Source organism: Suillus fuscotomentosus (genome assembly GCF_016647785.1).
Source record: "Suillus fuscotomentosus strain FC203 chromosome Unknown F5891scaffold_108, whole genome shotgun sequence".
In the NCBI taxonomy this organism is placed as follows: domain Eukaryota; kingdom Fungi; phylum Basidiomycota; class Agaricomycetes; order Boletales; family Suillaceae; genus Suillus; species Suillus fuscotomentosus.
In genome coordinates this window covers 1-66397 of record NW_024539620.1, presented here as the reverse complement: position 1 = coordinate 66397, position 66397 = coordinate 1, and the positions used below count along the sequence as shown (strand labels likewise).

Here is a 66397-nt window from a genome sequence, read left to right as displayed (position 1 = left end):
GAAGAAATCCCCCGTTCAAGTGGGCATTGAGGACGATATCACAAATAAAATAGGCGCCGCTGTCATATAAAATGGGCAGAGTTGGTGAGTCTTCATCCGCGTCGTCTGGATCTTCGAGCACCTGTTGGCAGGCAGTCTCAATCAAGCTCTCCCATCCAAAGCCCTCAGCGGGACGGGTGAAGCAGGCGTTGAGCATATAAATGCAGACAGCACCGAGTGCCAACGTAGAGTCCAGAGCACGTGCCCTGGCATCCGCTTTGGACACATCCAGGAGGACCAAACGAATGGCAGCGAGACGATAATATACGAAGTACCTGGGACGTATTGGCTCAGGGATAGAACAAAATGTCATGAGAATGCGTACTTACCACCACTGTCTTCTGTCGATGGCAATGACGCAGCGCTGGACGAAGTCCTCTGGGAGAGTAGGCAGCCAGTTCAAGGCCTTGTCCAGCGGAACCCGAACCTCAAGGCGGGCGCAACCATCACGACCGACGACCACTCCATCACCAGTGCATTCGAAAAATACGTCGCTCATGATATCCAAGTCCGATAGAATCTTCTCCAGCGTCTTCTTCTCCAAAAGCTCTTTGGCTCGACGCCGCCGAAAGACTCCAGGGCTCAGTGAATACGTCACATTTTTTTCGGTACAATACGCCTGGATATATGATATACCATCTGCGCGGGCGACAGTGGTCGTATTTGCACGAAAGCCGGCGAATTCTTTGATTTGTAAATGGCGATCAACGTGAAACGCTGACTTTTTCTTCATCAAGCGATCAATGCGGTCAGGGCCTGCGTGAGGCATAAGAAAGTTGAGGATCTCTCGGTGAGAAGACTCGCGCCAGGTGACAACATGCCCTGGCAAGCCAATCGTTAGTGCAACATCCACATGCCACTGTCGAGGATCCAGGTGTCGACCATTGACATGCTCAAATACTTCATCGAGAGCCGTACGTCTTTCAGCCGCGACCTCTCCATCGTGCATAGCAGCGTTCTTCTTTCCTCTTAACTCGTGCACAAAATATGCATCCCTGAACTCGTCCTTTTCCTCCCCAAGTTTTGTGAGAAATGGGATTGCAAGGTCCTCCAAAACACGCCAAGCGACGTCGACGGTGTTAAATGCGAGGGAGCCGGTGGATGTTCTAGCGTGGGTCAAGGCGATATTATAAGAGGTCGGCCATCTGTCTCTTGTTTCGGGCAAATATTGTATCATCGTAGGACGAAGGCAGCGGTCGTATATAAGCGCCAAGTCCTCTTGAGACAATCCGACCCGAGACGGGTCTTCGGACGCTGCGGTGTATAATCTGGGGAAAAAAATCCTGACGACGTGCCGCTGTTCCACTTTCCCTAAAGGGACATTGGGAATTTTGTGCATGGGGACCTGGATCTCGTCACCCTGGTTCAATATGGTCAGGATCCATAACTACCAGTCACTTAATCGAACGTGTCTTACCTCAGGGTCGTATGCGAGACTCTTGAGATGGTTGTCCTTGATCAACGTCTCCTTGAAAGGAGGGACGGGCCAGACCGACAATGCCGTTGTGTAAGGCAACGAACGTGATACCCCGATCACAGAGTCAATGTCGCGAGTGATGGTGGTTTCAGGTCGAGGAGGAACATGGGGAATGCCTTGCTGGGCATTCAGGGTGATGCGGCACTGGTCGACTTCCTCGTCTGCCTCTGGCCCGATCCTACCTGCCAATACGAAACGGATGAAATCGATCTCTGACCGACGATCGTCTCGCACGCGCGTGAACATGTCTTGAGATTGGCCGAGGAATTGGTCCAGTCTGAATTGGACAAGGTCATCGACCTCGTCTGGGTACTCCATTCTGGGAGTTGTAAGGACGGTGGGCGTCCGGTGAACGGGCTAAAGAACGTGCAGCAGCTGCAGCTGCAGCTGGAGAAATTAAGAGAGAAGGAGTGGAAGGGGGGGGGGAGCGGTGGAGACGACTTCCATTCCGCCTCTGCACTTTAGATTTTAAGTCAGTCGCTGCACATCCGATGGTCCGATTCTGACGTACTTACTAGTAGTTTATCGCCTATGATGGCGTCCCGTCGTGTGCACGGATCTTAAACGCAAGATTTGGATAGGTTAATTGAGGGTTGTAAAAGGCCTGGTACATCGCCGTAGTGTTCTGAATGAATAGCTACTACTAGGTCCGGCGCCTAAGAGGCACTAAAACTAAGTCACAAGGCCGTTCGTCGCTCGGTTTAGTAAGCGAGCCGAACTTTACTGATTAGGCTAGTCTACATTGTCTTGTCGCAACTATGATACTCGCGTAGCACTTTAGCAGTTTACTCAGCTTAGCTTGAACTTAACGCTACGCGCTCGGCTGTCCGTATGTATACAAAACAAAGCTCCAGCCCGATCTGAGAGTTTCAACTGACTCCAATGAGCCAGCAATTTGAACAGTCATAAGTTGAGTTCAACGTGCAACCATTGTCTATCGATGTCCATCATTCAACTGGTTTATGGATCAGCTATTTACACATAGTATCGCAGGCGGGCTGCCGGTACGGCCACCGCGATCGATGTCGTGTACAGATATTTTTGAAGTCAGACGCGTACGGCTCCATAGGTGTGGACTTCTCAGACGGCTGGCGGCTGCGAGGTTAGTTGTATTACATAAATTATGTAAGTTTCTTGCTTCGTCGAGAATGCCAAAGCGGCAAAAATCGGTTCGTCAAACCCTCTGCACGTGCTGTCATTCACGTCAACATTAATGCGACCCTTGAAACATTCAACTCGCTTCTCAGCCGCTGAATATTGTCCTGCTTTTTTTTTCGTTTCCCGGTCCGGGCACGTAACTCTAGCACTATGTGCCATCCGCAATCGCATCAAGAACAACACCGAACACCGATGTTAATATAGATAAACGAACATGTAAACATGATTTACATAATATAACCTCCACGCAATGCAGGTTAGTTGTAAACGACATCGAGAGGAAGGCGCTTGAAAGGATGCGCCCAATGCTGTGCTTTCTAGAAGGTGACCTGAAAGTGTGACAGGGACTGAACAGATTTGTCCAATAAACCTTGGACGGGAGGCTCATGCCACCAAAGGTCAGAACATCGGCCCAAAAAAGGTCGGATCCATTGTATGGAAAGAGGCTCTTTCCTATCTGAGAGGTCCACGTCATGCACCACACGAATGGACAGCGGAACACTGCTGGCTTTTTTTTAACCAGTGCTTGTACTCGTCACCACCAGTTGTGTCTACCCTAAGCAAGGATATCCTTAAGGACGCCCATAATCGAGGAGTGCACAGGGCAACTACTCGCCAGTGACGGCAGACCCCCTTGTCAAGACCGTTGGGCATTCATCCGATGAAGGTGCAACGTAATTTGTCTGGGGAAGACATCGAAGAACTCTCTATCCAAGTGGCTCTGATGTTAGCGAACAGCATGCTGGAGATGCCAGGGCTTCGTGGAATTCCAGCGACTCTTGCACGATGGCCCGTTTCTCCTTCAATCTAGCTTGGATACCTTGTAATTTTTCCAATGCACGGTTAAGAAGGTCGATGTGGTCATCGAGAGCTGCAGGTTGTAACTTTCGCTGCGTTACAACAGCGTGAATAGTTGGGACCTTGTCGGACGGAACATAACTGGTAGGACGATAAGAGAACGATGTCGGCATCAACTCAGATAACTGAACCAAAATATCAGCTTTGAGTCTTAAAGGAGTGTGGCCCATCACGATGCGCAATGATCGCGCCATTGCAACTGAAAAGCATCAAACTCACATCTAACAAATCATTCAATAAATCAGGACTGATCATTTAAAGATGTGAACGTTCCACGGCGGTATACAAGGGTACTGATCGCTCACCTCAAGCTGAAAAAAATGTGCGCACCACCGTCATATAGAGCGGGTATAGTGGGGCGTTTTCATCCGTGTCGTCGGGATGTTCGACTCGGAGCAGGTGAAGTAAGGCCTTCACAGTCGTCAGGACCTCACGCACAAGGAGGTACACCCATAATATAACCTTCCACGAAATGCAGGTTAGTTGTGAACGACATCGAGAAGAAGGCGCTTGACAGGATGCGCCCGATGCTGCGAAAAGGGTGACCAACGTGTCTGCTATGAAATCGGCGGATTTTCCGAGTCGTTGCGAGCTCGCTCCAACCCGGAACGAACGACTGATTGTAAGCGTCAAACTCGCGATGTCGATGACGTAGTAAGAGACGCTTCCTGCAGCCTGCAGGGAGAAAAGGAGGCCCAGCGATCGTAATGAATCTACTGTTGCGGAAGAAACTAGTCACCCTGCGCGCATTTCCTCATCCTGACGAGAGCGATGAGGACGAAGCAGGTCAGCAGCTTCATTGTAATGTGCACCGTTGAAGGCTTTGACCCCAGGCTGAACGTGCAGATATCTAATGTGCGAGTTGCAAAGATGAGCATCAAAGACCAAGCGTAGCCACATGATACTTACTTCCATGACAGGATGCACGAGAGAATCAACATTTGGACAAGCGGTAACCAGAACTTTGATAAGCGGTACCGCTTCCTCATGTTGGTCTGCGTTGAAGAGTGCAACGACCTGAAATACGCAATGAGGCAGAGAGCATGTGAGATGAATTTGACCTACCTTGATGAAGAGAAGAAATTGGTCAATGGCTGAATCTTGGTTTGTGAATGTGGATGCGACATTCATTGAATGCTATCCTTAGTTCCTGAACTTGAAGGCCTGATCCCGCACACATTCGTCAGCGTGTAAGAGCTATTTATATCTCGGTCACGGTAGATTCCAACAAGGGAATTATATTACCACGCTCATACAAGGAACCCTTCAAGCTGATGACGATACACCGGAAGGAGTCAGACGTTGCCTGACTCTAGATATAGTTAGCGATCTTAGCAACGTTGGTATTGTCCAGAGCAGCGTCTACTTCATCAAGGACAAAGAACGGTGCAGGCTAACAACCTGAGACATCGTGAGAACAAAGGTTTTTGGGGTGAAGACGAAAAGACCAAAGCAGCCACAGTCTTCTCCCCGCCCGAGAGTTGTTCCATGTCACGGAATCGCTTCATCAGTGGCATGGCATGATATTTGATTCCGGCATTATAAGGTTCCTGTGATCAATAAGTGTAAAATTGCCTGGACTTGACAGACTGAAAGACTCACCTCACTGTCCTGTAAACTAAGATATGCAATGCCTCCCATCGGCGAAGCCTTCCCTTTAGTGAGGTCTTTATAGACCTGGTCGATACAATCTGAAATGTGGTTGTATGCCTTGTTGAATAACTCGCATCGGGTGACTGGGATGAGGATGGCGCTCAAAGTAAACTATTCGCATACCTTTTTCGCTTGACATCGTTGAACTGAGACAATGAGATTATGGTAATGCCACCGACTACTGTCACAAGGACGTACCAGATCGTCTCTTATAACAGCTATAGCACTCTCTAGTCGTGTAACTTCAGCAATGACGTTTTTGTCTGTCTTGCCCCTCGGTATCGAGTGATCCAATTCCTGAAGCTGTGCCACAAGATTGTCACGAAGACAGGAAAAGCCTAAATATAAATGAGTGTGAGGCGCCACGGTCAGTGAGCTGCCTACCTTGCACGTCCTTCTCCCACTTCTTTCCTCCACCATGCGTACTGCGCCCACCGGTGATGAGCCCACTCTTATAGATGACAGTGCCCGCCAATGTAACGGCTGCCCAAATGTTAGCATGGCGTCCAACTTCCCGCAAATGAATGCCAACCTACCTCTCACCTCCTGCCCCCGCTCCCAGCACACGTACCTCACCACATCCATCGTGTCACACACGAGTGCATTCCCACACGCATGGAGCATCGCGCGCTCTATGGCAGGCTCATACTGGATCACGTCCACAGCGAGACGGTGCACCTCTAGTAAATGAGCGGAACTTGTCGTTGATTGGCTTGGTGCTGGTCGTGTTGAGGGGGAGGAAAGTTGCTTGACCTGCGCGCTGGGTGCGCATATACTATAATGTTTCAAAATTAGTTTAGATAGACAATAACAGAAGGCAGAGAAACGCACGTCGATGCATTCGATGGCAGTTTTCTCTTCATCCGCGACGATAGCGTCGATATTGCGCCCAAGGATGACAGATACAGCTGTCTCGTACTTGTCCTGTGTGGGTTTACAGAGGTCGACCACGCGCCCGCGAACGCCTATGGAATGTGAGCGGTGACTTTCTCTGACCAGGCAGGCAGCGCTGCAGACTGGCGAGCGTCTTCTTCAGCTTTGCCTCGCGCTCGGATTCATTCCTGTTGACGCCTGCTTGGAGCAAATGCTGATAGACATCCGCGAACTTTTCCTTTGCCTCGGTCTCAATAAGCGGGTCATAAGTCATTAAAACGAGCTTTATGTTTTTGTACCTGAGCCCGCGAGGTTACCAAACAGAGATGTGGATCTCGAAGTCGAATGAAAGCAACAGCATAATTTGCAAAAAGTGGTGCTCTGTGGAAAACGGGAGTACTTTGTATCACGAGAATCTTCCAGTCTTAAAGACCTCGCATGACGCATATGGTAATGGTGGTCGTGTGGGTGCAGGCGGTCGCGAGAATTACCACAGGAGGGGTCACGAAGGGCACCACGAGAGTTGGGCCGGACAGCATCACAAGGGTTGTGTACTGATGGGAGATGCGGTCAGTCAGCACGACTTGAGCTCGACGGGTGGATCAAATCATTCAGTCTATCAATGGATCAGCGATGATTTTGGTAAGGGATGAGGTTGTCCCAGCCGCACCGTATCCTTCGCCGCTTCCTCGGCTGCTGCTTTCACTTCCTGAAAAGATAGGATACATCAGCATTGGCGTAGGAAGAGCAACACACATTCATCCCTCATAAGCCTTTTCGCGCCCCTTGCAATGCTTCTCGAGCAATTCTAGATGTGGGATGTCGCCCTTGTTCCATTCCCTCTCATCTTCGAGCTCCTTCTCCAAATGTTCCTACTCCACATATCAACAGCGCAAATAAAAGGGAGAAAGATCAAGCGTTCACAATTTGCGAGGCGAATTGTTCATCACCACGACCATCTAATCATCCACCATCTCTCCTGGCTGCACGAGCAGGACTAGCAGTAATAGCTTGAAGAACTTGGGCAAAGTTGAGGGAGGGGTTGGAGGTAAGAGTAGCGGGACAGTAGAATGCGACCGACTGCAAGGGGAGATCAACGTGAGAACGTGCACTTCGGATGATAAAATGAATGAACGACAAAGCAGGAATAGAGCGCCGAAACGCCGCCAAGCTTTCCGCTGCAACCCACAACCCACAAACTACTCAATCCATCACCCGCCTGCGCCAAAGGAATCTCGAACCCTGGGCTAAGAGTGAGATAACACACGTTGTAGAGAAGAACCACAAGGCCAGTCGTGAATAATTGGTTTTGGCCATATGTTGGTGCGCTTCTGAACCAGCTAGTGAGGCGGGTGGTGTATGGGATGGCGAGGAGGGAGAAGGAGTAGAGGAAGGATTTGAGGTGAGGTGCAGAGGGTGTTTGGCTGTCCATTTATCTGTGAGAGGAGATAATGATGGGTGTATGAGCTCAAGGATAAGGTTCATTATCCTGCTAATAAATGGCATCCGCTCGCATAGCAATGGTATCACGACCCTGTGGATCGACTTCAGCGAAACACCGAGGCTTGTCGAATCCAAGAGCATGGACTGTCAATATGAAGTCTTTGTCGAGGACCGTCCTGGACGACCAAGTTACGAACATTCGTCGTTCAGACTTTTTCCCAATGCGTGACTTGTAGTGTTTGCGAGCAATCGTCGGGTGAGTAGGACTGCATATCTCCTGTATCTTTTCACTGGTTATGACGTCCGCAGCAATTTTGATGAACGTATCTTCATTAGTTGTAGAGGCATCGAGCATAGCTGCTGGAATCTCGCCGTATCGTTCGGCAATAGCCATCGGAAGCTGTAGACGGACCTAGTCCCGTCTGCCTTCATCCAAAAGATCCATTACAAACTGTTTGCTCTTCAGAAAAAGTATTCAATAACGAGAGTGCACTTACTGTCAATCTTGCTGTGACCTTCTGTCGAGCGGAAATCGAGCCAATTGAGATCGTGAATACTGCAGTAAAGTCAAAGTCAGTGCTCATCCAGTATCATCGAAATGTGCCAGTCATACTGTCGTGTGTCACCCATTCTACAAGTCCGGCAGTCCTTCCAGCATCTATTGCACTCAGGGAAGCTTGTGCGGCTTCTGACTTTTCCTTAGCGACACTGACAATAACGCGGCCATCGGCATGCTCGAGCTCAAAGGCACAAGCAGCAGCGCTCGCTGGAAGAGGGAATACATATTTGGCCCGGCTGGTAGGGCTATCTGATACGTTCTCAAACACTTGCGAGAGCACAACCCTCGCAGAGACTAGTATGAGGAAAGTGACGTGCTGATCAGTGGTTTTCGCCTGCACAGCGATCGAAATACGCACTATCGACCATCCATACTCTCACATCGACCTCTTGAAGCGGCAAATGCAGAATGCCTTGGTCCGGAGAGTGATGAATAATTCCTGCGTGTTTGCTCATACTGAAGTGTCGATATAAGGTGGAGATAAGGCCCATAGTAGATCCTTGGTCGTTTTATAATTGGAGTTTGACGCCCGGGCTTCCTGTGTTGCAACCCATCATCCTTTGGAAGCGTAAACAGGAATATCTCAGGCTGTGATATGCTGCAGTTTTGATTCCTGTGCACGAGGCGGACGAACTGCTAGCTCCAAAAACTTCTTCCAGGGAAAGTCGAGGACTGAATGAAGTATTGAATCCGATTTGATACTGCCGAATTAGATATTTCAGCGTAGCATCAATCTCAAATAGATCCGTCAGCAGGAGGACATCTCTATCCCAGAATATCCGGCCCATCCGACCCATCTCTTCATGGTCAAGTGATAGTTCATCATTCTCGTACATGCGAAGAGCCAGTCACTCTAATGTGAGACAACGACAACATATACGCAATCAGTTAAGCCACCTTTTGGTGTCACAAGTCTACAACATTTCATTAGAATCCTTGGCACTGTCGAACAAGCTCGAATTCCGAAACGCACTTCAAGAGAAACACTGCAGCTTTGTGCGATGAGCTACCCCATCAAATATTAGTTACAACGTCGGAGTTACCAATTCGGCGAGTTTGAAAGCTGCAATAGATGCTTTAGATCCGTCAAAGTGCATACTTAGACGCTCACAACATTCTCCCGCTATTGTTCGTCCCGTGGCTGACTATTTTGGCACGCCGCAGCCTAGTCGTCTGGACGATCGATACGTCGCACCCGTTGTGGTGCAACGAGACCATCCAATTCAGTCCTTAAAGTTGATGTCTTCATCATACCGTTAACGTCTAAAAGTGTGATTTAGCGTGGCTAGTCATGGGACTGGACGACACGTACAGCTCGGTGACTCTTCAAAGACATAGGGTTGGTCGTCTCCATCCGCAGCGAATCCCCCATCATTCAACAATTCATCATCATCTTCCTTCTCAGACTTGCGATGACCTGCATTCTCGTCGCTTCTCAAAGAATTAGTCGGTAGTTATACAGAAAAAAAATACGAATGACGCACGCTCCCTTCTTTCAACCTCTACCCTTCAATGGCTTCGGCTGCGAGTCCAATATTGCGGATCACGAGTTTTCTACAAGACGGTGAGCAGAATATGATGGGACTGACGTGATATAACGCGCCTTGATATCTATAAAGTGCGTGAAAAGATCCGTCTGACCGAGAAGGTACGAGTATCGTTTAATAGCATCGGTAATCTAAAGCGAGATAAGTGCCGATTTTGATGGAGATGAAATACCAGCGACAGGTCCCTAATCGAACACATGATAGGTTAGAACCGAGGCTGAACATGAGGAGGCAATGTCATGAACGCGCCTCCTGCTCATCATCGCTGACGAGCTCATCTTCTTGAGCACTCATGCCCTCGTCGATGTACTCGCTCTCGCCGTCATCCGCTCCCTAGCTTTGCTAAGAATGAAACACGGTACTTCAATTTCAGTATGGTGTTACATGTACCACACGGACAAGGATGGCCCAGGCCGGTTTAACTTTCCGTCAATTGGTCTTGCTCATAGTATCGATCACTAAGCAAAGTTTCCTGCTAGTCGTCAGGTCAACCCGAGTTCGGCATCAGAATAATTGGCGCAGACCGAATCATGCATGATAATTCAAGGACAAGAATTCAAGATCCAAGTTCAACTTGACGTTTTGAAGACGGTGTTACATAATTACATGACGTCCATTCTGGGAGTAGGCGTACCAGTCAGCCAATTATGTAAAATCGTTTCGGATCGATCCCCTTTGATCAAGTCTAATGTTCAACGTTGCAACGTTCAACTGCCGAACTATTATGTAGTAAGTAGTGATGAACAGCGGCTGGCTCCTACCACAGTGCATCGACAAAACTTATTTTCTCAGGTGTGCCGCAGTTCACATCAAGTTCACACGATCCATAGGTAAGTCCGTCGTACGTTTTGTGACATTTAACTGAAGTGAGGCCGCGTCGATTATCTAGCGTACAGTTGAAAAATCCTCGCGATCTTTCAACAGATGCTTATAAAGACCACCTCAAGGATTGGTCTTTATTCAAATACTAGCCTTCGAGGCTAACGATAGATGAAGGATTCAAGTTGCGCAGTGCATTATTACATCTTCATGCGGCCTCCCGATATCAATCTTCAACAACAACAGTTATTCGTTTCGACAGCCTCCTAAACTCGAGCTTTAGTGGACCACAAGTAAGACTAGGCACGATTGATCATTTCAGATAACTTCAAACATCTATATTGCTCGAGTAGTACGGAAATTTGTCCAAAAACAACTGTGCTGATTGGCTCCGAGCTAGGCATTGCACCATCAACCATAACACCAAAGTGAAAGGAGAAATACGACTCGCGGTATCATCATCACAAACCAAGACATTGCAGCAATTTTCATCTGTTTGGCAATCTTGTGTCTGGTTGAAACATGCACTGACGAACATGGCTGCTGTCAACGCAACAACAATGGTGAGGTAGGAGAAACGCATTGTTTGTGGGAAGTGGAATGCAACTCGAACGATATCTCCGAGGATGGAGAAGTACTGTAGGACGATTGCCAGCTTTTACATCCTGCATATACTCATGGGCGCGATTCTGATCGATTTAGCAGAATTATTATTGCTGTCAGATAGCAGAAGTTTCGGCAGAACCGGCCGGAGCGTATCCAATTGATCATGGTCATTGTATCATGACCTGCCGGCAGGCATCGACAATTCTCTTCGTAACCATGGTATACTCGCTCAAATTCCCACTCTCTCACTCATCGCTTTATCATTTGAACCTGCAATGACGAGCAGCGACTTTTTTCTCACTCGCTCGTTGCTCCATTGTACGCGATATTGGCACTGTCTTTTTCTTTGTTCGTTGACACGAATAAACAGTGTGTATCTCGTCGATTTTTCACGCGTGACAACGCAGTATACGGTTGAACGTGCGTAAAAAGATCAGCTCTGAGATCCAGAACTGTTTTTAACAGATCTAGTCAGTCCTTAGCATTCATTGAACGTACTTGCGTAAGCGAATCTCAAGGGGAATTGCCTGTGATTCACTGTCCAGGTCGAGCGATAAGGATTGATTGAATGTAAAGTAATCCGTGGAATGCGGTGGCTTATTAAGTAACCGCACCTCGACCTCGACGAAACGAAACGTCTATGTCTTGTTTCGCAAACAAAGGAAGGATTTGATTAATAATCAAACTTTGGTAAGGACAGTGCATAGGTAGCGACACAGTAGCTAGGGCTCAGGCTAAAAGGCAAGCAAAAGGTATAATGATTGGGCAAAGTCTTAGGAAGACTTTCGACCGAAACATACTCGAAAAAACTCCTAAGGTAGGGGGCAAGCAAGCCGATTCCCCTGTGACTAGGAGCGAAACGGCGCAACAGGCATTAGCTTGGCCCCAGAAATTAGGAGTATCGCGAATACGAACCTTTAGGTTGGCAATGCGTAACACATGAAAGGTTCTAAGACTGGCTGATCTTGCAGATATGGCGCGAGTACTATAGTGTGTTTCTGGAGGTAAAGTACAAATGCGTCAGAGTTCCACCTCCCCATTGTCTTCATAGTCTCAAATGGGACGCCGCGAAGTAGATACTCGAGAGTCCCTCCAATACGGATACCATGACCCTTCAGGTCTCCATGTCCTGAATGGGCACTCGCATCTTTGAGACACTTCAGAAAGGCAGTGCGAGTGAGAGCATGCAAACCTGTGCCATGTTGCCAACTGAAAAGAGCATCGGAAGGAGACAGATGATTGATGTGAAGGTGATTATTTAGAGCAGCAAGAGGGTCGGCAAGACCTGACTGTGCTGCCCAGTAGACATCTTCACCTGAGGAAGATGTGTTGGTGCGCGGCAAGCGGAAGACTGTAACATGGAAACCATGACGGTCGACCTTGTGACGGATATCGCTGACAGATACATGGAGATGTCGATCAAAGCTTTTCAATGAAGGTACTGTAAATTCTCCGGTGCGCGCGATGGTGAAAAATGATGTAGTTAAACACGCATACACAGCAGCATGTAAGGGTGTCGAGAGATCCAAACTGGAGTGAATCATCAGCAACAGCGCAACAGTGAAGGGAGCACGTTTCGCGCGAGACGAGGACGAGGGAGCGAGGGACTTGGCACCCTCCAATGTTAAGGACGCTTGCGCTTGATCAACTGACCAAGGTAAGTCATGTAGTAGGTGCCATGCGTGTATGCCGTAGAAATAGTTTTCCAAGGTCTTTCCGGAATAGAGACCCGCGCAGCCGGCCAGAAATGCTAACACCAGTACAGAAGACGCTGGGCAACGTTGATGCTCAGGAATTCCTCGAGAGTCACAGAAAACATGAAAGACAAGCAAACTGGAGCCATAACACTCCCGGGTGCTCGGAGCATGACAGTGGGCAATGACAAGCAATATGCGATCTATGTTGCTGTCCGTCAAGGAGACAAGCGAACCCGTATGGTCAAGGCGTGACCGAGAAGTGGCAGGGACCCAAAGCCTAAGTCGATCACGAGCTAGGCAATGAGGGCGAAGGGGTGAAAGGAGGGGAGTAAGAGAGTTATGGTAGGGTCGAGGTTGCATGGCAGGAGGTGCTGATGGCAGGGGATGCGACACGTTGAAGCGATTGGATGAGGTGTTCTCGTGCAACTGCGGGGTGGTGGAGGTCGCCTCTTCAAGGCTGGGTAGGTGCTTTTCTAACCAGCCCATCATCAGAAGGTGGCTGGCGGCAGGTGTGGTGACGAGGGATGTTATTGTCGACGTCGACGTCAATGAGGAATTTTGACAGCTCGACGGGGAGCGTGATTGGTGGTAAAAGGAAACGTCACGGTGGGTAGATTCCCTGTGATGGCCCATCTGCGGGATTGTCGCAACTGGGAACATACTGCGGGTAGAAGGAGTAAGCGTTGTCATGGCAGTCGAGCTGGGCAAGTATCCTTCGGAAGATTGAGTTGGTTTCGCGGTTGCGACTTCTGCCATTCCTCCAACCTTCAATGACACCCTGGTTGTCACAGTAGATGCGGAAATGATGATAGGAGGAATATAGGGGGTGGTGGAGAATGGCTGTGATGAGGAGTTCAAGACCGGCACATTCCGCCCATCCAATGTCCCGTTGTCCGTCAAGTGTTTGCCATCCAGGCTGAAGAGTCCAGGCCCTCCAATACCCATCGATAATAATTGCAACCCTGACGCTTGAACTTGCGTCGGAGAACGCACAAATGTCGACGAGAGACTTGGGCAATGCGATTGACCTGCCGACAAAGGAGTGTGAGAGAGTGGTGGACCACCAGTCAAGATCATCTTTGAGGTGCTTGACGGAGTGATATGACATGAACGGACGATGACTGCAGATGCCAAGCATGGTCTCCAGGCATGTGAGGTAAGCTCTGCCCGCTGGGACCACGAGGCAAGCGTGCACCAGCTTACCATGAAGTTTCTGCACGTCGAGGAGCGAGTGTGTTTTCTGTTGGCGCCAGGTTTGAATGGCAGCCTGATACTTCTCCCGCTTCTGATCCGAGAGTTGGACTGTGAGTTTGGGGATATCCCACAGTAGCCCGATGAAAAGGGCGAAGAACGCAAAAGCTTTGTCCTTGAGGGGTTCCCAAGGAGTGCCCAATGGTTTGGACGTATAATCAATGTCGGCGAATGCGTAGGAGAACATGGAATCAAAGGAGGAACGAGGAGAAGATGAGGAGAGGTCGCATAGGAGAAATTGGTGATCTTCTGCATGCACTTCGAAAGAGTCATCAATAAGTAAACTACCTTTAAACCAAACACGCCCGCCAGAGTGAACGCGCCCTCCCTGAGCAACAAATGAATGGATGGTTTGGCGATAGGCATTATAACTATCCAAATACTCCCGCCGAATCTGAAAGAATAGATGATCATCCACCCACTTTGTGATGGGTCCGAGTCCTTCTGCACGCAAAAGATCAATCCCCACATCAGCGACATGTCCATAGACGCCAGCAGAGGGTCCCATACCGAAGGAGACACATGTATCCACACAAAAGGAGTCATCAGGAAGACGCACCACAGCTCCCGGCCACTGGGAGAAGTGTAGAGGAACAGTGCAATACGCTTCGGCGACATCTCGCGTCGCGGCTTGGGAGCCTGGGGGTAAGGACCGAATAATGCTGCACACTGTGTCGAAAGTGCCCCATGTGCATGGGAAGTCGTCGGGCTTGAGCAAGGAATTAATGCACGGGTTGGGATAGGCCAGCGAAGGCAGTAGAGGAAAAGAAAAATTCTGAATGACTCTAAATTTTCCAGGCTTGCCTGGTTTTGGTATGATGGATATGGGGGACGACTGGAATGGACCAAGCAGAGCAAACAAATGATCATAGGAGAACGGTCCAAGGTAATGGCCAGTATGTAGTTCACAAGTAAGAATGGAATGAAAAGCATCAGCGAAGGTGACGAGGGAAGCATTATTCGAGGGACATTGAACACTGTTAATTTTTGGGATACCAAGGTTAAAACCGAAACGAAGATTATGTGACAAAGTGGGGTATATACGAAGCAGATCGTGTCTGCGCAAAGCAGCTTCCCAAAAATCAGGATTGTACGGCGTGAGTGAGTTTTGACGTCTGTGCGCGAGGGCACTGCTGAGCTCCATGGGAGTTGGCAAGACACCCTGAGCAAATATGTCTCTCGTTGTGAGAGCGACTGGAGCAGCTTTTGGAATGCTGCCAGTCGACGCACAAAGGCTTGTCTGAGCTGCGTAACAGGAGCTGTCTGTTGACGCGTGTGGTGAGAGCAGAGTGGGAGTTGTCCCAAAGGCGCTCCGCTGTGCACTCGATGAAGGCATGAGATTTGCTCCCCAAGCAAACGGCACACACGGCTGGGGGGCGAGAGCCGTGTGCGCTGTCTTGAAAAACTGAGTGCGAATGTGCAGGCCGGGAAGAGCGAGGAGCGTGTGTCTTTTTTGAGGCTTTGGGAGATGGTGAACGATCACGGTTGTGCGGAGATAAGGAGCGCTTCGGGCGATGGGAGTGATGGTGACTAAGTGATTTTGAGTCCTAAGATCGGCAGATTTGTGACCATAGGAGCAATTGTGAGTGCAGGAGAACATCCGCAAAGTGTGGTTCAACAGAACAAACACAAAAAGGCGAAGGGAAGGCAGTCCACGCAAACGCGGGGGAGATAAGGCAAGCACAGGGGAGATAAGGCAAACACAGGGGAAGGTAACGCAAACACGAGGATACAACACAGGAAAAAAAACAACGCAGATGACACGTAAGATCATGGGGCAAACGAGGGAAGAAAACAAAGTTAGAATAACGTCAACCGAAGGGTGACAAAGTGCGTACCGTGTGCTCAGTTGCGAGATCAAGAGAACGCATGGTACGAAACACTCTATCATATGTGCGGAGAAGGGCAGCATCATCTATGATAGAGATGTCCCAGGCGCCCTTAGCCAGAGGGATGGCGTTGTGCCAAGCACGACACTGTTCCTCCTGGTAGATTAGAATCGCACGTTGGGCGATAGAATCAATTGAGTTCCAGTATCGATGAAGCATGAGTGCGGCCCAGAAGCGAGCAAGCATAGTGACCCGTTGAACCGGCCAATCATATTCCTCTAAAGCGGAGATCATCCGTGGTACTGCTTGAGCAAATTCAACCGGAGAGAGATTACGATCAGCAACAACAGCCGACGATGGTTTAGCTCCAGCTGCAGTGATCCATGTGGTGGAGCCATCTGCGCTAGTAGTTGGAAGCATACCTTCATCATCTCGAGTGCGATACGTGGAGTGGGCTTCTTGGATTCCAGTGTTCGTCCAGTAATAAAGTTCGACGTAGTGTCCTTTGTCGATCTTCCGGAGGGCAAAGTCTGAGACCAACACTTCATTGTCAGTTGCATCAGGACGAGGGCGCATGGGAATGGGTAAGTGTTTGGAACGGTTCTTCTTTCGTTCGTCGGCTTTGTTTGTTTCTTCAACTAGATGGAGAGTCTGTTGATGGCACTCGGCTTCTTCTTCGGCTAAGCGTTGATGTTCGTTTTGGAGACACTCATCTTCTGCGAGCTGCTGTTGCCATTGTGAACGCAAGGCATTGTTGGTGGTGAGCCAGATCGCGTGGAGGAGTTCCACAGCTTGCGCTTCGGTGGTAGTAGGGGTGACGAGGCTGGTGCGACTAGCGAGGTATGGATCACTAAGGAAATCAGGACAGACTAAAAGGCTGGGGTCGGAGTGTAGACGGTCCATCACAGTGGAAAACGTAGGCAGACGTAGACAAAGGAAGTAAAATGATTTCCAATGGTTTAGGAGTTTAGAAAGAGTAATTGAAATGACAAGTCTTGTCGAAAGGCTGATAGCGAGGACGAAAAGGGAGAAGCGACAACATTTGATTTGCTGACAACATAGACTCTATTCATGTCATGTGATCGTACCTCACACTCAGTCAGAATTCAAATGATGGAGGGCTATTATGCACCTCTAATCATTTACTTTCTGATTGAGAGATTACATTGTATTGCGCACATGCAAAATGACCTTCAGATGCAGTAGAAATGTTCATACTGTGGTAGCATGGCACAATGAAATCTGAAATATGTCCGCTGCAGGACACGTAACCGGTCAGTGTCAAAGTAGTTGCCTGTAAACATGCGGGTTTTGCATCAAAGGACTTCATGGCACACTCGCCCTTGGTCACAACATGTAACGTGCAAGAATCCCCAAGGATTGGATATCGCTATCTATAGACCAGGTGCCACAGGGACTTGGTATACATCGGTTGCAATACAACCCTTAAACAAACAGCCAATTCGAGGAGAAGTTTGTTATCATATCAATGCACTCTATTTGGTTAGTTGACTTGCTTTATGTAAAGGGGGTGGGTATGATATGGCTGTGACCTCTCGCAAATTGAGTGTTTGAATAATTGAAAGCAGAAGTGTCACATGAATATCATGGACTTCAATGATAAGACCTTGCACAATACAGGTGAGAAACATATATGCAGATGGCAAGGAAAATCGTACTAGGACGTAAAGCAGGACAATAAACGGCAAGATACATGCTCCTTCCGATATCTGCCTGACTGCACGCCTGTTCACTCAAGCTGTGGCGCACAAGCTAGAATTGACAACAAGACAATTCAACATGCCAAAGTGCGATCCCAACAATGCTCCGATGATAAGCAACGGCCCGATCATTAACCACAGTGCCGGGAGCCCAAAGATGATCACCTTGGCGGAGATGAATGAAACCTCCATCTTCATTGCGATAAGGCCTGTAGGAAATACGTGTGAATGCAGAACTGACAAACGAGAAGCTCAATAAACATACCAAATATTAGTGTCAGCGCCTCTGCGCTAGGAAGCAACCACGAAAAGACAACAAAGAAACGGAGGATACCAGGAAGCACGCTCATATGCCAACCAATGAGGAATCCCCTGACAGCGAAGAGGAATTCCAGTGCAACAGTGATAGCCGTCGTAACATAAAGAGCGTGAAGAGGTGCCCACGGGAACTTGGAAGAATGCTCCAAGAGCTGCAATGGACCACATCCCGCGGTTGATAGTGAGTGCGGCAAGTTGTTGCTGCAAGTTGAACGCCATAAGCTTCCTCTCTGAGACGTGCATCATCTGCCCAAATGATCAAGACTGTCACGATACCGTAGAGAGAGCCAGTAATTTGAATGAGGAATGACAGGTATGCAAGGTATCCTGCATTGCAGACGGAGTGATAGAGGTCAAAAAGTTGCGTGCTGAGTCCAGGGTCCATTGACATCACACCGACAGCCTTTTTGGGAGTAGCGGTGGAACGATCTGCAAGCCTGGGCCATGCAGCAAGTACTGTACGCTTTGCTAGACCTCAGTCCAATAGGGCACTATCAGCTTGAACGCCTCGAACCGGAACTCCATAGATGCAACCACTTACTACCCGTATACCTTTGCTCTGCAACATAATTACAAGTGGACGTTTCCGAGTGACCTGGGTCTTCTCTGGCTTCGTTATAGTATCTCACGAAGGAACTCTGCAGTCGTGGCTCTTCAATGGCCTCAACAACCTCATTGGATTTTCCCATGGAGAGAAAAATTGAAGCGATAACCCAGGTCTGGCACCATCCAATTGCCGCAATGATAGGTGTTGATAGCTGGCAGGAATAATTGAGGATGAAGTCTCAAACACTGTTCAACCACATGCTGCGAGTCGTGAAGCTGAAAGCTGAAAATCATGCACTGAAGAACTCAGGCCCTAAGGCCTGAGGCTTGAGTGTTGTTTAGTGCTCGAGAATTGATCGTGCCATCATTCGGGTCAAAGGAAGCTCCGCGAGTGGCAAAAATAAACCTTACTATTGCTAACCGTTCTGTGTTAATGAAGCTTTCGCAAGCGCATGACTTGCAATGCAGAGTTATGGGACTCGTATTCATGAAATATACATATGTATATGTTTTGATGAACCCGTGCCAGTGGGGAGCCAGGCACAGGACTGTCCGAGTCGCTCGAATCCCGGGGATATCGATATTGCAGCTAGAATTATCATATATCATGATCAATATCGATAATCACTAGCACCAACAGGACTCTCAGATCCACTATGGCGTGCTGTGACGAGCTGCGATGGAGGAGGTCATGCATGCAGGCAGCCACATGAGCATCTCACTTCCTGCTTTGCCCATATGTATCACCTTACCGTTGCTCTTGTAGTGGTGAGAGTTCCAATGAAACAAGGCGGAGGAAATCAACATACAATATCGCTCTTGGCTCTCCTGTACTCCAACTAGCATCAGGTCCGTCATCGCATGAGTACACTGGAACAACATTATATTTCAACATTGGGAGGCGATAACGGTAGCTTCTGCAAACAGTGAATGTCGCAAAATCCTACATCCTAACAATATATGCGCAGTGTTCTGGCGATGTCTGCAGTATATCACATGCCGCTCAGTCATCTTTGTCACTGTCCAATGCCTTGCGATCGACTTTGGGAACGATCAATCGAAAACTGGTGCTGCTCAATGACTGTTTTCTTGTTAGGTTTCCCTGCTAGATTGTGAGCAGTCACCTTTATTAGGAGATGTTGTGCAAACTCACATTGTCAGGGTGGGATTGCTAGAATTCATGAATTCTAGCCGAGGGACTATGTACCACGAGCGAGAAGTTTGTATTCGCTTTGGATCGGGCGAACACCGGTAATTTGGACGCGATACTGTAGATTTGGAGGTCGGGTGTTGACCGGGACCAGCCAAGTACTCTGTTCCAATCTCAATGCTCTTCTGGGTAACGTCGCAGAAAGCACTTCTCTTCACACGAGCGAGGACATGTGTCAAAAAGTGACCCATAACCGGTTTGCCTCCCTGCAATCCACTTATTGTCTCAGAAGTTGTTGAGCAGGAGTGTCGCGCCCCAGCACAACGAGTAATCTTCGTCCTGTTTGCTATCTGTAGATCCCCACAAGCATATGGAGAAATACTGTGGGAGAAATCCAACAGACTCCTTCATCAGAGAATCGATGAGTCCTTGATATGGTAGTCGCGGGAACTATAGAAGGACATAATTCTGCTCCCGCTAAAGATGGCTATGTATACTGGGAGAAATTTGAGTTGTCAATACATAGCCATGAATGTCTGAAAGTCTAGTTTACCATGAGGAGTTTTCAACCTTGTTGCGATATTGCACCATCACAGCAGGCAAGTTATAATAGTGTGGTTAGGTCGTACATCTTGACCAATACAATATTCCCTTTGTTACGTTTTGAACTACAAGATCATTTAAGACTTTATCCCGCAAATAGCCATTAGCGCTTGTCATCTAACCTAGATTCGTATGAGAGCTCCCGGCATGGTCACGACTTTTCTCCATCCTGGCTGGCAAGGTATGACAGTTTAATTAGGACCCACTTGTTAGGAAATGTAATATTCCCTCTTTTATGTTGTATTTTACAAGGCTTTCTCGTGAGATTTAAATATTGCTTCAATTGCAATGATGTCCGAGATATTATTTGGCTTCTATTTACACCGGATTTCTTCAGGTGCGTGCATATACCGCAAGTCGCAGCACCGTTTGCTACTGAGCTATAGTCTCTCCTAGTCAGACCAAAAGAGAAGAAAGACAGTTGCTTACAATGATATCCGAGATCATTCACTCATTATTTGGCTTCGACTTACATCATATTTCTTCAGGTGCACGCATATACCGCGAGTTGCAGTACTGTTTGCTACTGAAGCATAATCTCCCCTAGTCAGACCAAAAGAAAAGGAAGGCAGTTGTTCCCACCAACTCGGGTGAATGAAATTTGCAGTGGCCCGTGCATATGATTATATGTTAAGCTGAGTCACGGTATCGTATACTCAGGATGTCACTTATATACATAACGTACATATGGAACATGTGTAGGTCGAGAAAATGCTGGGGCGGTAACCCGAAGTTCAAAAAACAGGTGGTAGGATAATCGAACTGTGCGACGAATGCGAAATGCAAGCTATGAGTCAATGCAGAGGCAAGAACTCAAAGGTACCTAGGACAACAAGTGGTAAATAAACCAAGGATGTGCCGGTACCAGTTCACTGATGACCAAGCCACATTTGAAACTCAAAGTAATAACATAGGTCAACGACTGAACGCTGAGCAACAGCAGATTCTCGACTGCATCTTAGAAAGTGTTGTACAGCGCAGAAGCAACTTCTTTCTCGTCGAGGGAAAACAATTTTAGTCAAGGCATATAGAACGTGAAGAGACACAAACAGAGGACTGTCCAAGACTACATAAATATTGTATTTTGTGACTTGCCACTGTAAACACAATTGATTAGAAAAAAGACGACTGAAGGTGTGTCCTTGTGAATACTCAATGCAAAGTGGAGATTGAATGTGAGCACATGGCACAATATAGTCCAATCACAGCGATTCTGCGTCTAACTTGCACACTCAGTTAATTTGGACTTCTCTCATGCACCACAGGTGACCTCACCAGTACCCTGGATAGAGGAAAACTTCCCTGGATAGTGGAAAACTTCACCCGCACTGTTTCGTAGATGCGGAGACAGTTAGGGTATGGTGTAAGGAACTAAGCCGCGCCATGGTGGCAATTACTTTACTTGCATAAATGGTCAGATTCCCTCCAGTAAATACATCAAAGACTCACAGTAACGTCCCGATCGTAATGATCGCAATAGATAACCTCTTCGTCACTGTGAGGATGGCCATATCATCATGGCGGACACAAACCACATGGCCTTATCGATGAACAGCACTAGAATAAACATGAACAAACAATATGTATCTGGCGAATGGGTTCGAAGCCTTCTCGGCTTATAATTATGGTTTTACGTGGATTTATCTGATGGATCATTCTGGCAGTCTGTAGTACAGGTAGAGACGGTCCAGTTGGAAGGGTCGGGCAGGGCAGAAGCCAAGTACTAGTAGTAGTTTATGGTTGTAGTCAGAATCAGATTCAATAGTAGTAATACTAGCCTGAGGATCGTATCTGTAGTAGATAGTTGCCGTTACTCTGAGCCCAGTGCGGAAGCGAAAAAAAAATAAAAGACTCAAACCAAAAGCAGAGTGGTGCCATGCGAAGGTGAAACCAAGATCAAGATACGTAAGAATCTGGCCTTGCGGACACAGCGTCTTGAGAGTCGAGACTTTTGCCGCATACTACTAAGGTTTATACCTAGATCATACTGGTTCTCAGACGAAAATGCGTGATCGTGATGAGGTCGGAGTTCGAATCACAGAGGCGGGATCAGATATTTAGAATTTTGATTTTGTGTTGATAACGATGAATGATTTCCATTGGTTGAATACAAAAGTGGCTGTGACCAAAGCGAAGTACGTAGTACTACTATAACATGTGTCACTTCTTCTACTACAGAGAGTCACAGGAACGCACTATCAAAACTGGCTGCTCTCCCAGAACCCCATCAAGCTACATGTCTAAATAACCTTGAGAAAACGCTAAGAAGTCATCACCAAAATCTTCCCGCACTGCGGGTGCGTGCAGTGAGATCAATCTGGGATCTATAGTAGTAGTGGGTGAGGAAAAAGCTGTAGTTGACTGTGCAGTTGCTGCCAATGACTGACTCATTGGAGAGTGCATGGTCGAAGGCTGGGCAGCATCAGCTAGTGGTAGGATTAGCTCCTCTAGAGTCTCAGGGACATGAATGGGTGTGGTGTAGTAGTGTCATGCTCGTAAGTAATCCACGGCGGAGGCCTGGCTATGTTGCAGGTGCAAACCTGCAAGCTGTAATGCCTGCTGCACTATTTCTAGGTCCTCTGATGTAACGGGATTGTGTACTGGTTTCACAGAAACATCCAGACCAATTGCGCCATGAAGAGCCTTCCTGAAAAAGTATGAACATGACCCTGCATTCAACTAGTGACTCGGTAACTTACATGCCTCTTCCATGGAGAGCTATCAAATGTGCTGCCAATGCTGGCCCATGGATAGGAGACACCAGTGCCAGCAATATCGCTTGATGGACAGCGTCCTGGTAGTCGGCATGCAGCTCCATGCCAAAGCGGGCCGGTTTACCCGACACTGTGGTTTTCCCGCTCAGAGTACGCCGGATTGCTAAAATCATCTGAAAATTATGTAGAAGTTGACGAACGTACGTTAGAATAAAGATCTGACACTTACTGCAGCCGCCGAGTGTGCTAACATCTGAGTAGGGGTGGTCATCATCTGGTTTCGCATGTCCTCATCTCGGAGGGGTGTGTTTGGGGAACGATACCAATGATGTATATGCGCTTCTTCCATCCCAGGGTTCGCGAACAGAAGGACAAAGACCGACATGTTCGTGATCTCATGGCCATGTAGGTAATAGCTAAAGGGCGCCTCAGGATCGAGCACCTCACGCCGGCGGTTTTCCATATAAGTTTGACAGTCCTCAGGGGACGCTGCGGGATCTGACATGTGAAGGTATTGACAACCCACGAAGTTCTCAGAAGTTTGAGCAAGTTGTTTACGGTCATCCGAAAGAGCCTTGATGACCCACTTCACTACCTTGGAAGTCGTCTCTATATCTGAAGTTTGCAAATCAGTTCTGCGAGGTGTAGGCAGAGTGTAGTCAGTAGTACTACGTACCACATGCAAACTTGAGATTGGCTTGGCTGACAATCTCTGAAATATAGCCTATCACAGCCTTCTTTTGCACCTGCGTGGTGTTGCGAAGCCAGCCATTGGTGGTGACGGAGTTCAAAATGGCCTGCCTCTTCACCCATGTGAGGGCAAGCTGCTCGGTTGGACTGAAGTCCTTCAGCGGCTGTTTCTCGACCTTGGTGCTGCTAATCTCAGCTATACTATCCACCTGGGACGTCATACTAGCTGATGGCACTGAGGCAGACTTGGAGCATTTTGAACTACCACCGTGACCAACGCTGGCGATGCGCGAGTACGGATAGATACGGTGTGATTGGCCCGCAACAGCTGGCCGTGTGGTCGACCGCAGTCTAGTACAACTCGAAGGGTCGTTGGGGACATAATGTAAGGGTTCGAAGGACATGGCGAAGATAGAATGACCCGAGGAAGATGGAAAGATGGGGAGTTAAATAGTAATAATTCTATTAGCTGTGAACGGAAAGATATGAGGTTAGATCTTTAACACAAGTCCAAGATGAGATGGTAGGTGAAGTTGAGATGAGGTCTTCAGCCAATTTGGACTTCGTCCACCTCGTGCAAACTTACCAAGGTCCCAGTCATAGAGGAATAGTGCTCAAAATGTTTCAGGGATGTCATGGTAGAGTGACTTAGGGCATGGACACGTAAGCAACTAAGCACAATAGACGGTGATTACCTTGTTCGCATAGATGATGGTCAGATTTTGCCTTGACGATACTTACAGCTGCGATGGTGGGTTCATCCATCGTGAACCGATATAGGACGGCGATCTCTCGGATCTTCGAGTCATCCTCAACAGAGTTTGTCTGCAGGGGGAAATTTCTCTTGATTCTCCTGCTATTCAATAGGAAGGTTAGAATTGATTATTTAATCGACTCACCCAGTGAGGACATTCAGCGCCCAAATGTTCCCTGAAAGGTCACATTGATCAGACAGCTGGGCCGAGTCAGCTCGAAGTCGCGGCTGATGGAGACACGACCAGCACACGGGTGCGACCCCTATACATATTCCTTAGTTTGAATGAAATGCCCTTCTAAGCCGTTGCGGTGGTGACCTAAGCTTCAAGCTTCAGGTTCCACTAACTGTTCCATGATCAACACGGGTTCATAATTTGATGCTAAAAACTACATAGACGTACATGCTTAGGGAATATAGAACAAAACTATTCTTCCAAATCAGATGTACATGCTGAATCGCAAGGAGATTCAAGAGCCACCAGACCTGAATCGTCGGAAGAACTTTCAACCCAAGGGCCAATATCGCTAGGGTCAAACCTACATCCTTGACTCCCCACCGTCACACCCTGATCCTGAAGTAAGTTACGTATAGAGCCTATTTGCAAATCAATCCCCTTCAGCTGGGATTGGGACACCTCCGTCTCATCTTCAAGAATGGACTTTATCTGGTCCAGTTCGCGGGAGCGAAGACGTTGGTATCTTATTCTTGCGGCAATTGCCCGACGAGTCATGCGTGAAAGCTCGAGCATGCGCTGATTGAGATATTGTGTGGCTTCAGACGAGGGCTCAGTAGTACAATTCCACTGCGGGAGAAATATAAGAATCGGACTCAAGTTAGTGTTCAAAGGGACACACCGTTGTTTGGAGAGTCTTTAACCTCTTTGAAGGTAGATTATAATCTTGGTCGTGACTGCCACCTCGAGACAGGGAGTACTGAAAGGGATGCTTATGATGTCCTCTACCAACAATACTCTTTGTGGGAACTGCAGCGCTTGCCCCTTCGACTCGAAGGGTATGTCCGTTGACTTGAGGAGCGTAGTTTTTGACAGCAGTGTGTGAGGATAGTGGAGTAGGGGGGTTGCCCTGGGGAGGGGAGCTATCGGGTGCAACAGACGTGGGAGGCATGGACACTGACCTGCAGAAATGAGTGGATGTGCTGCGCGCATGGTTAAATGAGCAAACCTTGTGTTTCTGAACGAACTATTGGTGGAGAAAAAACTACTGCACCTTGATGCTGAGGAGTTACCACTCATGCCCGCTGGCTAACGGTGTGGTTGACTCTGAAATGTGTGAGAACTTTTACTGGTACGATTGATTCTGAATGGTCGGCAATGCCCGACCACGGAACACCTCTGTTACGTGAGAAGATGATGCCATCACACACCACTGCGGCAAAGCGTATTCACTGGTAGGCACTCACCTCGCTAAGAAATGAGACGACGGACATCGTGAATGACTTCCTTGGAGTTGAACAAGCTGGTTAAGGTAAAGGTAGAGGCCTTCGAGCTTTTAGAGTGCGTGACTCGTCCATCCCAGGAGTCCGAGTCCGAGTCTGAGATAGGCTGGTAGTACTATCACAGCTGTCATGATGACCATGCTTTGACTCACAGTTTGAAGGAACTTGGACTCGGAGCGACCAGCTTCAACTTGAACCCCTCGAAAATCGCCAGAATCCGTGACTGCAGCCGCCAGGATGAGAGAAGCGTCGTTGCAATGAACGGTCACGGTGCTGCTGTGGCAACTTGAACTTGAAGGACTCATTGGTTCTCTGACTCGGACTCGATGATATACCGCAATGATTGCGATGATTTTGGGAGTTCAATATAGGGCTGCCACAAAGTCCCTTTAGACCATGACAGCCCATACCAGTGCGTCTCAGACAATGATTCATACTGTCAGCATGCAGGGAGGAGTGCAAAGACTCTAAGTCGAGACCATCGCGATGTCTGAGTCAGTGTGTTCCAGAAAATACCAGTGTCAATTGAATTTTGGGCTTTAAGCATGCCAGTGATGCCGCCGGCAGGCGTACGGCGCCGACTCAAGTTCGCAAGAATGTGCTACCGTAAGTGCAGTACAAAACAAGTAAGTCAGTCAAACAGAACTCCGAGTTTATCCCGTAATTGACATCTATTATACTAGTAACGTGTGTCAGGGCCTTAAACCACTGGAGTGTCTGCCCCGAGTTGAGCAGACGCACCTTCACTTCCAGAGCGTGACGATGCGCCTGGGTTTTGCAGGATCATATCTTTTCAATTGGTTCATCGTCATTCTACTCAGCTCAGGCTTCCTATTGATGGCACTGTGTGGTGCTCTGGGTTGCTCTTGGGAGAGGGCAACGGACACCCGTGGACTCAGCAGGCATCGTACATCATGCCACTTCTACAAGAGGTCTAGTGTTCTTGCAACTCAGAAGAGGCAAGAGCATGCCAAAGAGGCTGTCTCCGCAAATTTGGCTGCCAATCTACCTCAGTCAATGTTTTTGCATGTGAGTGGTGGTACTAGCTGTCACCATTGTCCTTAACTTATGTGAACTGGGACGTCAGAGAATTGGCCGTCCAAAGCCAATTGCCCCCTGCGGCCCCCTGCTGGCAGAGAAAATGCCGGGGCCTGTTGCTGCCGTTTTAGACACTTCCGGCCTCACAGACTTGCAGCACTCTGTTCTCCCAGGACATGCACATGATGACACTGACTGTGCGATGGATGTTGACCGCGGGGACCTCTTGGATGCCTCTGGTTTGTGTTTCTCTGAATGCCGTACCAGTTGTAGCTTTCTGACCCCTTCAATACCTGCTTCAGACCAACCAGCGCGCCCTATAAGAAAAATTCCAAGGCCTTTTGTTGATGTTGAGCCCTCGGTGGAGGACCTCAATAGCTCTGATAATGTCAATCATCGTGTCTGTAGTGCTTCGACTCAAAACTCGGGCGCCCTGCCAGCTCCAGCAAGGATCCGACGTGTCCTTCTAATGCTCCGAGATAAACTTCAAACTACCCTCAACTCTTTCGGTCTCTACAGGCTGTACCCCCGTCGTCCCTCATTTGAGCCTGATAAGTACATTTCATCATCGTTGCTTGCTAGAACGTGCCCTACCCCTTCTAGAGGAACCGATGCTCCGCCGCAGGTCTTCCCTCCCCCTTACCCCTTCGCGAATATGACGGTCTATCGGCTCATGTCCTGGATGAACTCTGGCAGCAGCCGGGTGTCAGAAACTAAGGTTGCCACCCTTGTCAAGGACGTCATTATGGCGGAGGGTTTTGACAGCAAGCACCTTCAGGGGTTCTCTGTGAGGCAGAGCTTGCGAAAACTCGATACAGATGAGGGGGGGAAGGGAATCACTTTTCCTGATGACTGGGTGGAGACCGATGTCAGCATCAACATTCCAACTAAGGAAAAAGAGGCTAGCCCTATGTCTTATTCGATCCCTGGGTTTCATTTCCGCCCTCTCATTGAAGTTATACGTGCAGCATTTGCAGATGCTCAAGCAGGGGTGTTCCATCTTTTTCCTTTCAAGTGTCTGTGGAAGGACCCTCTGGATGGCCGTCAGGAGAGGATATACGACGAGCTCTACACCTCAGATGCTTGGTTGGAAGCTCAGGACGACCTCCACAAGTTGCAAAAGGAGCCCGGGTGCTCTTTGGAGCGGGTGATCGCAGGCCTAATGTTCTTCTCCAATGCTACTCACCTTGCAAATTTTGGAACCACAAAGGCTTGGCCGCTTTACGCCTACTTCGGAAATTTGACGAAGTACATACGCTTGTCACCAACATCAGGATCCTGTCATCTCATAGGATTCCTACCTTCGGTGAGCTCATTTGGATTGCACATTTCTTGACTATTGGTGACGTTTGCCACACTCATTAGCTTCCTGATAGCATCAAAGACCTTCTGAGCAGCTTGCCTCGCATATCAAAGACAGGCTTGGCCTCCCTTCACACTCACTGCTGCAGGGAATTGTTCCATGCCTGCTGGGAAATTTTACTGGACGACAAATTTATTTATGCATACAGACATGGTTTTGTTTTGAAATGTGCTGATGGAATGATGCGGAGGGTGTATCCTCGAATATTTACATATTCTGCGGATTATCCTGAGAAGTACACTATTCACTGTCTGTTGAAAATTCAGCTCATAAATTTCTAGGGCTCTGATCGCCGCTATCAAGGACATGGGCTCCTGTGCATGCCCTCGCTGCATGGTACCAAAAGGCTTATTCAGCTGTTTTGGTCTGGTGAAGGATATGAAAAGCCGGATAACCAACCTTCGGCTGTATGCTATGTCCAAGGTTGTTAGGGCTTGTGAGATTATCTATCGGTTAGGAAGTACCGTAGACGGTGCAAGGGTGGAGGACGCCCTTGGACAAGGTTCATGGGTGCCTATTCTGGTAAGTGTCAGTTCTGCCCCCGTTATGATTAGCTCAAACCAGTGTCGGCAGAACCAGTTTGTCAAGAAGCTTGGACCGCTTGGCCTCGATCCATTCCGTATGTTGGTCGTCGATATCATGCACGAGTGTGAGTTGGGCACGTGGAAGGCTCTACTTACCCACCTCGTGAGGCTTCTCTACGCCATTCCAGGGGGTTCTCGTTTGGTGGCAACCCTAGATGCCAGGTGCGTGGAGTCCATACGGAGTGTTGCTGCCAATTAACTCGTCCTAGATTTCGTCAAGTTCCAACATTTGGCAATGGGGTAATTCGCAAATTTTCCAACAACACCTCTGAGATGAAAAGGTTAGCGGCTCGCGACTTCGAGGACATTTTACAGGTGAGTTTATTCTACGTAGTTTTACGCACAGCTGAGGCATTCCCCAGTGCGCCATTCCAGTTTTTGAAGGGCTATTCCCCCCGAATCATGACCTGGCGGTGTGATCTCTGCTATATAGATTCGCGCAATGGCACGCACTCGCAAAGCTTAGAATCCACTCGGATTCTACCCTCGTTTTTTTTGAAGATACATTCAAGAAACTCTCCCAGAAGCTGCGGAGGTTTCATGATCACACTTGCACTGCCTTTACTACTACAGAGTTGCCGAAGGAGAAAGCAGCTCGTCAAAAAAGGTCTTCTCAGTGCCCTGAAGCTCACAATCCCCCTCCAGAATCGAGCGGGGCCAGGGTGAAGAACTTCAACTTGAATACTTACAAGTTTCACGCCATGGGGGACTATGTGAGAACCATCAGGTTTTTTGGGACCACCAACTCATTTACTACCCAAATTGTAAGTATCAGTTGAGTTTCATTCTTCCAAAGCTAAAGTCCACGTGCAGGGAGAGCTCGCACACCGAGCTCTCAAGGCATTCTATCCACTGACCAGCAAACTGGACACCCCTGCGCAGTTGGCCAAACATGAGCGCAGGCGCCGCGTGCTGCGAAGGGTGGCAGAAACACAGGGCTCATTGCCCTCTATTTGTCGATTGCTCGCTAACTCAGACACGCCTCTCTCTGATCACCACATCGCGGCTGGTCAAAACCATCCAATTACTCTATTCAAGTTCCTTCGGCTTCATGAAGGTGATCCGGCCCTCAAAGTAGGTCGCACTAGATTTATAAAATGCCTTACTTATAGTGATTGTCAGAGGTTCATACCCAAATTGAAGGACCACATTCTTTACCACCTGCGCAAGCTGAATGTCAGCTACTGTGACCACGTGTTCACAGATGAGGAGAGGCACTCAGTCATCATCCCTAATGACACCATTTACTCTGTCCAGACCATGCAGGTGCATTACACCACCTATGATATGAGGCGAGAGTATGATACCATCAATCCTAGAACGCACGCTGACCTCATGGTACTTTCCGGCGAGACGAAGCCCGACCACCCATATTGGTATGCCCATGCACTGGCTATCTACCATATGGAAACCTGGATCAACGACAGGGGCAAACCTGTGAAACATCACCTGGAAGTTCTCTGGGTTAGGTGGCTGGCGCCAGTGAGGAGTCATAAGTCTGGCATGAAGCATGCCCACCTACCAAAAGTTGCCTTTGTTGAGGAGTCTGACGCGGATGCATTTGGGTTTCTTGATCCAGCGCAGGCGATTCGAGGAGTGCATTTGATTCCAGCCTTTAATATGGGACGTGGCACTAGTTCACTTCAAGGTGGAATGTCCCTGGCACGCCCTGAAGGAGAGCTGGATGATTGGGAGGCTTACTATGTTGGGATGTGAGTAACACTGTTAGTTCTTGTAATGGTGCTCCTTAACCTCTAGACCAGCTTTGTGGACAGAGATATGTTTATGAGGTATACTCACCTTGGTGTAGGGCACCCGGCAACGCTGCGCAGGATGGCTAGGGACTCCCTTGGCACTGAGTTTCTGGGCAATGGGGCAGGCGTGGTAGGCGGTAGCGATTGTGAGGACGACGATGGTGAGGGCTATGAGGGATATAGCAATAATGACGAGACTGAAGATCAGACAGATGAGGAGCTTAGTGAAGATGGACTGGAGTGTGAAGGTGAGGGACTTGGAAGCGACGATGGCTACGAGGAGGAAGATGAGTTTGATGACCTACTCTCCTTTTAAATTCTCAAAAAACTAACGAGCACTGGACGCATAAACTTTTCTAAAGGTCTCTTTGCAAAGCTATGGCACTTCTCTACCATTTTTGTAATAGAGCACTTACATAGGAATCACTATGTGACTGATATTGGGGCAATTGGTGGTCAGTATGAAGGTATCTGTCAAATCCTTCGAAAGATTCAGCGATTTCATGATTCATTGGAGTATCGGCTGTGGCAAAGTTGCCGAGAAGAGGGCGACAGGAACATCAACCGGGAGTTGCAGCAGTACTTCAGCAAGCTTGCCATATGCTGCATAAAACTTAACATAGCAAATATTATAGAGTCTGAACGATGGTAGACGCGTTGTACTAGTACATGCAATCGAGTATGACCAGCACGACCGGCACCTGCTAAATTTCAAACTCCTCGCTCGTTGTGGCGGTTACCTTGATTGAACCGGCCACAGTCTAGAACCGGACCCTGTTGGCCGCATGTCGGGCCAAGCCTCAGAACATATTTGATTTCCTCCAGTCATTGTTTCATTATATTCTTTAATCACGGGCACTCTACTCACCAGTATATAAACCGTACTCTGACTGTAAAGTTCCCTTAGTTCTTTTCCAATCTACCCGGACTGCTTCTGGCTCCTCTCTACCTCCCAGATCTCGTCGCGCAGCCACAATGCAGACGCTTGCCAAACGAGCGCACAAAATCAAAGACACGAGACTTGTTGGACGCCGAACATGTGCTCAAACTACCTCGATGGACCAGTCGCAGCCGAGTCAACAGAACCACCACTCGGATGAATTGGACATCACAATGAGTGATGATTTTGACAATTTGGTATGTCTGTCCAGTGAACACGTTGAACTATGCACTAATAACTATCAGATAGATGATGTACCCATGCCTCCCAACAATTTCGCTGATCGGAACGAGCCTCCCGTCCCCGATAATCATCCATGCATACCTCCTGACGATTGACGGTCACTTTAATGGTGGGTTCATGATGGATACAGCTGCGTGAGCAACTTCAAGTTGGACGATTAATAAAGTCATGCCATTACTAGTACTGGTAGGCTACTTCCACGCATCCAGATGAGTTATCTACCTATTTAAACATTCCTTTTACTAGACGCATGCTATCTACCGGCGTCTGGTAGCGACCACCCCCTCCAACTTTTCAATTGCTTGTTACAGACCTTCAACTTGCGTCCACTGTGGGTGAGCTTCCCACCTTGAAAACTCCTCCTCGTTGGATGGTGGGGGTGGGAAGGGATTGTGCACTTGGTTGAACCAGTCCAGCATATTTCAGAGCGCTGGGCTTGGTTTGGCTATAGGTTGGCCGGCGCCAGTTGCAAATCCGACTCATCTTCACTCATAGAGCTGCAGGGCTTCTGAGTCTTCACAGTAGCTTATAACTCGTTACTTATAACTGTACCGCCATTGACTATGGTTTTTTTTATTTAGGTCAGATGTTGTGCTTTAATGGAGCAGTAGCATCATCATGCAAGTCTCCGCTCAGCCTGACTCACCACAGGAAAACCACGGCCAAGACTCGGAAAAATTGGATGCCAGGCGCGAGTTACGAGAGAGTCGGAGCTGAATTATGATAGGTGTGTCACGTTCTAGTCCATATTAAGCAACTCACTGACAGAAGCAAGCGCCTGAAGCCTTGGACGGGTACCGATGCATATTTCTGCTGACTTGCTTAAATGGTCATAGCAGGAATGACTACGTATAAAGCAGGCATTTGTTGAGTTTGTTTCTTTCCATCACCCTTCACTGCACCTCTGACTCACTCCTCGTCTTCTCTTGTAGCACATCCAGCAGTACCCTCCTCCCCTCCATGGCTGAAAGCAGTACCTCAGGCTTACCTGCCGACATTGGTAGCCAGCCAAACAATCATGACCACAGCGTTCACGAGGCCCTAGAAGCACAACGAGCACACGCAGAGTCAGCGTATGTGCAGGCTCGGCAGAGACAGAGAATTGCTGAGCTGGAGGGCAAGGTAGAGATTCTGGAGTCAGGGCGCGCAGTGAAAGAGAGGCATGGCTCATGACCACGCGCATTGGGACCGCTTTACTCACCGTCCAGCAGGCACAATAACTATTACTTAGCTCAAGGAAGAGCCATCAGGTGCGTTGTCACTCTGTTCGACAGTATAGAAGATTTGGTGACTGAAAACGACAGAAGATATGAGGACGATGGTGATGAGGATGCTACTCTGGAGTGAGCTCCTTCACCCCTGGCTTTTCATGGCGAGCTTACTTATCAGTTTCTTTATGCAGTCAGAACCGACTACAGGCGGGGTACAGTGCCCTAGTGGGAGCCTTGCCTTGGCTTGTGAAAAAGGCGACGGAAATGGATTATGACGACTATGCCTGTTTGATAAAAATGGTATGCCACTCTACCATCTGAGTAAACGACTGACTGAACCTTCTTTTAGCTTAGGCAGGGGGCCGACAGTGCTCGGGGAGATGATATGGCAAAGCTTAAAACACTAGTTTCAGACTGGGTCAACTCAGAGCTGAGGCCAAATCCCCCAGTTGAGTCTGACGACAAACACTATTGTGGATTTGTCAATGACACGTGTGGGAGGCTACTATGCCCTACTGAACTTGACTGGAGAAACCCTGTGTAAGTTAAGTGGCTGGCACACGACATTGCACAACTCTGACTCTTTACCAGGGTAAAGGCAGGGATTCGAGATCATTCAGAGGGTTATACTGTGACCGATCTTTCCTTTCCAGCCTTTGTGTATGAAAAGTATGTTGCCAACCCTGACAATCTGGAGGAAGGTATCTTCAAGGGTAAAATTCTGGTACAGGTTTGTCGCACCCAAGCTCCCCAGTCACCGCCTTACCATGCTAGCAGGCTTACAAGGCTGTGTTCACGTCTCCCTCCTCAGCAAAGGATGTAGAGGGCGATGGTGATGGCACGGATGTCATCGAGAACAACCGACGCGCTAAGAGAGCGTTCTCAGCAATCAAAGTCAAGAAGCACGTTGCCCAGATTATCCAGATGGACAAGGTTACTCCTCGCTCAATTGCCTACATCGCTTGCCAAGTAAGTCGTCTTGCTAAAGCTTCTCACAATTAACCAGTTAACGTCTGCACTGGCAGGTGCGATTCGCGCTTTCTTCCATCACCTCATGGAGGTCGGTGGATGGTGACTTCGACTACATCCAATTCTGGAAGACAGTGGTGGACTTCTTTGAACGCGCTCCAGGTCGAGAATCACAGCGCAGGGTCAAGCGACTCCTGGAGTGGTGGACAAGGTACAGTACCCTATGTCCTGAACGAGCCACAACTGATAGGCTGGCCCGGGCTTTTAGAAAAGTTTTTGGAAGAAATTGTCGTGAAGAACTTAGCAGCACGGCAAAGGCCAATCTGTCTGTGAACATGCTTGCTAGGCAGCGGGCGCAGCTCGATGAAGCTGCTTTCGATTCTGACTAGGAATCTACCTATCTACTTTCTTCGTATCGTCCTATTTTCAAGTAGTTATAACTCCATACCACACAATTTATTGTCAATGTTTATAAATTGAACGTGCTGAATACACCTATGGTATCACAACCTGTCATTTTGCATCGACGAGTGAAGATTCGCAGATGTGGTTGATGGCTACATAAGATATCCAGAGGTCAATGGAAGCTACAGTCGCTGGAACCGCTCGTTTGTTTGCAACAATGCAAAACAAGGAAATACAGATCAATCAAGTTAGTTTCTACCATTTCTAGTCCCTGTGCCAACTGATGTGCAAGAAGGACTGGATTTGCAGGGAAAGCAGCTGACAGTCACGCCAAATTCAAGATCCTGTGATGTCCCTTAAGGTAGTGAGTAGCACTCCCTTCTGGCCCTGGGCTGTCATTTTGTTTATTAAGTCACTGCGGAGAAATCAGCTGGTCTCAGCGCATGGTCATGACTTCTAGGAGCGCACTGGCGAGCAGCATACAGCCGCTAGCCATCACTCACACAAATCTGATCACACGAGCGCTCGAAATATGGTATAAGTTGTGTTTGTCCCACTTCCTAAGCACATGCTGACTGTTGCAAAATGATATGACATTTTCACACGCATTCCCAATCGATATATAGTATGCAATCATCACCAAAACGAAAATCAGGTTCTTAATAGCTAAAGCAGGGCAGAATTTTAGGCTTGCTCACTTGGCGAACATGCTCGTATCCTCTGGGAAATACGAGCCCTCGCTCTTAGTTTGAAATTCTTCGGCATTGGTCAGGATGCGGCAGCCTTGGTTCATCTAGGCTGACCGCCAACTTCCGCTCCACCTCCCTTGCAACTTTGAGTTTCAGTGACATCGTGATGCTTTCCACACGATGAACCTCTGCAGGAAGATTATGCATTATCCTTTCCTCTATATAGCCAAAAATGACAATCTGATCCCCCATAGCAGAATTATGACGGTTTTTCTGATTACGTACTATATATTGTGATATATACTCTTCTACAACTCTCACCGGTTCACTGATGTTAGATCACCAATACTGGGAGGAGACAAGAATCTGGTATTGACACACACCGAGATCGCACAGTACTCTCTTTTGAAAAAAAGATGCAAGTGAAATGAATTGTTATCGTTTTTGCAATGGAGGTGCTGGCCCATTAGTACACCTCTTGTGTTGATGATGTCTCTCCTGACTGCCAGTTGCAACCGCTGGTCGATCTGCCATAAAATGATCAACGAGCCAAAAATCTATGACGAGCAGAGAGTGGTTAGCGTGTTAGACATTACAGTAAAAAAGTGCTCGCCTCGTTCGAAATAATTGATGGGTCCTCATACATTTATGTAAACCAACGAAGGCTGAATCGTGTGAATTTGTTGCAGACACTTTGATTCGCACCTCATGAGCGCTACACTTGATACATCCAAAATGGTTATAGCTGGCCTAACATTAATATTTTATTATCTAGGACCTGAGGCCTCGAGGCCTGATGGGCCACCGTTACGCCAAGCTCCAAGTAGGACACTCGTGATTCGCCGTTCATTTTGCGCCTGGTAAACCTCACTGCTATTAGTAGCGCTCAATGTTTGCTCAACTCCCACCCATCCCATTCATGAGAACATGAGTGCTAACACAAACAACCTCTCTTTGACTCCACAGACCATTTATGTCAAACATGCGATTCATCCAGAGAGCGGTGATTCCTTCCGCGCTGTAGCAGCTTCCACTAAATCTCTCAAAGCAAGCCAGAAGGACTTCGGCGTACAATGTACGCAATGTCAAACGAAATTGGAGAAGCCTTTGAAATGCGCAAAGGTGGTGGTCAAATATTTGAATACTCTTTCAGCCATTAATTGAGTGTTGCAATATGCTTTTAGTGTAAGGGCGTCTGATATTGCTCAAAAGAGGTATGATTTCTGACTGAAATGACACTGAAGTCTGAAGGGTTGTGTGCCTTCTTGTGTACAGTGCCAAAAGAAAAATTGGTAAGAGTTCTACCTATGATTAAACATATTGGGCCTCACTCTACATGGGCTCGATAATAGGTCCACCCACAAACCGGCATGCCATGAGGTCGAACGCTCCTCGGGGGTATTCAAATTCATACAAATGTTCGGTGTAAACCCGGTGCTCATGGGGCTCCTCAAAGTCGCTATCATCTTTGACTGTGGCCTGTTCGAGAATCCCCGGATCGGATTCGATGTCATCAGCAAAAAACCCCTTTTAATATTGGCGAAAATTGGATCATATTTTGTAAAACATAGAAAATCATGTACCGTTTTCCAGAATGTGCGTCAATCCAATCCAATATTCAGCAAATTTGACTAATGTGTTAACAGGGCCACAGAATTCGCGCAAGTGAGGGAAAATTGTTTGGTACATTGGGAGTACTAGTACTCGTTTTCTCGAATGTGATCTTATTATACTAATTTACGTATGCCGTGAGCAGCAAGCTGGACTTCCAACAGATGAGCCTTTCTTGCCTCCTCACACCGCTTGATTTCAGCATCCCAACGATCTGCCACAAGTCTACACATGTAATTTTGAGAGACAGTTAAAGGGGCCAGAGTTTGACGGTATGGTGGAACAGGAGTTTCAGGTATTTCTGTCACAGGGGTAGCGCTAATCACAAATTCTGGCAATGGAAATCTGCAGATCAATGGTTTTTTAATCCTTGTCACTTGGTAAGAATCTGCTGACACGATGATATGATCAACGACTTACTTTTTGATGGGTGAGACTGGTGCCTTATGTTTGCCAAAGTCCAGGCCTGGGGAAGGCGAGCACGGGCTACAAGTCCACTGGCAGTGAGAATGAATGATCTTACCCTCAGAATCAACCAACCATTTCCTGGGACTTATATTCTCTTTCTCCGCAATCCAGTCCTGCAAGTTGGTCAGTTAGAGTATCTGTAGCTTAGAAGTGGAACCTGCGCACCATAAATATATCCAACAAGACACTTGATACACGTAAAACACGAGCAGATGATAGTCAAAGAGATTGAATCGACATGGAGAAAAAATTTGCACACCAAGACCGAACCGTGAGAAACCATCTGTCAATGCCTAGAGACCCAATATCAGTCATCGGCCGGGCCATTGAAGTGTGTACAACAAGCCTTTTATTTAACTAGAATACAGTTACATATGCATCTCGGTCAGTGAAGTTGTTTACAAAAAAAGTGCTACACCGGTCTAATACGTTGCTCGTAGTCCATTCACGTGGAGCTACTGTCCCGAACTTGGGTATTAAGTGAATGGACCGTCGAACATTGCGAATAGGGACAATGCTGGATTGCCTGTCACCATCATAAAGTGCGCGTGAAACCTTATACATTCCATGGTTAATGTCTGGTGCAGTGAATGGTGTGAACCATTCGACGTAAGCAAGGTGGTCAGGCACATTGACATTGCCAAACAGTGCACGTTTGACATTGGCCGACAGTGAGAAGACCACGTGAACTTGCGCAACACGATATCCTGCAAGTCATTCGTCAGCCGAAGTGTCCCTGCATACACACATCAAGACACTCATCTTCAACACCCATTTTTCCGCCATTGCCCAGATTTACAAGTGCAGTATCAAACCTCGCTGGAACTTTCCTGTTGTGGCAGTCATGTCGGGCAGGTCTCGCATGGATTGCGTCAACGGTGACATTGTTTAGCATGCCATCATCACCCACAGTACTATAGCGGACCTTGTGGAATACCGCAACTGACTGGAATGGTAGATTGACATGGCAGGCAGCCTCTTCAGACTGCCTCACAGTCAAATCAGGCTGTGTCACTTGCACGACGAAACGAGCCACAGCAGCTTGAAAATGTACAGCACCATACTGCTCAGCTAGGGACGCAAATGTCACCCGTTTAACAGATGGGTTTTTTGTTAGCTTTGATTGTCGCAGATATACAAGGTCGGAGTGGGGTAGGGGATGACGCGATTGAGGGACATGAGCTGGGGCAGCACCATTGTGTAGACGCCATTGAATAAATTTATCGTGCCACAGCATCTTCTCTCGTCGCTCGAGCCAGAGGGTCATTTGCATGTATTCGTCCTTGTGATTTGTCGCGCAGTATGCATCCTTCGCTAGATCAATGTGAAGTTGTTCTGTATATTTAGTGTTATAATTGTTAGTGGTTCCGAACATTCGAATCATCGTAACGTAGTGTCGGAAAGAATGGAGCTTTGGGAGGTTGAATGATGATCGGATACCTAGATCCACAAAGATAGACTTGTTGTCGTGAAATCGGTTCAGTGCACCACTCAGAAGCTCTAATGTCAGATCCGAATGACATGGGTACTGCGCGAGATATAAGAAGTCGAGGAGGCCTCGAACTGCGCGAATCAGTCTAACAGGGGATGCCCCATCAGGCAAACAGATGTCAATGATTAGGCCCAGAAGAAAGCGGCATATTTGCTGGTGCTCCGTACCGCTTACTCGCGACAAAACTGATATACCTTTCATAAATAGGCGGATATTGTGATTCGGAGGCAAACATTTGCACCGCGCATCAATTTTGGCCTTGCCGTAAGCTGATTTGATCCAAGAGATAAGGTGTTTGACAAGGCCTTGATATATTTGGTGGAGAACGTCGGGAGTGATTGCATTATATATATTACAGTGCGGGAGTCCCTCCCAGAAAGGATGATAAAGTGGTTTTATTCCTGAAATGAGTGCAAGAGTCAGAAACGGGTAAAACATAGTCAAAAAACCTTACCTGCATCTCGACAAGCCTTGGTGAATTGAGTCGGATCTTCATCGACGAGAGCGAGTGCATGTAAGATTTGATCCAAATCACGCATCTCAAAAGGTAGATCTTTGCTCCCAAGCTCCGTCGAAGGTATATCACATTTCGGACACTCTCCAGTCTTCATCCCAGTCACCAAGAGTTGCTCTGGGTAATCTCCAATATAACAGGCCAAAAGAGGGTGACCACGACGAAGGACTCCATCACCGCTGGCTATTGACATCCCATCCTTGCCTGGCACAATGAGTGGCTCAACAATGTGACGGACACATGCGTGAAAAAGATTCGCAAGACAACGACGCCGTGCTGCTTTGTTGGTGATGTGCTCCAGCTTTGTTGTGGGAAGATAACCAACAAGTATCTGCGCGTTACGAGAGGGTTGTCGTCGTATTTCTTTGGGGAGGTTTCCGATAGTCATGTAAATTGGGTACGCTGACTTGTTTCGAAACATCGTGACTTGGGTCTTGTCCGATGAGAGCAGGATGGGGATTATAGTTGCGCCAGGTTTTTCATTTTCGAGACGTTTCTATACATTCAACTCAATTAGTGCAAGGCCCCAAGTCATGTATTAGTTCTCTCACCTGCGTATGCCACCACCAATTGCCTGTATACATATCATGATATATCCTCTGAGTCTTGTCCTCATCGGAATAGTGTCGTTCGGGGGCAAATACCAGGTGAGGTGCAAGTTCCGGATCTCCGAACAGTGCCTTGACGCATTGTAGGATATCCCGAAAGTATACATCAAAGGCCTCGCCAGCAACCAGGATCTCCTGGCGCCTAAAACAAGGACGGTGGGCAGGGATTTTGCTGTCGATAATGTGGTTTAGCTCGCGAGAATTCCTGTAAGAGAGGCCAAGCCGTTCGCAAACCTGTTGAAGTCAGTACCATAGTATTGCCAGAGAAAACATAAATTCACACCGTCAATGTTAAGTAGATCTGAGAAGGCAGTCGAACCTTGCCCCCTCAGCTTGGCCCACTGGGCAACTTCATAGTCAATATGTGAGGTGAACGGGGCCCAGACACAGCTAATTCCATCTTCACTCATCTTTTCACCATACGACTGATATCCATTTTGCTCACTAACAATTTCATCAATTGTGGCTCCAGCAGTGCGAAGCGGAAAGGTTGCAATATGAGGGTGATGGTCCAGAGGAAGTTCGGCTTCGTGACGACGAGTGCGTTGGCCATCAATGTCGTCGTCAGCATTGCCTTGTTCATCCATGGGAATATTCTCATTCATCTCCGGTTCTTCGGCACTTTGCATACTAGGAGGTTCCCAATATGTCTCTTGTTCAGCCACTCCACCTTCGCCCTCAATTTCCTCATCTTCATCGTCATCACCCACCACCTCAACATCATCTTCATCGTCTACAGGCCATTCAAGGTCGTCCGGTGTAGTATTGAAAAAATCACCTTCAAATAGGTGCGGCCCATCATCATTGTGCAGCCCATCATCATTGGTGGGCTTGGTGCCAGTGTTTGCGTCAGCATTGTGCGACAACAATGCAATAACGATATACCTGTGGTGAGTGACCTGGACTGCTAGGCATGTAGTTGCGCATGTCCTCGTAGATGCTAACACAGGCAGAATTCCTGGTTTGTGCAAGGTGACGTGAGTACCCACTCTCACTAAATGTGCAACCACAGCCATCACAGACTGGCATGGTGCTGTGGCTGCAGCGGTTTCAGTGGCTCTGGCTGAAAGTATGTCGGGATATAGCGGAACCTCGGAACCTCGAAGTCCAAATTTGTAAGTGTCAATGTCAATTTTTTCAGTTGCACATCCGACTGACCCAATTCTCTTTTTCTCTCACTCTATCAGATCTTTTCAATGTCGACTCCGACCGAAAAGGCTGCTGCAATGGGTGCAGCCAAGCTGAAGAGACGTGTGGAGGCCACCGCTACTCCAGAAGTGTTGGCTTCCCAGTCTGCTCCAAGTCGTACGTTTTCTCAGTGTCGCTTTGTTTTTCTAATGCACCTGAACATCTGGCATAAAGGACCCTCCCGACAATCCAAGGTCACAGCACTGAAAAATCAAGGTGCACATCAACGGCTGTCTGAGTCGAGCCACATCTTCTGACTCACTTGAGCAAATTACAGTTTGGATGCCAGACAAGAAGACACGAAAGCGGGCCGCATCGAGCACGGCTGAGCCTGAACATGCCAAGCAGGCACGAACCTGTAAGTTTCATCAGAGTTTGGTCTATTGTGAACTCACACTGATTTATTATATGCCATAGCGGGCCCAAAAAATACTGACCCTGTGAACAGAAAACGGAAGAGCAGTGTTCCACAGCCAGCGGCGCAACTTTTCGAGTCTGACTCAGACGACTTCAAGGTTGATGGAAGCGATGGCGCCGAATCTGATTCTGGAGCCGAGTCAGACGACAAACTCGACGAATCAGATGATGACAGTATTCTGGGACTCATTGGTGACAAGCTAAAGGCTACCCTAGACTATGAGGTATGTGCTATTGTTATCGATGATTTTACATCTGAGTGTCTTCATTATTTGCATAGCGTCCTCAAATTACTACACATAACGACGGTATGTGACAACCTCCTCCTACCAGTACTTAAGTGACACTCTCATTTAGACAGCCGCAGTGCGGCTTCATCATTCAGCTCAATCCCCCCTAGTACATCACCGGACTCTGACAATGACGACCCCGTTCGTACCATGGACTCTGCTGTGGAGGATATAGGGCCCGGGAACAGTCAGCTTACTAACATGAAGAAATCCGGCCCTCGCTATCGCTCTTCCAAGCTGAAAGAGACCAGTAAGGCCAATCAGAAAGGGGCGCTGTCAAAAGGAAGTAAATACCTGAAGCAAAGAGAACAAGAGGTGAATGAGTCTCGTTGATTCTCTTGAACATTCACTCACTGCACTCGTTGTTTCAGAAACCAACTTGGTGCACGCCAGACAAGGTTGATGACACCACCAGTGGGCCACCTGCAGATGACGAAGCAGTGTCAGCGCGGTCTATTCGTTCACGCGAAGATGACTGGTTGCCTTGTCGCATCGTATATAGCAGTTCCGGTAAGGTCAATTTAACCGAGCAGCAACCTCACATCCAGGACTTGCTGCGGGCCTTGATTACCTGCCTTCACGAGTACATCCTCTTCGAAAATGCGTACTTGGACCTCCAGCAAAGGAGGAAAATTATGGCCGACATACTCTTGTCATGTGCGAAAGATGGAGAGGAATTCGTAGATGTGAGAAAACGGCTTACGAAGGATGCGAAGTATGTACGTGCGTTATCTTCCGTGGTATGTGTATTATGTTGCCTTGAGTTTACTACTGTCTTCTCAACTCATTTGCAGCCTGAAGGTCGTATTGGCACCATTCGCGGGAACATCAGGAAGGTTGCACAAGCACATGTGGCAAGCCACTATGGTCTCACGAAAGGTGCTGATGACAGGGTCGCGGACCTTCTCAAGAACAATGCATACATTTATCCGGTGAACGCGAAGGTTCATCAAAGATTTATCGTCTATTTTATGTTTGAGCTGATGCCAGTGGCTTCATACATTACAGGGGGACCTTATCCGAACCAAACCATTTCAAGCGCCGGCGATTTTGGACACCATCGAGGATGCATTCTTCAGCGACGAGCTCGCAGCGGGAGTAAAGTGGCATGACCATCTGACATCAACAATTGATGATCATCCTGACGAGGTTGAGCTGCCTGTCGCGATGGTGGCACTTGCTAGCGCTGCGGTATGTTTTAATTGCTGTGGGTATGTTATATGTATTAATCAATCACACAATTCAAGGTGTGCTCCGTCATTATCATCGGGAAAAAGCTCCTTCACAAAAACAAGGTAATTTCAGAATTTTTTGGAGAATTCCTCGTAATTTCAGTGAAATCCAGTGAAATCGAGTACGACCAGATTTCTCAAGCTCGGTCGTAGTTACTTCGAATTACTTCGAATTTCTTCGAATTTCTTTGAGTTTTCAGTCATTATTCCTCGAATACCATCAAATTATTTTGAATTCGGTTGAAGTCGACATACATAAACATTGATTAAAACGAGATATCACAATCAAAAGATGTGAAAAGAAAAGAAAATATCAGCAAACTGAGAAGCAACTGACTCGGTGCCATATTCATAGCTTGATTTATTCTTCGACCATTGCATCGAGATCGAGATAGTCGCAAGTGCTTGATGAGGCAGTGGATGCCGAGTTCTCGATTGCACTGGTGTTGAGTTAGTCAGAGTGCCCAACAATGAAGAATGGCACAAGCAAGACGCACCTGACTGCCTTGTAAAGCCGTGCCATCAGTGCATGGTACTTCTTTATACTACCATTGAAGATGCGGTTGAGAGTCGCTTGGTGAGCCTTGTAAACACCGACGTGGGAGGAGGCATTGAATGATTTGACTTGCGCATTTGAAGGCGGGTTGCCACTACTCCAATCCTTCAATATCGCATAAATCTGTGGAGAATGTTATGTAGTCAGTATACAGAGTTTGAAACAGTATCACAGCCGGTGCCTACCATAGTTGCAGTCAAACACACCATAGCCACCGGTAGCTCTGGCTCATTGTTTCCATCTAAGACAGAAACGAAATCATCATGGCACTGACTGCCAAATGAGTCCTCGCCGCCATCAAAGAATGACAATCGGATGATGTCAATGGTAGCCTCATCACAAAACGGTTGGTCCCCAAGGACCTTACCCTGGGTAGTAGATGAGAATCAGAGAAATGAAGAGAGAGATAACAAAATACTAAACAGACCTTGGCATCGGTTGGAAAAATATACTTGTGACTTTTAAGAAGGTCTTCTACCTTGTCAGCGCAGCCTTTCTGGAGTCCAAAATGTGATACAACAATTTGATGTGCGAGCTTCTTGAGATTGGTGCGGAAGGAGCTCATTCGTCCCTCCGGCTTGTAAGTGTATTAGTTTCATTCAAATAACCATGCAAAAAGAGTACATACGATCCCAGCCAGAGCCAGTGCGTAATCAAAGTCGTGCTTCATCCTCTTTAATATCGCATATTCCTTGCGCTTCCCGGCAGCGGTATGGACCGCTTCCAGGGCCATCTTTCACTTCTGAGTGATGTTGGGGAATGCGTTGTCGAAGAGAGAGGCTTTCTTGAGTTCGAACATGGCGGCCTTCAACACATTCTGTATCCAGGTGTTTTGAGCCTTGAGGTTGATAGAGCCGTCTGCTGAGTAGACTAGATCTGTGAATATGGGCCATGTAAAAGAATGATCAGACTCAGAAGCTGACACATGAGTGACATCTGAAGCTGGCCGCGGCGGCACCACAGTCTCCACAAATTTAGGTCTCTACACAGTGTGATGTGAGACGGAATCATGGGAGTGTGCAGTGGAACACATCACCTCAAGGTCTTGTCGTTCTTCTAGCTTGCTCTTTTTCTTCTTGTCTTTCTTCTTGTCTGGCTGGTGTTTGGTGACGGCTGTTGCTTCATGGTAATATGGCTTGGAATGACCATCAGAGGCTTTGTCAGCAACATCAACTTGAGGAACACCAGCAGTAGTGCCAGAGGCCATCCATTCAGATACATTGCTACCCGTGCGCACAAAATGGGGAATCTATGTCAAAAGGTCAATTTCAATTTTTCTGACAATGGGGTCAAGTACCTCTTTAATGAGTTCCTCCTGGGAGAGTGACTCAAAGTCATCATCCTCAGGAACTTCCATGTCGTTGTCTGATTTTTCAGATGCATCGTCACTCTCTCCGTATTCACTAACAGTGTCACTATCTTCAATTGACACCATGGCTGATTTCGAAGAGCGCGTTGATCTCTCACGACCTCGACTAAGGAGTTGGGAAGTCCGCATTTCCCGGTAAACCTGCGAGACCTCAATGCAATTCTTGCCGCATTGTCCCTCGTCGACGAGGATTATGACCTGTGGAGACCAGCGTGCCAGGAGTGTGGCATTAAGCCTGTCTTCAAACCATTCTGGCTGGATCTCCCGCACACCAACTAGTGATATGTTCAAGGCCCGGCTCGGCTCAAAAGCTGTGGCCACGGCTCGGCCTTGGAGGGCTGGGGCTTGCTTCAAACCAAGGCCAGGCCCTATGGTAGGGCTCAGGCTCGGCTGGGGCTTGGCTCGGCTTGGGCCTAGGGCCTTGTGATACAAAAAACATAGCAAGTAAATCAAATTTCATCTAACATTTGAATAGAAACATCTTCGTCATCTGATTCTAACAGCTCCTCATTCTCACATAAATCCTCAGCAACATCATCCCACCCATCATCTTCGTTGAGAGCAGCAGGAGTCTTATCTTCAGACAATGCATCATCTACGAACTCGGTTGCAACAGATGGGTCCTTGCGAAACAGGAGATCATGTTTGATCATGCATTTCAAGCACTGCAGTGCTTCGACGATGTCGTGTTTGAGACGATTTCGGCGCTTGGAGATAGTAATACCAGCAGATGAGAATGCACGTTCACTGGACACGGATGTGGCCATAATGGAAAGGAAGTCACGCGCGAGTGACGCCCAGACTGGGTATCGAGGTGCGTTGATGCCCCACCACTGCACAATAGTCATATCTCCAAGGTGGTCCTTGGAGTTGAGGTAAGCGTGAAAGTCGTGCCGCCACGGCTCATTCGCAGCTTCGGAGGGAGTGACAGAATTTGTGGAACTTGTGCGAGAGATTAGGGTGGGCTGCAGCATCGAGTCACTGTCATCCTCGCCGTCAGAGAGCTCTTGCAGCAGAGCATCGAGTTTGCGATTCCCTGTCTTCCTGACCTTGACTTCGACACCATTCCTAGAGTCGGGATCGTTGCTGTACATTTCGAGATACTGTTCTTTGTACTAGATGTACCATTAGTGAGTGTGTTGTGACGAGAGCTTTACTTACCATCTCCTCTGCATGTCTGTGTGCTTCGACAAGCAATTCCTCGCCCCAATACTTGCGAAGATGGGTCTCCTTTTGTGACGGATCGAGAACTGTCGTTGGAAAGTCAGTGGGAGTAATACTATGTACATGAAAGAACGACGCACACATCGCCATAATATGGGCGTCAGAACTACTCGACTTCTCGTAATACTTCGTAATCTTCTCAATACCAGCATCGAGGCCCTCCGCAAAATCGAGATACTTGATACGTCCAGAACGTGAAGACCATGCGCTATGCAACGACTCCAATGCAGGCAATGCTAAGTGAAGCATTGGTCCTTGTTCAGATGAGAAGGACTGCTGCGACAACTCGGCAAACTGTAGTTTCAACGTGAGCCGCGACTCGAGTTGTAAGATAAAAATACATACACCAAGGATTGAGAGCAGACGTTGAACACAGGTCCACTCTTCAGATGATAGCTCAAGGTCCATAATCTTTTTCCGTTTAGCTGAGTCCTTCTCTTGCAAACCGAGCCGGCCCACAAAATAGTCAACTTCCTAATAATATACATCAGCGGGAACAACATTGACATCCTAAATTGAACTTACATCTCGCAGCTCGAATGCACGTTGAAGCATGGTGTATGTTGAGGACCACCTTACTTTCATGTCGAGAAGCAGCTGTTGTGGATGTTTGATTGGCGTGTGGCCATCTTCGTCTCGACGCTGGACACTCTGAAAAAGTTCCTTTCGTTGAGCTGAGGAGCGCTCCTACAATGAACAATGTCAACAAAACATATGTGCATTTGACGGACGGCAAACCTTGACACAGATTGACCGGACTAATCCAACCTCGTCTCGTTCAAGTGTGGAGTGAGTCGCGGGGGCAAGCAAATCGTCGTTAGGTTGGGTGGCATCGTAGTGCCTCGACTTGCTGTGTGTGGACAACAGCGCCTGAGTTGCGAGGTTGATAATGTGGGCCAAGCACCTGAATATATGTGAGAATTGGTAGTAATAAACAAGACATAGAAACTCTTACCGAAGGTGCCGTTTTTTATGATCGAATGTCTTCTTGGTGTGTGCCTCGATGTGGACGGCGAAATGTTCCATCATGGTATCGTTGTTGGCTGCATTGTCGCACGTAATGTAGCCAATCTGAAACTTCATCAGTGCCACACTGTTATGAAGCTAGAATTTTACTTACCTTATGTTCAATCCCAACACGTTTAACTAATTTGAACAGCGCTTGACCAAGACGGACACCGTTGTGAGCGTTGTTCAGTCGAGTAAAGCCAAGAAGGGCACTTTGAACGCTCCAAACACCGACTGTTCTTTCTTCGATCCAGTGACCAGTGAGGGCAAAATAGCCATCGACATTCGATGCTTGCCAGGCGTCGCATGTCAAATTGATCCGTCCTTTGACAGTGTTGCTCTTGTTGTGGTTCGTGTTAGAAATAACGACAAAAAAATCAACAAATGACTTACAAGTAACCGTCGGCGAAGGTTGGTGAGATTACGCTTGAAGAGGTCGATAATGGCTCGGCGCGTCTTTGATCGACTAGGTAGCTTGACACCGTTGGTAGCTCGTGCTGCTACATCAATCATATATTTGAAGGACTTGTGGTTGAGTGCGTCAATAGGCTGCAGTGAACTGATAAGTGTCCAATTGCCAGAATTAAATTAAAAAAACATACCTGGTCAGTTTCAATCAGCCATTCAATGGCGGCCTCGCGGAAGATTGCATCTGAGTATGGGATGATCTGTTCCTTTGGTTGCGGCTCACGGAGGTGGGCATCGAGTCGTGCTTGAGAGTCAGCAGCAGCGTCTAGCTTGCGGCGCTTGGTGTCCTTTGGTAACATCGAGACAAATTTCTCAGCTTTGGCCCATGTAAGATATTCATTCTATAATGAACAGTTAGTGGCATGTTTTCTCGGGTTGGCAATACTTACCCTGTGCGAAGCGTCCATATGGCGTCGCATAGTCGTCACCTCATTGACAAAAGCAACGGGTTTTTTCATTTTCTTGCTATAGCGTAGTCAGTACAATGTGCATGAGACAGAAATGTAAATTTACCTGCACAGTCGACAATTCCGGTGCTTCTTGCCTTTGTCAGTGTAAGGCTCGGAAAAAAACTTGGTGATGTCGCGACTTCGCTGCTCTTGACGTGGGTTTTCAGAGGCCTTGTCAATGCTCATGACTTGAACATCCTTGAGGAAGCCGTCAGCATCAACTTCGTCAGAGTGGTTTGCTGAACTAGTTGCATGCGGTGCGTTGACTACATATGTCAAATAGATATCAGTATTATGTATCTGTTTCGTTCGGTAGGAAAACTCACCAGTTGATGGACTTGCATCGTGTTCAGTTTCATTTGCGTGTTCGGGAGGATCAGGGCTATAAGCTCGTTTTTTGCCTGTAGTGATGTAGGCATTAGTCAGTACTTATCCAACAAAATAGTATAAACACACCTTTCGTCAGTCGCTTTTTGTGTGTGCTGCCTGTCAGCTCGATATCATTGTCGTTATCGTCAACCTCAACGACGGTGACTTTGTGGCTACGAGAACTCGTAGGAGATGCGGTACTTGGGGGATTCAGAGGTATTGCCACAGAAATGACAGAGGGAGCATTGGCAGCACGACTTGCATCATTGTGAGCTCGCCTGTGTGAAGCTAATTCTTGATCAGCAGCGTTATCCGCACAAATTACCTTCGCTGATGGCACAGCAACACGTTTAGGGCGTGCCGTACTAGTAGGTGGTTCCTCGCCATCGGAATAGACGCGCAGCACCATATGCGGATGTGACCTGTTGAAAATTCAAAAACTCAAATTAGTTTATCCTAGACAGCTGAGGCTTTGAAACTATTGCAGTTTCACGGTCATAGCCGACTGAACGAAAACGTACCTGAAAGCCGTGGCCTGAAAGCCTGGCTCTGGCCTGGACACAACTTGAGCCAGGCCCTAAGCCTTCATAGGCCGTCTACAAAGCCCGGCTGGGCTTGGCCTAAGTGGGCCCGGCTAGGCCCGGCTCACGGCCTGAAGCCGGGCCTTGAACATCACTAACACCAACATATTCCAATCCATCACGCCGGATGTGTTGCATCAGCTCTACCAGGGTATCATAAAGCACCTCACTGAGTGGATCAAGGAGGCATGTAGCGAAGCTGAGATCGACGCTCGTTGTCGTAGGCTTCCCCCAAACCACAACATCCGCTTGTTTCTGAAAGGAATCAGTCACCTCTCACGTGTTAGTGGAACAGAGCATAACCAGATCTGTCGCTTCCTGCTTGGTATTGTCATTGGCATACAGTTGCCTGGAAATCTCAATAATGGTCGCCTTACTCGTGCCATTCGCGGCATCCTTGATTTCCTTTACCTTGCTCAATACCCTTCTCACACAGATCAAACTCTAGCACTGCTCGATGATGCCTTGACACGCTTTCACGATAACAAGGATATCTTCCTTGATCTTGGGATCCGATCGAATTTCAACCTCCCGAAGCTTCATTCCTTCCGTCACTATGTACATATGATCAAAATGTATGGCACGACCGACAACTACAACACCGAGTACACCGAACGCTTACATATTGACCTCACGAAGGATGCTTACAGGGCTACCAACCATAAAGACGAGTATAGTCAAATGACGCTCTGGCTCGAAAGACGTGAGAAGATGTTGTGGCATGATAACTTTGTTAAGTGGCGTCTGGTTGGTGATCTTGCCTCGCAAGAAAGGCCACCACCAGACATGGATTATCGTCGGGCAATCAAGATGACGAAACACCCGACCGTCAGACGTGTTCCATTGGATCACATTGTGCAGGACTATGGCGCCACTTTTTTCACAGCAGCATTGGCTCGTTATGTGGTTGGCAGGAATCAACCTGGTTTATCTGCAGCGCAACTGGAACGAGAGGCTGCTCATATCATTCTTCCCTTTGATGCTGTGGCTACATTCCACAGGATCAAATTTCACGCAATCGATGCTCACGGGTTCCAGGACTCGAGTGTAACAGTAGATTCTGTGCATTCTCAACCATCGCGAAAGGACAAGAGAGGGCACACGATCCCCGCACGCTTTGATACTGTTTTGGTCAACGAAGGGGATGGTGGGATAACGGGCGTGAATGGTACGTTTGCATTTGTGTGAACACGGCCGTTAATCTGACTTTATTCCAAAAAGGATACCGTGTTGCGCAAGTTCGCGTCGTCTTCACGCTGACAAGTCAAGCTACAAATTTGTTATTCCCCGCTGGACCTCTAAAACCACCCGCCCACCTTGCGTATGTGGAATGGTTCACACCCTTCCAGCAACCTGAATCACACCATGGGCTGTACAAAATTTGCCGTCTGATGCGTCATGGAGAGCGTCTTGCAAGCATTATCGATGTATCGGACATCCGCAGGAGTGTTCATCTTTTTCCAAATTTCGGCGCAGTAGTACCTCGTGAATGGACGAGCAGTACCGTTCTGGAGCTCTGTCCCAGCTTCTTTGTAAACTCGTTCAGTGACCGACACGCTTATTTAACTATTGTTTGAGGAATATAACGAGATTCGTTGAAATACTCTCGAAATACATGTAATTTAACAGATTCGTTGAAATACTCTCGAAATACATGTAGTTTAACAGATTCCCTGAAATTCCTTCTTTTTTGAGCCATTTTGTGAAGGAGGTTTTCTCTGATGATGCAGTACTCCTCCGAAAAATTCGACCGAGACTTCAACTCGGACATGTACGGCGGGATCTATCGGACATTGGTTGGCATGTTGAATGGCATCTTCAAGGCCAGCGAGCGCAAATTTCACGTACTCGTACACTCGCTGTACAAGTCTGTCTAGTGAGTTCTATCTTTTTCGACACTTGTCATTGTCTGATTCCATCGTGTTGTAGTGGGTCGAAGCGCAAGACTGAAGAACCTAGCGCAGCCGATAGTCTCATGTTCCTCGATATTGATGGTATGGCGGAGGACTGATACTGGTCACACATTGTATTGTCTAGATTTCAGATCCAATGGTACTCATTTGATAGCATTGGACAAATTTTAACTGCCTGAAAATCATGTTCTGCTTGACGCAAATTCTGTTCTGATTGGCGAAAAGTGAGATCCAATTGTCGAAAATTCTCAAGGGACTAAAATAATGGATCGAATGTTCAAATCCATTGAATTCTCGCAGATTCACGCAAGTTGTATCATATTTCATCCGATTTGAGAAGAGCGTTTTTCCTGATGGTGCCATTCATGGCACGTGCACGTGTTGACATTGCAATAGAACCTAGTGATGTTCTTGACTTTGTTAGATTGTATTTCAACGACAAGGCTGTTGGAGACAAACTTCAAGGGATGTTGCAAGTCAATACGATCATTCCGTGGCACCCAAGAACGCAAAGTCCCTTTATGCCGAAGCGGCTACAGCTGTGGCGTGAGGCTCGAGCAAAGTATAACTCAGAAGGTCTTGCCAAAGATCCCGTAGGACTCGTAAAGTTCATTGGCTGTAGTTGTGCAGAGGACTCAAAGAACTCATTGACTGCTGAGTTGCACATCCCGGCTGTTGTCCTTGACATGGCAAGGCAACGCGAGCCCTTCACATTTGTCTCTGCTGTCACGGGCATGCAGTTTAACAAACCCATGAGCACTGTGACATGTCTAGAGTATGTTCTCCGTTCTCATCCTTGGATTCTAGCAAGCGGCGCTTCTTACATTTACATTGCACAGGTATATCAATGTGCATATTCGAGCGGACAAGCAGAATCAGCTACGTTTGCGGGCTGAGATGACAGAATAAGACAAGCAAGCTATTCGCGCTGCAGGTCGTAATGAGCATACATTTCCGGCTCGTACCCTCAAACAGAAGATGGAAAGAGAACACCTCTATGCTGGTATCATGGAAATAATACGTGAAACAGCCAAATGTGAGTGTGAGCTTTTTCAACTTCTCGTTCTGTACTAAAACAAGGAAGGATTCTCGTACCTTTCTGATCGGAGTCTCTTGTACGACACCTCTTGAATGGGCTGCCATTGACATGTGCGAGCGATGATCAGTCGCCAGCACAATCTTGTCCGATACCTGTGTACTATTAGTGGAAAAAAGTTGACTCGATATCAGCTGCCGCGAAATAGTAATCCACATACTCGCCAACGGTCAATATTTTCATTCTTCCTATATTTCAATCTCAATTGTGACTGATCTCAACGGGCGTTGAATCCGCGTTGTGACGCACCTATTTGACATAATCAAACACTTGATAGACTCAAAGATCGCTGCAGAGGACCTCAAACTCAACACGTGTGATCGATGAATGGCATAGAAATCGATCCCGTCATGGAGGTAGGTGTTCGACGAGGCTCGGTATCAGTAGCGGAGTTAAGTGTGTGTTTAGGGCGCTCACATTCTACACGTAGAACTCATGCCAAGAATTTGGAGATGGTGGGAGATAATTTTCAGTTACTGCCAAGGTACACATATTTGATGCTTGACTCACACCTTAGCAGTAGCCATCCAACTTGCAAGAAGTATTCAAAACTCCTATGTGCGAATTTTCTTGGGGATTGTAGCTTTCGTCTTGCTGAATATCTGTTTTAGTTGCATCCCTGATCTCACTGATCAGATAATCAAAGACTCAGACACACCGGCTGCAGTGGGCGGCTATGCGACAATCTTCAAGTGCAGCTGGAACTCGCCTTCTGAATCTTCTCCAGTAGGTCTCCCCTAGTTGACAATCGACGTCGGCTGATAATTCTAAACACTACCAGGTTGCGGTTCAGATCGTCAAGGTTCTGCATGACTCTGACCGTGCCTCACTCAGTATGTACATTGAGACGTAAGTCTTTGTGCCACAGAAACCATGTTTGTAAATGACATTGGACAATGCAGGAAATTAAGAACAGCACTTTCACCTGACTGATCAGGAGTGACACACAAAGGCCGCGACGGTATCGATCGTCCAGACGACTAGGCTGCGGCGTGCCAAAATAGTCAGCCACGGGACGAACAATAGCGGGAGAATGTTGTGAGCGTCTAAGTATGCACTTTGACGGATCTAAAGCATCTATTGCAGCTTTCAAACTCGCCGAATTGGTAACTCCGACGTTGTAACTAATATTTGATGGGGTAGCTCATCGCACAAAGCTGCAGTGTTTCTCTTGAAGTGCGTTTCGGAATTCGAGCTTGTTCGACAGTGCCAAGGATTCTAATGAAATGTTGTAGACTTGTGACACCAAAAGGTGGCTTAACTGATTGCGTATATGTTGTCGTTGTCTCACATTAGAGTGACTGGCTCTTCGCATGTACGAGAATGATGAACTATCACTTGACCATGAAGAGATGGGTCGGATGGGCCGGATATTCTGGGATAGAGATGTCCTCCTGCTGACGGATCTATTTGAGATTGATGCTACGCTGAAATATCTAATTCGGCAGTATCAAATCGGATTCAATACTTCATTCAGTCCTCGACTTTCCCTGGAAGAAGTTTTTGGAGCTAGCAGTTCGTCCGCCTCGTGCACAGGAATCAAAACTGCAGCATATCACAGCCTGAGATATTCCTGTTTACGCTTCCAAAGGATGATGGGTTGCAACACAGGAAGCCCGGGCGTCAAACTCCAATTATAAAACGACCAAGGATCTACTATGGGCCTTATCTCCACCTTATATCGACACTTCAGTATGAGCAAACACGCAGGAATTATTCATCACTCTCCGGACCAAGGCATTCTGCATTTGCCGCTTCAAGAGGTCGATGTGAGAGTATGGATGGTCGATAGTGCGTATTTCGATCGCTGTGCAGGCGAAAACCACTGATCAGCACGTCACTTTCCTCATACTAGTCTCTGCGAGGGTTGTGCTCTCGCAAGTGTTTGAGAACGTATCAGATAGCCCTACCAGCCGGGCCAAATATGTATTCCCTCTTCCAGCGAGCGCTGCTGCTTGTGCCTTTGAGCTCGAGCATGCCGATGGCCGCGTTATTGTCAGTGTCGCTAAGGAAAAGTCAGAAGCCGCACAAGCTTCCCTGAGTGCAATAGATGCTGGAAGGACTGCCGGACTTGTAGAATGGGTGACACACGACAGTATGACTGGCACATTTCGATGATACTGGATGAGCACTGACTTTGACTTTACTGCAGTATTCACGATCTCAATTGGCTCGATTTCCGCTCGACAGAAGGTCACAGCAAGATTGACAGTAAGTGCACTCTCGTTATTGAATACTTTTTCTGAAGAGCAAACAGTTTGTAATGGATCTTTTGGATGAAGGCAGACGGGACTAGGTCCGTCTACAGCTTCCGATGGCTATTGCCGAACGATACGGCGAGATTCCAGCAGCTATGCTCGATGCCTCTACAACTAATGAAGATACGTTCATCAAAATTGCTGCGGACGTCATAACCAGTGAAAAGATACAGGAGATATGCAGTCCTACTCACCCGACGATTGCTCGCAAACACTACAAGTCACGCATTGGGAAAAAGTCTGAACGACGAATGTTCGTAACTTGGTCGTCCAGGACGGTCCTCGACAAAGACTTCATATTGACAGTCCATGCTCTTGGATTCGACAAGCCTCGGTGTTTCGCTGAAGTCGATCCACAGGGTCGTGATACCATTGCTATGCGAGCGGATGCCATTTATTAGCAGGATAATGAACCTTATCCTTGAGCTCATACACCCATCATTATCTCCTCTCACAGATAAATGGACAGCCAAACACCCTCTGCACCTCACCTCAAATCCTTCCTCTACTCCTTCTCCCTCCTCGCCATCCCATACACCACCCGCCTCACTAGCTGGTTCAGAAGCGCACCAACATATGGCCAAAACCAATTATTCACGACTGGCCTTGTGGTTCTTCTCTACAACGTGTGTTATCTCACTCTTAGCCCAGGGTTCGAGATTCCTTTGGCGCAGGCGGGTGATGGATTGAGTAGTTTGTGGGTTGTGGGTTGCAGCGGAAAGCTTGGCGGCGTTTCGGCGCTCTATTCCTGCTTTGTCGTTCATTCATTTTATCATCCGAAGTGCACGTTCTCACGTTGATCTCCCCTTGCAGTCGGTCGCATTCTACTGTCCCGCTACTCTTACCTCCAACCCCTCCCTCAACTTTGCCCAAGTTCTTCAAGCTATTACTGCTAGTCCTGCTCGTGCAGCCAGGAGAGATGGTGGATGATTAGATGGTCGTGGTGATGAACAATTCGCCTCGCAAATTGTGAACGCTTGATCTTTCTCCCTTTTATTTGCGCTGTTGATATGTGGAGTAGGAACATTTGGAGAAGGAGCTCGAAGATGAGAGGGAATGGAACAAGGGCGACATCCCACATCTAGAATTGCTCGAGAAGCATTGCAAGGGGCGCGAAAAGGCTTATGAGGGATGAATGTGTGTTGCTCTTCCTACGCCAATGCTGATGTATCCTATCTTTTCAGGAAGTGAAAGCAGCAGCCGAGGAAGCGGCGAAGGATACGGTGCGGCTGGGACAACCTCATCCCTTACCAAAATCATCGCTGATCCATTGATAGACTGAATGATTTGATCCACCCGTCGAGCTCAAGTCGTGCTGACTGACCGCATCTCCCATCAGTACACAACCCTTGTGATGCTGTCCGGCCCAACTCTCGTGGTGCCCTTCGTGACCCCTCCTGTGGTAATTCTCGCGACCGCCTGCACCCACACGACCACCATTACCATATGCGTCATGCGAGGTCTTTAAGACTGGAAGATTCTCGTGATACAAAGTACTCCCGTTTTCCACAGAGCACCACTTTTTGCAAATTATGCTGTTGCTTTCATTCGACTTCGAGATCCACATCTCTGTTTGGTAACCTCGCGGGCTCAGGTACAAAAACATAAAGCTCGTTTTAATGACTTATGACCCGCTTATTGAGACCGAGGCAAAGGAAAAGTTCGCGGATGTCTATCAGCATTTGCTCCAAGCAGGCGTCAACAGGAATGAATCCGAGCGCGAGGCAAAGCTGAAGAAGACGCTCGCCAGTCTGCAGCGCTGCCTGCCTGGTCAGAGAAAGTCACCGCTCACATTCCATAGGCGTTCGCGGGCGCGTGGTCGACCTCTGTAAACCCACACAGGACAAGTACGAGACAGCTGTATCTGTCATCCTTGGGCGCAATATCGACGCTATCGTCGCGGATGAAGAGAAAACTGCCATCGAATGCATCGACGTGCGTTTCTCTGCCTTCTGTTATTGTCTATCTAAACTAATTTTGAAACATTATAGTATATGCGCACCCAGCGCGCAGGTCAAGCAACTTTCCTCCCCCTCAACACGACCAGCACCAAGCCAATCAACGACAAGTTCCGCTCATTTACTAGAGGTGCACCGTCTCGCTGTGGACGTGATCCAGTATGAGCCTGCCATAGAGCGCGCGATGCTCCATGCGTGTGGGAATGCACTCGTGTGTGACACGATGGATGTGGTGAGGTACGTGTGCTGGGAGCGGGGGCAGGAGGTGAGAGGTAGGTTGGCATTCATTTGCGGGAAGTTGGACGCCATGCTAACATTTGGGCAGCCGTTACATTGGCGGGCACTGTCATCTATAAGAGTGGGCTCATCACCGGTGGGCGCAGTACGCATGGTGGAGGAAAGAAGTGGGAGAAGGACGTGCAAGGTAGGCAGCTCACTGACCGTGGCGCCTCACACTCATTTATATTTAGGCTTTTCCTGTCTTCGTGACAATCTTGTGGCACAGCTTCAGGAATTGGATCACTCGATACCGAGGGGCAAGACAGACAAAAACGTCATTGCTGAAGTTACACGACTAGAGAGTGCTATAGCTGTTATAAGAGACGATCTGGTACGTCCTTGTGACAGTAGTCGGTGGCATTACCATAATCTCATTGTCTCAGTTCAACGATGTCAAGCGAAAAAGGTATGCGAATAGTTTACTTTGAGCGCCATCCTCATCCCAGTCACCCGATGCGAGTTATTCAACAAGGCATACAACCACATTTCAGATTGTATCGACCAGGTCTATAAAGACCTCACTAAAGGGAAGGCTTCGCCGATGGGAGGCATTGCATATCTTAGTTTACAGGACAGTGAGGTGAGTCTTTCAGTCTGTCAAGTCCAGGCAATTTTACACTTATTGATCACAGGAACCTTATAATGCCGGAATCAAATATCATGCCATGCCACTGATGAAGCGATTCCGTGACATGGAACAACTCTCGGGCGGGGAGAAGACTGTGGCTGCTTTGGTCTTTTCGTCTTCACCCCAAAAACCTTTGTTCTCACGATGTCTCAGGTTGTTAGCCTGCACCGTTCTTTGTCCTTGATGAAGTAGACGCTGCTCTGGACAATACCAACGTTGCTAAGATCGCTAACTATATCTAGAGTCAGGCAACGTCTGACTCCTTCCGGTGTATCGTCATCAGCTTGAAGGGTTCCTTGTATGAGCGTGGTAATATAATTCCCTTGTTGGAATCTACCGTGACCGAGATATAAATAGCTCTTACACGCTGACGAATGTGTGCGGGATCAGGCCTTCAAGTTCAGGAACTAAGGATAGCATTCAATGAATGTCGCATCCACATTCACAAACCAAGATTCAGCCATTGACCAATTTCTTCTCTTCATCAAGGTAGGTCAAATTCATCTCACATGCTCTCTGCCTCATTGCGTATTTCAGGTCGTTGCACTCTTCAACGCAGACCAACATGAGGAAGCGGTACCGCTTATCAAAGTTCTGGTTACCGCTTGTCCAAATGTTGATTCTCTCGTGCATCCTGTCATGGAAGTAAGTATCATGTGGCTACGCTTGGTCTTTGATGCTCATCTTTGCAACTCGCACATTAGATATCTGCACGTTCAGCCTGGGGTCAAAGCCTTCAACGGTGCACATTACAATGAAGCTGCTGACCTGCTTCGTCCTCATCGCTCTCGTCAGGATGAGGAAATGCGCGCAGGGTGACTAGTTTCTTCCGCAACAGTAGATTCATTACGATCGCTGGGCCTCCTTTTCTCCCTGCAGGCTGCAGGAAGCGTCTCTTACTACGTCATCGACATCGCGAGTTTGACGCTTACAATCAGTCGTTCGTTCCGGGTTGGAGCGAGCTCGCAACGACTCGGAAAATCCGCCGATTTCATAGCAGACACGTTGGTCACCCTTTTCGCAGCATCGGGCGCATCCTGTCAAGCGCCTTCTTCTCGATGTCGTTCACAACTAACCTGCATTTCGTGGAAGGTTATATTATGGGTGTACCTCCTTGTGCGTGAGGTCCTGACGACTGTGAAGGCCTTACTTCACCTGCTCCGAGTCGAACATCCCGACGACACGGATGAAAACGCCCCACTATACCCGCTCTATATGACGGTGGTGCGCACATTTTTTTCAGCTTGAGGTGAGCGATCAGTACCCTTGTATACCGCCGTGGAACGTTCACATCTTTAAATGATCAGTCCTGATTTATTGAATGATTTGTTAGATGTGAGTTTGATGCTTTTCAGTTGCAATGGCGCGATCATTGCGCATCGTGATGGGCCACACTCCTTTAAGACTCAAAGCTGATATTTTGGTTCAGTTATCTGAGTTGATGCCGACATCGTTCTCTTATCGTCCTACCAGTTATGTTCCGTCCGACAAGGTCCCAACTATTCACGCTGTTGTAACGCAGCGAAAGTTACAACCTGCAGCTCTCGATGACCACATCGACCTTCTTAACCGTGCATTGGAAAAATTACAAGGTATCCAAGCTAGATTGAAGGAGAAACGGGCCATCGTGCAAGAGTCGCTGGAATTCCACGAAGCCCTGGCATCTCCAGCATGCTGTTCGCTAACATCAGAGCCACTTGGATAGAGAGTTCTTCGATGTCTTCCCCAGACAAATTACGTTGCACCTTCATCGGATGAATGCCCAACGGTCTTGACAAGGGGGTCTGCCGTCACTGGCGAGTAGTTGCCCTGTGCACTCCTCGATTATGGGCGTCCTTAAGGATATCCTTGCTTAGGGTAGACACAACTGGTGGTGACGAGTACAAGCACTGGTTAAAAAAAAGCCAGCAGTGTTCCGCTGTCCATTCGTGTGGTGCATGACGTGGACCTCTCAGATAGGAAAGAGCCTCTTTCCATACAATGGATCCGACCTTTTTTGGGCCGATGTTCTGACCTTTGGTGGCATGAGCCTCCCGTCCAAGGTTTATTGGACAAATCTGTTCAGTCCCTGTCACACTTTCAGGTCACCTTCTAGAAAGCACAGCATTGGGCGCATCCTTTCAAGCGCCTTCCTCTCGATGTCGTTTACAACTAACCTGCATTGCGTGGGAGGTTATATTATGTAAATCATGTTTACATGTTCGTTTATCTATATTAACATCGGTGTTCGGTGTTGTTCTTGATGCGATTGCGGATGGCACATAGTGCTAGAGTTACGTGCCCGGACCGGGAAACGAAAAAAAAAGCAGGACAATATTCAGCGGCTGAGAAGCGAGTTGAATGTTTCAAGGGTCGCATTAATGTTGACGTGAATGACAGCACGTGCAGAGGGTTTGACGAACCGATTTTTGCCGCTTTGGCATTCTCGACGAAGCAAGAAACTTACATAATTTATGTAATACAACTAACCTCGCAGCCGCCAGCCGTCTGAGAAGTCCACACCTATGGAGCCGTACGCGTCTGACTTCAAAAATATCTGTACACGACATCGATCGCGGTGGCCGTACCGGCAGCCCGCCTGCGATACTATGTGTAAATAGCTGATCCATAAACCAGTTGAATGATGGACATCGATAGACAATGGTTGCACGTTGAACTCAACTTATGACTGTTCAAATTGCTGGCTCATTGGAGTCAGTTGAAACTCTCAGATCGGGCTGGAGCTTTGTTTTGTATACATACGGACAGCCGAGCGCGTAGCGTTAAGTTCAAGCTAAGCTGAGTAAACTGCTAAAGTGCTACGCGAGTATCATAGTTGCGACAAGACAATGTAGACTAGCCTAATCAGTAAAGTTCGGCTCGCTTACTAAACCGAGCGACGAACGGCCTTGTGACTTAGTTTTAGTGCCTCTTAGGCGCCGGACCTAGTAGTAGCTATTCATTCAGAACACTACGGCGATGTACCAGGCCTTTTACAACCCTCAATTAACCTATCCAAATCTTGCGTTTAAGATCCGTGCACACGACGGGACGCCATCATAGGCGATAAACTACTAGTAAGTACGTCAGAATCGGACCATCGGATGTGCAGCGACTGACTTAAAATCTAAAGTGCAGAGGCGGAATGGAAGTCGTCTCCACCGCTCCCCCCCCCCTTCCACTCCTTCTCTCTTAATTTCTCCAGCTGCAGCTGCAGCTGCTGCACGTTCTTTAGCCCGTTCACCGGACGCCCACCGTCCTTACAACTCCCAGAATGGAGTACCCAGACGAGGTCGATGACCTTGTCCAATTCAGACTGGACCAATTCCTCGGCCAATCTCAAGACATGTTCACGCGCGTGCGAGACGATCGTCGGTCAGAGATCGATTTCATCCGTTTCGTATTGGCAGGTAGGATCGGGCCAGAGGCAGACGAGGAAGTCGACCAGTGCCGCATCACCCTGAATGCCCAGCAAGGCATTCCCCATGTTCCTCCTCGACCTGAAACCACCATCACTCGCGACATTGACTCTGTGATCGGGGTATCACGTTCGTTGCCTTACACAACGGCATTGTCGGTCTGGCCCGACATTACAATGAAGCTGCTGACCACTTCACTGCCATTGTCCACTCCACTACTTACGCTGACGCATCACGCCCCAATTAATACAGGCTGACCTGGATGGTCACATAGTTGATCAGCATCAAGCCCTCATCTCCATGGGCTTTGCCCTCTGGTCTTTAAGTCGACATCGAAAAAGTGTAAGACAATAGATAGGGATATCCATCTCATTACTGACTACTACGAGTCCGTGTAAGTGCAAAATGCACAAGAGCGTTGCAATAAGATGTAGACAGGTCAGAATGAAAGCAAGGGTGGGCACAAAAGTTTCACGACATCTCTCCTATGATACGTCGACATCCAGCAGAAGCCAAAAAGATCTCGAGAACCCCGCGGCCCGTCCCACACCAGTGAGCTATGTGCCTGATCTCTTACATCGGCGTCGAACCCCCCAAATAAAATGCATGTAATGAACGTTTGCACATTATCTCGCTCTATTTCTATCCGATTCTCTTGAATCTTGAAGATTCGGAATAAGCGTAAAAAACTGATCATGTTACAATACGATTCAGATTCGGATCAGCAAGATCTATGTGTGATTGTACAGTATGATATTGATACACAGCAACTCTTGGTACACAACTGTATGTATGTCTATAGGTATGTTATGTGAACATTTTGGTATGATACATGGCTTGCATATTGCATGATTGGGCATGCGGTTACAGTAGTGATGGGGTATGTTGGTGTATGTGGCGTATGTCTATCGGCATGGATGGGCCTGCGCTTGACCTGCATTCGAGGCGTAGGTAGTTGGTTTAAGGTGCGGGCGGGCCACTTGACGCGAGTGATTCGTTGAGGCCCGGGAGAATCGTTTGAGGTCTTGGGGATCTATTTGAGGCGCACGTGAGCCACCTGGGGTGCTTGAGGACCAGTTGGAGTTCGCGTGCGCCATTTGAGGCGTAGGAGAGTTGTTGATCAGAAATTGGGGGATGAGCAACAAAGCGGCACAAAAACAAACAGAATAATGGGCGCAAAAAGGGAGGCGGGAAATATGATCACCATCCAAAAGATACGCACTAGAGCACACTCATGCCAAGAAAAAAGGCACTATACAGCACGAGACAAACGAGCACTAAGCAAAAAAAAATCAGTGAATGAGTATCGTGCAAGCAATCAGATGGGGGACCAAGAGTATCGCGATGATGTTCCAAGTAGGGAAGCAAAGAGATGGTCTGCGATGATTTACCGAGACCCTGTATAATTTAGTGAGCATCAAAGTGAAACATCAGAAGTTAGGATACCGTTCAACCCGTTGTGGTGCAACGAGACCATCCAATTCAGTCCTTAAAGTTGATGTCTTCATCGTATCGTTAACATCTAAAAGTGTGGTTTAGCGTGGCTAGTCATGGGACTGGACGACACGTACAGCTCGGTGACTCTTCAAAGACATAGGGTTGGTCGTCTCCATCCGCAGCGAATCCCCCATCATTCAACAATTCATCATCATCTTCCTTCTCAGACTTGCGATGACCTGCATTCTCGTCGCTTCTCAAAGAATTAGTCGGTAGTTATACAGAAAAAACACACGAATGACGCACGCTCCCTTCTTTCAACCTCTACCCTTCAATGGCTTCGGCTGCGAGTCCAATATTGCGGATCACGAGTTTTCTACAAGACGGTGAGCAGAATATGATGGGACTGACGTGATATAACGCGCCTTGATATCTATAAAGTGCGTGAAAAGATCCGTCTGACCGAGAAGGTACGAGTATTGGTCTTGCTCATAGTATCGATCACTAAGCAAAGTTTCCTGCTAGTCATCAGGTCAACCCGAGTTCGGCATCAGAATAATTGGCGCAGACCGAATCATGCATGATAATTCAATATTCAAGGACAAGAATCCAAGATCCAAGTTCAACTTGACGTTTTGAAGACAATTACATGACGGCTGAACAAAAATTGAGTATTCCTGTACCCTAGAAGGGGGTACAGGTCTCCCACAAAATTTTCTCTGTGAGCTCGATCATCCCGGCTCCACACCGGCCCGGTTGCCATGATTTAACATTAGTCATCATCACTGTATCTCTGTGTTTGCGCAGTCGTGCTCCTCTTTCTTTCCTCTCTGGTTTGTTCGCATGGCTTCAGCATCGTCTTCCGCACTCAATCAAGCATCTTCTCGACCTCCTCCTGTCTCTCTAGTTGTTTCTGATCGCGAGCTTGTCGACGATGGGATGTCTGTTGTGTCATCGTGTGTCCTGCGCAAGTGTTTTGGGTTTTCAGAGGTCTCCCGCGAGCGTGTCTCCTTGCGTAATCAATATCCTGCAGGTTCCTTGCTGCCTGTGGTCGCTCCCAATTTGCGGTTGATTGTTGAGCATTTTCCGACATTCAATCGAGAGCAATACGCTGAGATCGCCCGTGCACATTCTATATATGTGTCCTCTGCTGATCGAAAGGATCATGTTCGTGATCTCCTACGTGTACATGTATGTAATAATGATTGTATTTCGAACACCATTGTGTTTAAGTTGCTGAAACACCCCAGACGGGACCATTCCAATCATGTTTTGCCTGATCCTTTTGCACAATCGTATCGTTCGTCTCATGCAGCGTCTCAGCGTGATACTCGTGTTGCAGCGAGTCAGTCGCAGCGTGAGGAAGCGAGAGTTGCGGACGCCGTTCAACATCGACAAGCTTATCATCATAAGGATGGACATGTCACGGATGATCCGCACTTTCCAACGGTATTGTCGTTCGATGACAAGTCGGATATTATCCGCGAGTGGCAACAGAAGATGAGTCCCGAATCATTAAAACGTGGTTGCTGTGCTGTATGTGCTCATAATGTATGCGCCCAAGAATTGCGGTCTGTAGAAGCAGCGAAGATACCGTTACATCTGTTGCGGAACGATTGTCTGCCAGAGCATACGCTGCCTTGCACATATGATCTCGAGTTATATGGCCGTGCAATTTTATATGCCAAGGGTTTGACGAGTTGCTGGTCCCTATCAGAAATGTATATGTGTTCTTCATGCCATTCGGCGCTCATTTCTAAGTGTCCTCGTCAGCCAGTGAATTCTCTCGCTAATTTTCAATACTACGGGCATGAAAGGTTATCTCCAGAGATTCGCGAGGCTTTCTCTTCGGCTTCTATTTATGATTTGATGTTGGTCTCTCGCGCGAGAGCATCTCAGATTACTCACTTCTATACATATAAATCTTCTTTGACTCAATTTTGGTCAGCTGAGGAAGCTTCGCAACGATATAACAAGGGAAATGTCGCTATCCGTCCGCAAAGTTCGACGGAATTGTATAACTTGTTACCACCAAACCGTGGTGAGTTACGGGATGCTATGTGCGTAATTTTTTCGGGTCAAAAACATGTACCATCGCGAGAGACCGTTAAAAAATTGAAGCCTGTGTTAGTTACGAAAAGTAGGGTTCGTAAGCTCATTGATTTCTTGATTACACACAATCCATGGTATCAGCATAGTGGTGTATCATATAGCCAAGATAATATGGATGCTTTGTTTGATGAGGCTGATTTCGATGCAGATACAGGTGTGCCGCATGCTTTAGCGATTTGCCATTTGCCGACAGAGGATCAGGCTTCCCCAGATGCAGGTTTCAATTCACGCGATACTCACGATACTCATGGAAGTGACGGTGGTGATCTCGTCATGGAACCTGTTGGGTATACAGAAGGTGATCATTCTTCACAAAGCCGAGAAAAAATGAAATTACATGCACTCGCATATGTTTTAGACCGCAAGAAATTCTTGTTGTCACGGACAGGTAGTAAATTCGTAGCTGACAGTGATCCTGGTCTCATGTCCTATTTGTTTCCCCATCTCGACCCTTGGGATATCGGGGGATTTTTTCATTCTGGGCGAACAAAGCAGCAACACCTTTCAATGCAAGCGCAAGTGAGAAATTTGCTTCGTCAAGATGATTCACCTTTTAGAAATGATCCTCAGTTTGCCTTCATATGTTGGAATATGATCCAGAAACGAGAAGTCAGCAGGAATACAACTTTTCGCATCGGTTTATCTGCGCAACGAGGATTAGCTAAGGAACTGACAGATATCGCGCCATCCTTGACATCTTTAGCTGATAAGTGGAGTCACTCTGTGGATCAGAAACCATCGACGACTGCAGAAAAGAAAGCTGTCCGCATCCTGCGTCGTTTGCAAGCTTCAACAAGGTCGGTACGAGGTAGCATCGGATATAAATTGTGTCGTCGTAATGAGATTCGTTCTTTGATGAAAAAATTTAGCACACCTGCGTTATTTGTGACGCTGAATCCTCATGACTTGACTAGTCATATTTTGCCCATCATCACAGGCATCGAGTTGGCAGATTGGTCAATGATGTCCTCCTTTGAGCGCGCCAAAATTGTTGCAAGTCGTCCTGATGCAGCTGCCATTGCGTTTGATCTTCAGATTCGTGCCTTTATTGATATTATCCTGAAGTATAAGCATGGACCTGGTATATTTGGACACTGTCAAGCATATTATGGAATGGTGGAAGCGCAAGGGTGGGGCACCTTACACTGTCATATGTTGCTCTGGATTGCAGGTAATCCGAGCCCACAAGCTTTGCGAGAGCGTATGGCAAATGAAGAAGGATTTCAAGGCAAGATGTTCGCATGGTTAGAGAGTATTATCAGCTGCGAACTGCCAAATGATACTACGTGCGTATTTGAGACGAGTCCGCAGGACGCAAAGAAGCCTGACAGAGGTTCAGATGAGATGGATCCTCGGCTAGAGTTGCCTCCACAAATTGCGGACTTAGACGATCAATCTTTTGCATACAAATTTCAAGCATTTTTGACTCGCTTGGCGATAGAATGTAATTGGCATGTTCACAATGACACATGCTATAAGCACATAAGAGCCGGTGAAAAGCGTGGAGACCACAATTGTCGGATGCGCCTTGATGGATCACTGCAGGCTGTTACCAGCATCGATGTTGAATCTGGTTCGATTGAGTTGCATCGATGGCGAGGTAGGGTGAACAATTATACAGACCTGATATTGTTCCTCTTGCAAAGTAATACAGACAGTCAGTTTATCGGTTCGGGTGAAGCTGCCAAGGCGGCCGTCTTTTATATAACCGAGTATATCACGAAAGGTAATCTTCCAATGTACACAGGTCTCCAGGCCTTAGAGTATGCCACCAAAATGCATGAACAAAAGTTTGAAGTCGAAGAGAACGTCGGTGCAGAAAGAATTAATCGTAGTCTGATAACTAAATCTGTGAATGCCTTGATGGGTCAACAGGAAATATCCCATCAACAAGTCATGAGTTATCTTGTTGGGAGTGGTGACTTTTATACGAGTCATACTTTTCAGACGGTGAAGTGGTATGAGTTTGTACGTGCTGCTGAAAGACTTGACCAAGACATGGAATCTCTTCCGATTGATGATGGACTAGTGTCGGAGGATCATCAGGAAATCAACTCGGAATTGATATGACCAGGTAGAGCTGACAAATAAAACCCATCATGATACATCCAGATTTAGAATTATACATTATTATCTTTGCACAACAAGTTGATGAAAGATCATATGACTATGTCAAAGACATGTCATTTTGTCGCACATCTTATAATTATGCAACAAGTTCATGAAAAAATATATAACTATGCCAAGGACACATCACTTTGAAGGGCACCTTGTAGGTACACAACAAGCTTATGACCAAATATATGACTATGCCAAGAACATGTAATTTTGATGCACATTTTACAAGTAAAACCCATCATGATACATCCAGATTTAGAATTATCTTTGCACAACAAGTTGATGAAAGATCATATGACTATGCCAAAGACATGTCATTTTGTCGCACATCTTATAATTATGCAACAAGTTCATGAAAAAATATATAACTATGCCAAGGACACATCACTTTGAAGGA

The 66397-nt window shown here is 47.6% G+C and overlaps 26 protein-coding genes across 26 annotated transcripts; 11 read left to right on the top strand and 15 right to left on the bottom strand.

The window, feature by feature from the left end:
* Window positions 1-364: 364 nt before the first annotated feature.
* F5891DRAFT_963475 (uncharacterized protein) lies at window positions 365-1384 on the bottom strand (the record flags this gene model as incomplete). The annotated part of the gene is made up of 1 exon (XM_041376007.1): window positions 365-1384. A coding segment is annotated over one exon (1020 nt), but the record flags the coding sequence as incomplete, so codon positions are not given.
* A 1997-nt stretch (window positions 1385-3381) lies between these two features.
* F5891DRAFT_986175 (uncharacterized protein) lies at window positions 3382-4663 on the bottom strand (the record flags this gene model as incomplete). Its single annotated transcript, XM_041377710.1, is given in 7 exon segments — window positions 3382-3613; window positions 3752-3753; window positions 3838-3843; window positions 3863-3994; window positions 4079-4207; window positions 4442-4549; window positions 4598-4663. The coding sequence occupies 7 exon segments, from the start codon at window positions 4661-4663 to the stop codon at window positions 3382-3384; spliced, it is 675 nt and encodes a 224-aa protein (XP_041218683.1).
* Window positions 4664-4844: 181 nt separating this feature from the next.
* Window positions 4845-6332, bottom strand: F5891DRAFT_1196827 (SMCs flexible hinge; the record flags this gene model as incomplete). The annotated part of the gene is made up of 8 exons (XM_041368379.1): window positions 4845-4925; window positions 4981-5082; window positions 5135-5296; window positions 5384-5523; window positions 5570-5668; window positions 5722-5938; window positions 6017-6150; window positions 6203-6332. The coding sequence occupies 8 exons, from the start codon at window positions 6330-6332 to the stop codon at window positions 4845-4847; spliced, it is 1065 nt and encodes a 354-aa protein (XP_041218682.1).
* Window positions 6333-7021: 689 nt separating this feature from the next.
* F5891DRAFT_1196826 (uncharacterized protein) lies at window positions 7022-7490 on the bottom strand (the record flags this gene model as incomplete). The annotated part of the gene is made up of 2 exons (XM_041368378.1): window positions 7022-7138; window positions 7194-7490. The coding sequence occupies 2 exons, from the start codon at window positions 7488-7490 to the stop codon at window positions 7022-7024; spliced, it is 414 nt and encodes a 137-aa protein (XP_041218681.1).
* Window positions 7491-7550: 60 nt separating this feature from the next.
* F5891DRAFT_1196825 (vault protein inter-alpha-trypsin domain-containing protein) lies at window positions 7551-8515 on the bottom strand (the record flags this gene model as incomplete). The annotated part of the gene is made up of 4 exons (XM_041368377.1): window positions 7551-7901; window positions 7954-8057; window positions 8115-8354; window positions 8419-8515. The coding sequence occupies 4 exons, from the start codon at window positions 8513-8515 to the stop codon at window positions 7551-7553; spliced, it is 792 nt and encodes a 263-aa protein (XP_041218680.1).
* A 710-nt stretch (window positions 8516-9225) lies between these two features.
* On the bottom strand, window positions 9226-9806 carry F5891DRAFT_1196824 (uncharacterized protein; the record flags this gene model as incomplete). The annotated part of the gene is made up of 5 exons (XM_041368376.1): window positions 9226-9323; window positions 9373-9491; window positions 9567-9614; window positions 9650-9738; window positions 9780-9806. 5 exons carry the CDS (start codon window positions 9804-9806, stop codon window positions 9226-9228), a joined length of 381 nt encoding a protein of 126 aa, XP_041218679.1.
* Window positions 9807-11949: 2143 nt separating this feature from the next.
* F5891DRAFT_963498 (uncharacterized protein) lies at window positions 11950-13215 on the bottom strand (the record flags this gene model as incomplete). The annotated part of the gene is made up of 1 exon (XM_041376011.1): window positions 11950-13215. The coding sequence occupies one exon, from the start codon at window positions 13213-13215 to the stop codon at window positions 11950-11952; it is 1266 nt and encodes a 421-aa protein (XP_041218678.1).
* A 1847-nt stretch (window positions 13216-15062) lies between these two features.
* F5891DRAFT_963505 (uncharacterized protein) lies at window positions 15063-15347 on the bottom strand (the record flags this gene model as incomplete). The annotated part of the gene is made up of 1 exon (XM_041376012.1): window positions 15063-15347. A coding segment is annotated over one exon (285 nt), but the record flags the coding sequence as incomplete, so codon positions are not given.
* Window positions 15348-16088: 741 nt separating this feature from the next.
* On the bottom strand, window positions 16089-16712 carry F5891DRAFT_913512 (uncharacterized protein; the record flags this gene model as incomplete). Its single annotated transcript, XM_041373664.1, has 1 exon — window positions 16089-16712. A coding segment is annotated over one exon (624 nt), but the record flags the coding sequence as incomplete, so codon positions are not given.
* An 851-nt stretch (window positions 16713-17563) lies between these two features.
* F5891DRAFT_1208125 (uncharacterized protein) lies at window positions 17564-19795 on the bottom strand (the record flags this gene model as incomplete). The annotated part of the gene is made up of 7 exons (XM_041369100.1): window positions 17564-17739; window positions 17796-17979; window positions 18012-18304; window positions 18390-18606; window positions 18893-18983; window positions 19204-19311; window positions 19548-19795. The coding sequence occupies 7 exons, from the start codon at window positions 19793-19795 to the stop codon at window positions 17564-17566; spliced, it is 1317 nt and encodes a 438-aa protein (XP_041218675.1).
* Window positions 19796-22379: 2584 nt separating this feature from the next.
* Window positions 22380-23955, bottom strand: F5891DRAFT_1196821 (uncharacterized protein; the record flags this gene model as incomplete). The annotated part of the gene is made up of 5 exons (XM_041368375.1): window positions 22380-22573; window positions 22688-22794; window positions 22847-23034; window positions 23091-23476; window positions 23538-23955. The coding sequence occupies 5 exons, from the start codon at window positions 23953-23955 to the stop codon at window positions 22380-22382; spliced, it is 1293 nt and encodes a 430-aa protein (XP_041218674.1).
* Window positions 23956-24222: 267 nt separating this feature from the next.
* Window positions 24223-25432, bottom strand: F5891DRAFT_986170 (uncharacterized protein; the record flags this gene model as incomplete). Its single annotated transcript, XM_041377709.1, has 5 exons — window positions 24223-24246; window positions 24293-24407; window positions 24451-24481; window positions 24849-25110; window positions 25163-25432. The coding sequence occupies 5 exons, from the start codon at window positions 25430-25432 to the stop codon at window positions 24223-24225; spliced, it is 702 nt and encodes a 233-aa protein (XP_041218673.1).
* A 6045-nt stretch (window positions 25433-31477) lies between these two features.
* On the top strand, window positions 31478-31780 carry F5891DRAFT_1196818 (uncharacterized protein; the record flags this gene model as incomplete). The annotated part of the gene is made up of 2 exons (XM_041368374.1): window positions 31478-31639; window positions 31688-31780. 2 exons carry the CDS (start codon window positions 31478-31480, stop codon window positions 31778-31780), a joined length of 255 nt encoding a protein of 84 aa, XP_041218672.1.
* Window positions 31781-32909: 1129 nt separating this feature from the next.
* On the top strand, window positions 32910-34254 carry F5891DRAFT_963477 (uncharacterized protein; the record flags this gene model as incomplete). Its single annotated transcript, XM_041376008.1, has 7 exons — window positions 32910-33028; window positions 33088-33196; window positions 33246-33436; window positions 33488-33626; window positions 33674-33802; window positions 33922-34076; window positions 34134-34254. Coding segments are annotated over 7 exons (963 nt in total), but the record flags the coding sequence as incomplete, so codon positions are not given.
* Window positions 34255-37395: 3141 nt separating this feature from the next.
* On the bottom strand, window positions 37396-40681 carry F5891DRAFT_1131381 (uncharacterized protein; the record flags this gene model as incomplete). Its single annotated transcript, XM_041364661.1, has 8 exons — window positions 37396-37745; window positions 37810-38703; window positions 38725-38931; window positions 38985-39375; window positions 39596-39886; window positions 39934-40052; window positions 40098-40482; window positions 40538-40681. The coding sequence occupies 8 exons, from the start codon at window positions 40679-40681 to the stop codon at window positions 37396-37398; spliced, it is 2781 nt and encodes a 926-aa protein (XP_041218670.1).
* Window positions 40682-40848: 167 nt separating this feature from the next.
* F5891DRAFT_1196815 (uncharacterized protein) lies at window positions 40849-42932 on the top strand (the record flags this gene model as incomplete). Its single annotated transcript, XM_041368373.1, has 10 exons — window positions 40849-40957; window positions 41015-41056; window positions 41118-41198; window positions 41258-41481; window positions 41538-41565; window positions 41615-41862; window positions 41919-42287; window positions 42342-42491; window positions 42556-42738; window positions 42795-42932. 10 exons carry the CDS (start codon window positions 40849-40851, stop codon window positions 42930-42932), a joined length of 1572 nt encoding a protein of 523 aa, XP_041218669.1.
* A 208-nt stretch (window positions 42933-43140) lies between these two features.
* F5891DRAFT_986166 (uncharacterized protein) lies at window positions 43141-44770 on the bottom strand (the record flags this gene model as incomplete). The annotated part of the gene is made up of 9 exons (XM_041377708.1): window positions 43141-43219; window positions 43277-43458; window positions 43542-43576; window positions 43610-43703; window positions 43763-43912; window positions 43964-44006; window positions 44076-44317; window positions 44372-44584; window positions 44633-44770. The coding sequence occupies 9 exons, from the start codon at window positions 44768-44770 to the stop codon at window positions 43141-43143; spliced, it is 1176 nt and encodes a 391-aa protein (XP_041218668.1).
* Window positions 44771-49376: 4606 nt separating this feature from the next.
* On the top strand, window positions 49377-50814 carry F5891DRAFT_1208123 (uncharacterized protein; the record flags this gene model as incomplete). Its single annotated transcript, XM_041369099.1, has 4 exons — window positions 49377-49971; window positions 50025-50335; window positions 50534-50679; window positions 50733-50814. 4 exons carry the CDS (start codon window positions 49377-49379, stop codon window positions 50812-50814), a joined length of 1134 nt encoding a protein of 377 aa, XP_041218667.1.
* A 255-nt stretch (window positions 50815-51069) lies between these two features.
* On the top strand, window positions 51070-51612 carry F5891DRAFT_963508 (uncharacterized protein; the record flags this gene model as incomplete). The annotated part of the gene is made up of 1 exon (XM_041376013.1): window positions 51070-51612. One exon carries the CDS (start codon window positions 51070-51072, stop codon window positions 51610-51612), a length of 543 nt encoding a protein of 180 aa, XP_041218666.1.
* A 1894-nt stretch (window positions 51613-53506) lies between these two features.
* On the top strand, window positions 53507-54471 carry F5891DRAFT_1196810 (vault protein inter-alpha-trypsin domain-containing protein; the record flags this gene model as incomplete). Its single annotated transcript, XM_041368372.1, has 4 exons — window positions 53507-53603; window positions 53668-53907; window positions 53965-54068; window positions 54121-54471. 4 exons carry the CDS (start codon window positions 53507-53509, stop codon window positions 54469-54471), a joined length of 792 nt encoding a protein of 263 aa, XP_041218665.1.
* Window positions 54472-54529: 58 nt separating this feature from the next.
* On the top strand, window positions 54530-55000 carry F5891DRAFT_1208120 (uncharacterized protein; the record flags this gene model as incomplete). Its single annotated transcript, XM_041369098.1, has 2 exons — window positions 54530-54828; window positions 54884-55000. Coding segments are annotated over 2 exons (416 nt in total), but the record flags the coding sequence as incomplete, so codon positions are not given.
* Window positions 55001-55689: 689 nt separating this feature from the next.
* F5891DRAFT_1196808 (SMCs flexible hinge) lies at window positions 55690-57177 on the top strand (the record flags this gene model as incomplete). Its single annotated transcript, XM_041368371.1, has 8 exons — window positions 55690-55819; window positions 55872-56005; window positions 56084-56300; window positions 56354-56452; window positions 56499-56638; window positions 56726-56887; window positions 56940-57041; window positions 57097-57177. 8 exons carry the CDS (start codon window positions 55690-55692, stop codon window positions 57175-57177), a joined length of 1065 nt encoding a protein of 354 aa, XP_041218663.1.
* Window positions 57178-57358: 181 nt separating this feature from the next.
* On the top strand, window positions 57359-58640 carry F5891DRAFT_986163 (uncharacterized protein; the record flags this gene model as incomplete). Its single annotated transcript, XM_041377707.1, is given in 7 exon segments — window positions 57359-57424; window positions 57473-57580; window positions 57815-57943; window positions 58028-58159; window positions 58179-58184; window positions 58269-58270; window positions 58409-58640. The coding sequence occupies 7 exon segments, from the start codon at window positions 57359-57361 to the stop codon at window positions 58638-58640; spliced, it is 675 nt and encodes a 224-aa protein (XP_041218662.1).
* Window positions 58641-60188: 1548 nt separating this feature from the next.
* F5891DRAFT_1196806 (uncharacterized protein) lies at window positions 60189-60590 on the top strand (the record flags this gene model as incomplete). The annotated part of the gene is made up of 1 exon (XM_041368370.1): window positions 60189-60590. One exon carries the CDS (start codon window positions 60189-60191, stop codon window positions 60588-60590), a length of 402 nt encoding a protein of 133 aa, XP_041218661.1.
* Window positions 60591-61625: 1035 nt separating this feature from the next.
* Window positions 61626-62352, bottom strand: F5891DRAFT_1196805 (uncharacterized protein; the record flags this gene model as incomplete). Its single annotated transcript, XM_041368369.1, has 6 exons — window positions 61626-61731; window positions 61780-61855; window positions 61905-62023; window positions 62099-62146; window positions 62182-62291; window positions 62341-62352. 6 exons carry the CDS (start codon window positions 62350-62352, stop codon window positions 61626-61628), a joined length of 471 nt encoding a protein of 156 aa, XP_041218660.1.
* A 261-nt stretch (window positions 62353-62613) lies between these two features.
* On the top strand, window positions 62614-65952 carry F5891DRAFT_1131379 (uncharacterized protein; the record flags this gene model as incomplete). The annotated part of the gene is made up of 20 exons (XM_041364660.1): window positions 62614-62961; window positions 63184-63295; window positions 63335-63645; window positions 63670-63847; window positions 63872-63900; window positions 63925-63967; window positions 63989-64169; window positions 64200-64683; window positions 64726-64795; window positions 64820-64963; window positions 64985-65029; window positions 65054-65117; window positions 65145-65185; window positions 65216-65337; window positions 65362-65465; window positions 65487-65539; window positions 65564-65733; window positions 65758-65790; window positions 65830-65846; window positions 65868-65952. 20 exons carry the CDS (start codon window positions 62614-62616, stop codon window positions 65950-65952), a joined length of 2634 nt encoding a protein of 877 aa, XP_041218659.1.
* Window positions 65953-66397: the final 445 nt, after the last annotated feature.